At 36.2% G+C, this 72,089-nt stretch overlaps 1 protein-coding gene across 1 annotated transcript; it reads left to right on the top strand.

The window, feature by feature from the left end:
- Nucleotides 1-5,269: 5,269 nt before the first annotated feature.
- Nucleotides 5,270-22,837, top strand: LOC310867789 (alanine aminotransferase 2-like). The gene is made up of 12 exons (XM_083777923.1): nt 5,270-5,451; nt 5,539-5,744; nt 13,514-13,603; nt 13,739-13,847; nt 17,246-17,379; nt 18,217-18,460; nt 19,010-19,089; nt 19,871-20,007; nt 20,745-20,919; nt 21,105-21,260; nt 21,799-21,911; nt 22,476-22,837. The coding sequence occupies exons 2-12, from the start codon at nt 5,601-5,603 to the stop codon at nt 22,564-22,566; spliced, it is 1,473 nt and encodes a 490-aa protein (XP_083634049.1). The 5' UTR covers nt 5,270-5,451; nt 5,539-5,600; the 3' UTR covers nt 22,567-22,837.
- The last annotated feature ends 49,252 nt before the right edge of the window (nt 22,838-72,089 follow it).

The following is a 72,089-nucleotide window of genomic DNA, read 5'->3' on the forward strand; positions in this document are numbered from 1 at the left end:
AAAATGAACGAAATGTATTTTTAAATTAGTGTTAGAGCAGGGTCATGTGACAAAGTGCAAATTAGCCCCTGATTTGTATTTGGTTGTGCATTGTGCTTGCACTGAAAATAGATTTAGAAGCTCACAACGCATGTGTTATGAGACACTGGTGTGCAAGTAAGTATGAATCGGGCATTACTTGCTCCATATGGATTCCCAACTGACACACTGATGATGATGATGCACTCTTTTTCTTTCGCGGTCACATTACATGTTTTTGCCCGTTTGTGATTTGTACTGACTGTCTGTACTGTCTGTACAGTTTGTGTCTGACTCTGACTCTGACTCTGTACTGTCTGACTGTCTGTACAAAAGAAAAATGTCATGTTTTGTGTTCATGATTTTTGTATTGATTCTTTTTCTTTTGTAATGTAAAATTATGTTATATTACCTGGTCTTAAAGTGTGATATTATAACTTATTACTTGTATACTGGCTATTTTTGGAGCTAAGTAGTGAGCTTGTGACATGTCATGTCAAGCTGTCATTTTGAATCCCTGGACGAGGCGGTAAGCGGTGAGCAGGACACGTGAAGTGACACATGCTCCCTCAACAATATTTCTGTCAATGTGCCCTTGAGCAAGGCATGCAACTTCCACCTGTACCAGTTAAGGCCTTTTCGTGTGGGAAGCGACTGACACCTAGTAATTCATTTTCAATGGGAGGTGAGGGTTATTGTAGAGGGGTGTGGGCAGGCAATCTGACAGGCGTAGCCACAAGTGGGCGTGTTCCCGCGAAATTGTGGCGTAACACGTTCCTCCTCGTCTCACGCACAAAGCCCTCTATATGTGCTCATTATTAGCAAACAGTTGAACACTTAACCTAGCTACTAGGTATGAATGTGTGTAGGCTATGTAGCCTATATGTATGCAACAGTCCTCCATGTTGATGTGACATAAGAATAATAGGGTAAGGTTAACCACTTAAACCCTCTTAATGATGAAATGGACCTGAGTTACAACTGTACTCTGCTTTTCCATCTTCAACAAATCTCTTCACAAAAAATAGACTATCTACAATTAATCTCCAAAGGTCGTAGATCTGCAATTCTTTAGGTAATGTTCCCTCTGGAATAGGCATGCTGGGGTTCAAGTGGTTAATATGATTTCCTTTATTTTCTTTATTTTTTTACTTGAAACAGTGAGAAGCCTTGCATTGGAATAAACATAAGGATAAAAAAAAAGTTAATGTTACATGCTACGAATCAGGCCCTATAACCTCTTTTATGTGACTGACTGTACAGAATGATACGTTTCTAGCTTGACTTTCTTTCAACAGTTTTTCACCAGTTTCTGTTTTTCATTTTCTTTCATCTAGAGTGCACAGCTACCTGTGAAATACAGAGAATAAGTAAGTCAGGTAAGTCAATTCACTGGGGAACAATTGAAGTTTGGGCCACTCACAAAGCATGTATCATGTTCTGACCAGGCTTCTCAACTGTCTCAGGGGAGTAAAATGGCATCAGATACAGTTGTGAGGGGGGAAAAGAGAGGAAGGAAGAGAGAGAATGAAGGAGAGGGGGGAGAGGAAGTAACCGCATGTCTTGGAAAGAGTCTGGAGAAGACATTTGATCCCATCTCAAATGGGGTACAAACATGTGATGCCTCCTGTGATGTTACTACACAGTGCGTACCAGGGAGAAGGCCACCACACCACATGGTCATGGTTCTTATCTCCTTTTAAATCACACACTAATATCTCAAGTGGTGTATATGGTAACTGAGAATATTTTCTCACATAGCCTACTGCAGAGGTTCCCAACCACTAGTACTAGTACCACTAGTGGTACACAGAGGAATGCCCAAAAATGGAGAAAAAAGTGGAATGAAACATTACTACAGATAGTTCTTCTGACCATTGGTTGAAATGTGCTATCCAACCGTGCTGAAATGAGCATTACAGCACACCTTGCCGTTAATAGAAGATTTGAGAACAGATTAATCACATTATATCATCGGTTGTAACTAACAAAAAGGACAGGTATATGCTCCTGTATTTTAACAGTTATTATGGTGGTACTTGATTTTTGACATATTAAATCCATCAAAATAGACTCTTTGACATAACATGAACTAATGTTATGTCAAAGAGGAGTCTATTTTGATGGATTTGGGGAACAGAAATTGACTGCACATGAAAAGGGAAGCTGTTGGGAATGTCTACCCCTTGTGGGGAACACCTAACATTACACATTACACTTTCCAAGCATCTTGGCTGTCTATCCAGCAAATCAACTGTGCTTGTTTCTGTTTTGTGCACCTTTTATATGTGTAACCTATATGTGTAAAATCCTATGGTACAATCACTTCAAGTTTTCCTTCCTTATATAATTCAGGAAATATCTGTGAGTGAGTGAGGGAAGGAGTAAAAGTATATACACTGTTAGTAAAAGCATATATGAGCCTGATGATCATTTACAACCTGCTGTAATTGCTGAACTGTGTGGACACTGTACAATGTTTGTCTTGGTGTGTCAGTATTTCCACAGAATTGCTCACAGCAAACACCCCTGCACTGCCATCACACACAACCTCTCTCTTAAAGGCACTTTTTTTTTAACTATATCCATATCTGTGCTCACTGAAAGATTGTATCATTTCTGTCAACTCATTCTGTATGTCAGGGGTGGGCTGCGGTGCTAGCCCAGGATAGCTTGTAGATTCACCTGCCGATGGCGCTGTGGGTGCTGGGTGTTCCCTCCTCCTCATCAGTGCCCATACCCGAGGCGGGGTTGGTGAAAGGGCCTTCTGTGTGGAGTTTGCATGTTCTCCCCGTGTCCCCTAGGGTAGGTACCCTCACAAAAAACATGCAGTAATCCTGGTCTCTAAACTGCCTCCCCCTGGTCAGCCTGATGGAGGGGAAAGGAGCTGGTTGGAATAACGTGTTCCTTCCACGTGCTATGTCCAACCAGGGAAACTCCCCCCTGTCAGGTGAAAAGAAGCAGCTTGGACTCCTCGTGCATAGAAGGAAGCATGAGGTCAGTCCGCTGCCCCCCCAGGTTGGCGGAAGGTGTGTAGAGCCCAGGATAACAGTAGATAATTGACACAGGGGTGAAAAATGGGTTACAAAATCGAGTCAGTATGACGATATGTCAAAAATCAAGTACCACCATGATAATTGATGTTAAAATACATGAGCATATACCTGTCCTTTTTGTTAGTTACAACTGATGATATAATGTGATTAATCTGTTCTCAAATCTTCTATTAACGGCTAGGTGTGCTGTAATGCTCATTTCAGCACGGTTGGATAGCATATTTCAACCAATGGTCAGAAGAACTATCTGTAGTAATGTTTCATTCCACTTTTTTCTCCATTTTTGGGCATTCCTCTGTGTACCACTAGTGGTACTAGTACTAGTGGTTGGGAACCTCTGCAGTAGGCTAAGGCTACGTGAGAAAATATTCTCAGTTACCATATACACCACTTGAGATATTAGTGTGTGATTTAAAAGGAGATAACCATGACCATGTGGTGTGGTGGCCTTCTCCCTGGTATGCACTGTGTAGTAACATCACAGGAGGCATCACATGTTTGTACCCCATTTGAGATGGGATCAAATGTCTTCTCCAGACTCTTTCCAAGACATGCGGTTACTTCCTCTCCCCCCTCTCCTTCATTCTCTCTCTCTTCCTTCCTCTCTTTTTCCCCCTCACAAACATCACATTCCTTGATATCTTAGCAATATGTCAGCAGAATATGAATACAAATGCAAGTATATGTTATGGAGGCACATTGGAACAGATTTGTTTTGAAATACAACCCACTTGACGTCACTCACTCTCGGTCCATGATCAACTGCTCCCTCCCTCTGCACTGACAGGTGTTCCAAGGCCATGTCAAAAGAGATTCATTTCTCACTTCTCCATTTAACAACCAACCCTGTCTTCTTACATAGTCATATCTTGAGTCTAACTCTGAGAGTGCACTGTCTCACACGGACTTAAATGAACACTGAATATTTTACTTTATAGACAAGGCATCAGTGCATCACTGTGATGTTATATTCTTGAGTTGATGGTGGGTACATTGTAGCCTGGCTAATAAGCCAGACTAATATCACACAGTCTGGTTTATTAGCCAGGCTGGGTACATTGTACATGAGGGAGTGTGTTTTCAGTAGCCTGACCTTTTTGTTTTGTACTACATATATGAATGCAGTGAGTCTGTCTTTGACAGAGGCTAGATAGGTTGTGGTGGCGACGTGGCGTGGACTGGAGTGGCATCTTCTGGAAGTGGGATGTGACCCTTGCACTTAACTTTGGCTGGTATAGAGTTACAATACCGGGTAGAGGGGAGGGAAATAGTGTCTAGCCAGGCTGTACAGTCAGTACAGTGACTTTGACTTGGTGGAGAGTAGCAAATTCATAATTATTTTGTTCATTATTTTTAATAATTTGTTATTATATGGTCAGCATTTTACAGAACATTGTTGAGGCTTTGTAGTGTGATTCAAAAATAAATAGGCTAATATTATGTAATATTAATAATATGAATTCATAGCACAAAGCCACAAAATACAGTGATCATAATTGTAATAATAGTAAAAACACTAATTACAAATATTAAAATAATAAAAAGGTGGAACATAGGCCTACATAAACACCTGTTCCAATCAAAGTTCAAATCAAAACCTGAAAGAACTAATTCATGATTTGACTGTTCTGCAAAGGGAATGGATGGAAGTATAAAGTAATATAACCTGGTAGGCAGGTAGGCCTACTGCATGCAACATTTGGTTGAGGTTGCACTAGCCTAAAAATAAGCTACAGATTTCGGAAAATGGTGACTTGGTTAAGAGAAAAACATGTAGGCGACAGGCCTATTACTACAGTAGGTAGGCCTACTTACTGTAGTAATTATAGCCTTCTGACACCTACGGTGTTGGGTGAAATCAGTAAAATCACCCCTCAGCCAGCGATGCGAGTATAAAGCTGTTCTGTTCCCCGCAATGGCCGCAGCACTTTCTGGGGTCATATAATTCGATAGGTCACCGATGTGTGTGTGTATATGTATAACTGACACTGTAACCTCAGAGTATTTGCTCAGAATCGAATGCACGCATGCATGGTGGTGGTGCGTGTCCTTGGAAAGCAAGCTGACTGACGCTGGTCTACAGACAGTGAACATATGTCAGGAGAAATCGAACCAACCAAGCAAGTAGTAGTGTGACCAATAATCATTGAAGGCGTGGTAACATGTCAGTGTGTCGGCCCGTCGGGGGAGTTTCAAAGTTGGGTAATAATAACAAACACGTGCTGAGCAGTGAGGAGAAAGGGAGCGTGTGAACCATAGGGGGTGTGAAGTGTGAACGCACTGCGCGCTGGTGACAGTTGAGTTGAAGCAAACTTCTGGAGACACGCTGTACACAGACAGCACACTGGGAACTGGGAACTTTAGCAGCGTCTGAAGGGTAAGAAGTTAGAACCGATACGTTTTGTCGAGAGGAATATGCCTCACGCTGTTTCTGTTATTGTAATATATATCTCAAATATTTCAGATATTTAGTGTGTATATCGTGGAGCGGCTGCAGGCAACGCGGCGTACGTCTTGAAAAGAAGCATGTCCTCCGGAGAGAATGGAGTCTCGCACCGCGGTAGGGTTCTGACAGTTGACAACATGAACCCGAACGTCAAGCGGGTGGAGTATGCTGTCCGCGGTCCCATCGTGCAGCGCGCTCTACAACTGGAAAAGGAACTGAAAGAGGTCAGTCTGATCTGTGAATGCAACCTGCTCATCATCCATTGTCACCCATAACTGCACGTGCATTTTCCAGTGTAATTTATTATAATTTAGCCCTTCCTACATAGTGGTGCGAGGGCAACACAGCGCGCAGTGAAGTATGTCTTTATTTGATTTGCCATCCTCCAATCTGTGCGTGTGAGATGGACAATGCCGATTGTCTGACTAAAAAGTAGGTAGTCTACCTGCTGAGTTGTTTCAATCTGCTGTTGACAGTTCCATACTGTAACTGTATGCTTAAGGCTGGTTTGCTAATGCTACATGTATCTTGCATGCCACATGCTGGTAATGCAGTGACCAGCAGAGCATGGCATTACACAATGGGCAGTCTACACATTGGGTTCTCCCTTGAAATAAACAACCAGTTGCCTTGAAGATTATACAAAATAAAAGTGAAAATAATAGTTTTTTGTGTTTTTAAGTGGTTCATTTTCCACCATCCAATCTGCCAAATAAAGTAGCCTACAGGCTGAGCTACAATCTGCTGTTGACAGTAGGCATACTGTATGTATGCCAAGGCTGGTTCACTTGCTATCTTGCATGCCACATGCTGGACGAGTAATGCATGACACATAACACAAAATGATGACATCACATGGGGTTCTCCTTTGAAATAAACAACTCCCTGCCCCACTTGCCTTGAAGATTATGACAAAATAAAAGTAAATATAATTTGTGTTTTAAGTGGTTAATTTCCCATCCTCCAATAAACTGTGTGCTGCTGCTAAATAGTACCTGCTGATTTATTTTGATCAGCTGTTTACTCAGGTTGGTTCACTATCTTTTCATGTCACATGCCACATGTTGTTAAATGGTTAAATGCATGATGTAACACAAAAAATGGGCGTACACTTGGCGGCTCCCTTGAAAAACAAAAAACATCTCAACTTGCCTTGACAGTTACTTCAATAGAAAATGCATAAATGATTGATATGAGGCACAGACAATACATCATGTACTGTATGTTAAGTGACAAAGACTACCTGGGTGACAGCGATAGCTCAGCTGCCTCAGCAGTGTTGCACAGTCAGCTCCACTGATCAATTATATCCACCATGTTTTCCCCTAGAGAAGCCAAGCATGAGATGCACATGATGTCTCATTGATTGGAGAGCTGTGATGCAACCTTCGGATAACCCTCTTGGCCTCTTTTCAGAGGCAAAGTGTCCTGAAAGACAAATTAGATCAAGTAAGGGGACAAGCAGTCGTGTACCTAATACGATTGTAGCTGCTATACATGCAGGGTAATCAACTGGCAAGAATCTACAGTGCATAGCTGGTGTGCCTGTCACAGTCTCACACACTGCTGTAGCCTGAGGTCTCTGTAGAGACCATGACTGCGACTTCAACTCAAGTCTCAACAATGACTCTCTCTCGGTGTACGGCTCAAGTTCACATAGGCAGGAAGATCACCAGCTCTCACGGAAATGTCCTTGAGGCCAGTGCAATTTCAAGACCAAGTTTGGTACTAATTAGGCCACATACCCCCATAATATTTGGTACCATTTGTGCATCGCATTGGTTCTATTTGTACACTTACAAATACTTTGGTTCATAACAATGATCATTTAGCTGGGGAACCCCTGAACTCCCCCCCCGGCCCTGGGGGGGCCGGACCCCTCTTTGAGAACCAGTGCTTTAGGTAATTGTTTATTATTTTTATGCTACCTGTGTCTATCCAAAAAAAAAGTAAGTAAAGGACATTTCCGTGAGACAAGTGCTGGTGAATTTTCTACTTCGAAACAGTCCAGAGTGGATAGGCCTGACAGATTTTCTGCCCTGAGAAACCAGTCTACAGTAGATAGGCCTACATTGTTGAGAGGTTATTATGTAAGAGATGAAGTATTCCCCCGTGCATGTCTTTTGTGTGCTCTCTCCTCTCACCCTCCTCCCTCCGTCCCTCTGTAGAGAAGAGTCCATTGAAGTGAGCCAGAGTCCAGACTTTTTCTTTGTAAGAGGCGGTCATTACCAAGCAGCTCCTGTTCTGCAGAAATATCCTGAAAGTCTTGGTAGTCACACCTGTTTTTCACTCCTTTAACTGTGCCTCTCTCATTCAACGTTTAGATTTGAATGAGCTGACGTAAGCATTAATTTACTTTATGGGGGCATTGTGGTAAAAGTTTCATGAGGAAATGGTAAACAGAATTATGCCAGAAAGACAGAGCCACCGTAATAAATAATTAAATCCCTTTGAACACATCTCTATGTCCATGTTGGAACCATAGTACATAGTACAGTACGGTCAGTACGTCTTACTTAAAAATAATATACTACTGTGTGTACTCCCAAGAAGAGACATCATATGCATTCAATGACACGGGTCTCATTTGCAGCCAATTTGCAGTGCTATAGTATTTTATACCTAATCAGACCTGTCTATTGGCATCATGTAGAGCAGGGGTTTTCAACTGGTGGTCCGTGGACCACTGGTGGTCCGTGGAGGTATGGCATATGGCAGAGGGTTTCCTGGGTGCGGCCATTACCGAGGTGTACCATTAAGCGCAACAGCACTGATTACCTACACATGGCCTACAGAGCACCTGGTCCATGGATTACACCTCAGTAATGGCCGCGCCCAGGGCACCCCTCTGTGAATCGGTCTATAGGTATACCGGATTGCCTGGTTGAGTCAGCATTATAAAGAAATATGCCCATACTCAATGTAATGTCTGCTCACTGCTCGTCATGCATAAGGTTAATTTCCCCCCCACACCCCCACACCCATATCCCCCTTCTCCCAACACAACAGTGGTCCCCAGGTTGATTCTCAGTAAGGGTGGTGGTCCCTGGTTCATAATCAGTTGAAAACCCCTGATGTAGAGGTCAAATTGTTGGCAGTGAAAACAACCCATGCTAGCAAAAAGTGTTAATTTAACTGTGCGAAAGTGTGAAAATGGATCCTTACGGGTGACAATGTTACTGTGCAGAACGTGACGCGGTGGATCCCATAGTTCTCTTAATAGGGCTGTCCTGGAGGTGCTCCAGTTGCCTTGTCAGCTGAGAGGCTGCTTGCCTGCTTCCTGTCAGGTCTGTGACTGCAACACGTTTACTGAGGGATCAGCACGTTTCCCTGTATCTGTGTGTCCTTGTATTGCTATACTTGTGAGGGCCAAATATCCCCCACAAGAACTCTAGTAGAATTTGAGAAATGGGCACTATGTGAGGACCAATTTCCTGTTCCTCACAAGATGAATGGTTGTTTTATGGTTAAAACAATTTTTATTAGGTTACAATTGGGAAAAGAAAAGATGCAGGTTGGGATTAGGATTAAGTTTAGGTTTAGATGTTGAGTTGAAATTGTGCCTGGTTTATCCTTAGTTGCCTTGCCTTGTGTGACTGTCGGACCCCGAAAACTGCAATCTCACAATGCGGCAGATTGTGCACTTGGCAGAACTGCTATTTTTGCCTTTCGGGTTAGGATTAAAAAATGTAAACTAATTGTAAAGACTGCATTCTTTCCAGATGGCATAAAATGTTGATGTCTTCACAAGTATAGCAATATACTAACGCGTGTGTGTGTGTGTTTGGCTCTCTGAACAATATCTCATGTCATCAGGAATGACAGGGACTGCACTGCGGCTACAAGATAAATCAGCCTTGGACAGACCTGGACGGACCTGTGGCAACCTGATATAGTGGATTTTGCGATTGTTAGAAACAGACCATGGCAGACATAGCGGACAAATAAGAAAGCCTTATTGTGTGAAGTTTTTACATGTCCGTGAGTGCGTCTCCGTATTATCAGATGATGGAGCCACGTGTTGTTAGTCTAGAGAAGTCCCAATAAATGCAATCTCTTCTACAGGAGTTAGGTGTGTGCTGTGTGTATGTAGCTTCAGTCTCGGTGGTGCATACAGTAACAAACCAAGCATTATATTAGGTCCTATGTGGACTGGTGAACAGGATGTCCTGGACAGGTTGGTTAGTAATCGGTGCTTGCCGCCGCTGATTGAGTAGGACATCACAGGGCTAAACAGGGAAGGGGACAGGGCTGGCTGCTCTGTCACCCAGAAAACAGTCACCTCTTTGTTGGATCAGAACAAGGACGTGAATGAGGGGAGGGGATATGTGGTTGCATCGGTGACTTAGACCTTTTGTACAATTACAACTAACGCTAATGCAAAACAACAACCCTGCAGTTCTTGCACCGAGGTTGATGTAACGACAGGCATATACCCACAGAAATACAAATATTGACTCGGCCTGAACTCTAAAATGGTGTGTGCACACATTTAGAGTTGGCTGGCCTGACGTTTTGGCCTGCAAGAACAAGCTGACTCCACATGTAAACAACATACAGGTACAGTAAACTGACCCTGCAGCCTGCAGGACTGTTTGCATGGTGGAACGTACTATACGTACATTACAATACTGTAGGGACTAGGGAGCTCCTATAGTTCAGTGGTCATCAGACATCAGTACAGTATGCGTGTAGGCACAGTGCCGTGCTGTGCCCTAGAGCCTGTCACTGGCCTTAGACCTTGAGCTGGCTCATTGCCTGCCCCCTGCTCCTGATAGTTAAGATGGGTCAAATGCAGACTGCGATTTACCCAACGTGGACGTATAAAGTATAAGTAACTCATTTGTTGGAGTTGGGCAGATGAATACGGGATCACTTTAACAGAACTTGGTACAGCAACCAGCTGTACTCTGCACATTTTTTCATTTTTTATTTTCCCCCACTTTACCTTTTAAAGGACCTAAATACTCATACAGTTATTTTCAGCTACTTTGGCTATTTACACACTTCAGAGATTCACCCTCCTGTTTGCACCTCTAAGGACAGGCCAATTTACCTTGTTATCATTCTTTATGGCTGATGTTTGTGACACATAATGATCAGCATAGCTCCACCTAGCTTGAACCTGACTAGAGATATAATCAGCAAGAGTACGCGGAAACACCTTTTAGGAATGTTCTGGGCCTTTTAATTCCATATTTTCTATAGACAAGGAAGAGAAACAAGTAGAGCAAGGTCCCAGAGAGGTGAGTCCCGGATTCTGTGACCTTGCGGTCGATGTGGTCGTACTTGCAATAGGGTCAGCCACCAGCACACCCCAATTACCTTATATCTGATTGGCTATCATCTGTCTCCCGGCTTGACATGAACTGCTACCCAATAGTAAATGCTAGGCATGCAGTTGGGTTGTATCAATACAATATATAATCCAATCAAGCATATACTTTACGTACTGTAATATAATTCAAGTCAACGATTTCATGTAACTCCGCTGGCCAGGCCTATCTAAAACAAAATCATCTTGTTTTTCTTTGCACAGATCAGGATAGGGAAGTTAAAGGGTTAAACAATAATATAAGTCAAGCTTGTAATGAATGATATACTAATGTTTTCTTTACAGTATCTCTCCCAGACAGCTGCAGCACAAACATAAAAAATGACCTTTCAGAGGAACATTGTCCGATAAGGCTCATTTATTACAAATTCCATATTCCATATTTCTTTAAATGTTCCAAATATTGACTCTTTCGAAAGCTTCCCCAGAAAAGACTGACATATTTTGCAGCCTTCATCATCACAAAAGGCCTTTTCAGGCTTTTTTTTAAATTTATTTTAAATGTATTTCCCGTATCTTGAGTGTACAGGGTTTGATCAGGTCAGATCAAGATATGGAATGTCAGAACAGGTGAGCTCCATATATGGAGATCTAAGGGTGGCAGCTGGGCTGGGTATTGAATGTACAGGGTTGGATGAGGGCCCAGGTAGCCGGGCCTTCATTTTCGGGCTTGTTGAGAACTGTAGTTTTCGCCGGCTGCCAGGCGCGGCTACACAAATAACTTTGGGGCAGGCTCGTCTAGAGTTTAACTCTAGAGTGTATCTGCTGCCATCTGTACACCACAGACAATCTCGCAGACCAGACTCGAACAGCGCCAGATGACGTCTGAGATCCATCGGGAAGCCGTGCCCTTATTATACCCCGTCTTGTTTATCAGTTAAAATATTGTTGTTTTGAGACACAGTTATGACAGTCGATGAAGCCACTGGATGGAATCTATGCGAGCTACCAAATGTCACATTTGCGTTTTTAATCCAATATAAGGGGAATGGTCTATCAGCAAGCAGACCCAGAGGCTCCAAACCAAACGTTGTAGGAGCCAGTGAGATGAATCGTGAAGACAAAAAGAGGGTTGGGAATTGGGTTTTAATTTGGGGTAGAGGAAAAGCATCCATTTGCTTACTGTGGCGTTCAATTTATTAGTAATGGGGAGTTAGGAGTACTTGCTACACAGTAGTCTTTTGCTCTGATAAAAACAGAAGGGTCTGTGTCCCTCCCTGGAGTCGTCGTGGTACTTTAAAAGCACCCCCTCCCCCCTTTCATGTGCGGTCGCTGCCTGTTCCATATAGCGGTGCCAAGCTCACTCTATGCTTGTCTGTCTAAAACACAAGACTACTAATGAGAGCCGAGGGAGGCGTGTGTGTATGTGTGCATGCTTTGCATAGAACCAAGGGCAGCATCAGTGTGTGAGATGAATGTGTACACGTCTCCACAGTTGGATTCATATGCTAAGGCAGTGGATTTCAGTTGTTTTAATTTCAAGACCCCAGTTTGGCATGCATTTAGGCCACAGACTGAGAGGTCTCTGTAAAGGTCCATTTGGTTCCTAACTACAGTGTCAGTCATGTACTGTACTGGATGTTGTCAGGAATGTTTAAAGAGCCTCCTTATGTATGTTGCATATGGTAATTGCTCTGTCCTACAGTAGGACAGGCATATTTTCAAACATTTTATGTTTGTTCGCCACAGCTGCAGATTCCTGGACTGTGGTTGCATTTCCACTGATGGAAAACAATGTTTGTTGGCAAGCGTGGCCCAGTTCCCCCATGAAACTCCTAAAGCAAGAACACTTTTGAGCTGGAGGAATTTCTGTGGCCTTCACGACTGTTCAGCCATCAGTATAAGGGTTCTACAAGCCCCCAACACGTGTTGTGAGCTTGTAGATCGTCTATTTCCGCTACTTTTGTGTGACACACACGACGAAATGGGGCAATCATTTACGGGGGAATACAAAAGTTGAAATATGGAGGTACAAGGTTTCTGCAGTGACGATTCTGTATGTTACTTCAATAAGGAGTATGCAACGTTCAGCTCTGACAATGCAGGCCTACACTAACCCAAATTATGAAATAAGACATGCTGTAAAATAAACCACAACCACATCATAGTTGGCCAAGTCGTGCTTAGTGACTCACAGTTTAACCATGGACAAACTGTAAGGCCAGAGTGTACACCGATGGAAGTAGTATAACAGCTGTTGGAAACTATGTGATTTATTTCTTTCTTTATTAAATATGTTTTATTGAAAGAATAAATCAATTACATTTTACAGAAAGCAAGACAAAATATGCATAACAATAAAATCGGTAGACATAACGGACTGAGATTAGACATAAACAGGAAACCTGTGTGTGTGTGTGTGTGTGTGTGTGTGTGTGTGTGTGTGTGTGTGTGTGTGTGTGTGTGTGTGTGTCAAAAGTCAATGTCAGTGTTTTGCCTGAAGTCTGACGCTTTAAGCCCTTTCAAAGTGTCCTGTCTTGCCCGTTTGTCTCTCCTTTCTTGTATTGGCACAATTCCAATTCCTCACTGCATGCAATAAACACCCTCACAGCAATTTAATAAGGAGTTACAGGAACTACTCTTTATTTCTCTGTCTCTCTCTGTCTGGCTGTCTCTTTCACTCTGTCATTTTCACTCTATCTCTTCCCCCTCTTCCAGGGAGTCAAGAAGCCGTTCACGGAAGTCATCAAGGCAAACATTGGTGACGCTCATGCCATGGGCCAGAAGCCTATCACATTTCTCAGACAGGTTGGAACACGGCCTCCTTTTAAGTCACAGTGCAATAGAATCCATATTAGAGTTATGCTTAATAAGGATGCAATGTGGCATGTTATTACATGCATGAGCATTGTGTGTGTGTCATATTCTTGTTCTGGATCTCAGGTCTTAGCTATGTGTGCCTACCCTGATCTTCTCGAAGACAACAGGTTTCCAGAGGACGCTAAGCAAAGAGCACAGCGAATCCTTCAGGCATGCGGTGGAAACAGCTTAGGTCAGAGAACTCGTCTTCTGCACTTTTTCTATTCCAGGAATTCTAACAGGCTATCATCTGCTCACACTCACAGTATCACTCTGTCATTCACTACATCAGTGGATCCTAACTATGGTGCTGTACTGGTGGTTGCCTAATGCCTATCCTACTGCGGTTCATGTGGGTCGATGTCTAGTGCTCTTTACTTAGGGACTAGATGGTGGAAGGATACATAATCAGCCGCACTCTCTCCAACAATGTGGGTTTGGAGCCACTGTACTACATAACTACTAACTTAGTACCCTATTAACTCTCTCCGTTTAGTGTTCTATCTACTAGGCTGATCAGTGTCATATTTCTTGTTATTTACGCTGACAGGAGGCCATGGATGTGCTATCATATTGGTCAATTGGACAACTTTGCCTAAAAACTAAGTTTAAAGTCAATGCATGAGAAACTAATGTAGCCTAATTCAGTGTCCTCTTAATTCTTGAAATACTGGATTTGAAAATGTTTTGGGTGGTTTGACCGGGACACCCTTACTTCAATGAATTCAATGTTAAATCCATATTTCGGCTTGACATTGTGCATGTGTATGGATTGAGAGACTCATTTCTCTTACTGTATCTCTCCACACTCATTCCTGAGACTCTGCTGGCAAGATCTGTCACCTTTCAGATACAGCTGTGTACATCTCATCCTAAATGCCATTACTGTTCCATTTCATATACAATTGTGCAATTATGTGATTGACTGGTGACACGCTAGGAAAGGCTGAATGACATAAATATAAGAGAAACATGGAGAAAGTTAGTGTGAGAAATGAATATAGGAGGGAAGACGGTTGATCTACTGGTAATCACATTCTGTGCTATTCTTTTAGGTTGTAATTTCACTGCATACATCACTATAATTATAGGGCATACCTGGCTGGTGGAGATTTGTGTTCTACTTATGCAAGTTATTTTCATTTTCACTTTAGAACTTTGTCAACTTACTTGCTTACTTACTTCACTAGAGTTCATTTAACAGGGACTGTGTAATTTTCTGAGATAATATTTCTTTCCTACAATTTGCGCTCAACACCAGTCCATCCACTGGCGTAAAGGTTTATCACATTTTTACTGATGACGAGTATGAATCCCATACTTCCAAGTGAGGAAAAGGATGGACTCAAACTTGGGGGGCACTCAAATTCACCATGGAAAGCACCACGCCACACCACTGACGCACAAATAAACACAGGGAGCGAACTCATCTGAGCACTCTCGAGATATCCTATTCATTGTTACTTACAAGCCAAGTCCTGCATGTTCTGAAGAACACAAAAAAGAAAACCACTTGCCAGTGATGATACAATGTAGAGGCCTGCATCAGGAGCAGGGTCCCACGTTGCGCGTGCGGGCGGTATTTAAATACCTGCGGTTGGGAACAGGCGGTCAAGATAAAACCAGCGGGCCCTGCATCCTCCCACAAGTATCCAGATACAGAGCTTATACACTTTAGCAAGATATGAATAATGTCTGAGAAGAACGTAATTTCCCCTACCGTGCTGGTTATCGCTGCTATTTCATCATGTGGAGTCTCTCTCTCTCTCTCTCTCTCTCTCTCTCTCTATTTGGATCACAATGGAATTAAGTCCCCTGACTTTTTGTGCAATCCTGATAATTCTGTACTCCTCTTTTATGAATTGTATCATGAATATATCAAATCAAAAATATACCTCTCTCCTCACGGCTCATGCTGCATCCTGTACGCAGCTCGTCACAGTGTCCTTGACATGTCACAATATACTATAGCATAATAGGCCTAGGTTTATGTCCCGTCCGAATATAAACACTTCCCCTCTATCTGTGAGCAACTCCTCACAAATAAACAACCCCTCTATCGTGTGCGCCTGCTCAATCTCATTCTGTTTGGGTAAACTCCTAATGTTTTTCGATATCAATGGAAATATTGCTGGTTTAGCGGGACTAAACGATAAAATTGCGGGATGGTGCGGGACTAAATGTGACTTAATGTTTTGTTGCGGGCAGGAGCGGCGGACAGGCGGTCACTGCGGGCGGTCAAATCAATGAATGAAATCATTGCGGGAGCGGGCGGGAGTGGTCAGAAATCCAACGTGAGCGGACGGGAGTGGGATTAATAAAACACTCCCACGGCAGGGCTCTAATACAAAGGACAAAGGACAGCCACAATTGGTGAATGGTTCAGCACTACCACCAATGGACAGCGACAAATCAGAGCAGTGGTTCTCAAACATTTTTGTCTCCCATGTAAATAACTTTCATCCACGGCACCTCTGAATCACATTGTTAATTTATAGCACCTTTTGTCATATTAACGGTAGCAAATATGTCAATCTTTCCCCAACGATACAGTATGTCATGAGGAAAAGTGGAGAGAATATTAGTTTCCATTAGGACAGTCTGAAAATAACTTTTATAGTTGGCGATTAACCACTTAAACCACAGCATTGCTATTCTGAGGGAACAGTCACCAATGTTACAAGTGGTTAAACTGAATTGACATTAATGAATTATCAAAGTGTTCTGAGGCACCCTGGACTTATGTCAAGGCACCCTAGGGTGCCATGGTCATGGCACCCACTTTGAGAAGCCCTGGGCTAGAGGCTACACTGCTACAGTATGTTCGTAATTAAGCCAGCAATACTACGTGAGAATTAGAATGTATCCTGTGTTTTGGAAAGTCCACTGCAGTTTGGGGTCGTTGATGGAAAAGGACAACTTTAAATACTGCTGCTAGTGGTATCATCCTCTGTAACGGCTACGTCCTCTCTGATGCTATAGCTGCTTGTTCTGCTGTGCTTTTAGCATGAAATTGCTTCAGTTCACTGCGGCAGTTTTATCAGGTGGTGGTTTGAAAAATACCTGTACCTGTATGTGGTTCTGCAGTTGGCTAACTTTTAGTGGCAACAGAAGTACACAACACAAGTTTATATATATGTATAATTGAAATTTAGGATGAAATCTTGACCAAATGTAGAGTCATACATCATATATGACATACAGTAGATGACATCTACAGACTCGCCACATGAAGTCCCAGATCCACATCAGAGCCACACCATCCCCATGTGTGCTGGGTGTGCCGGAGGGCTGGGCTCAGGCATGTCCAAAGACAGCAGTCAAAGCATTCAAGTATTGAATCAAATACAAATTAAACTATTAATTAACATCTTATTGATTAATTTCATATGAATACAAATTGACACAAAATCTAAATATTTTCTGACCATTCTAAAAAGGAAATCTGATTTGAGGGTGGGGGCAAATGCCAACCCTGGGCTTGTGTTTGTGTCTGTTTCTGTGTTTGTTTGCATAGTGTTTTGTATATCAACAGTGCAGTCAGTCCTGTGTGAGTCAGAATCTGAGAGTGTGTTGTCATGTGCTTTTCAGGAGCTTATAGTGCTAGCCAGGGAATAGAGTGCATCCGCCAGGACGCTGCTCGTTACATCCAGAAGAGGGATGGTGGAATTCCCTCCAACCCAGACAACATCTACCTCTCCACAGGTGCCAGCGACGCTATAGTGGTATGACTATACACCTCCTCCTTTCCATGTTTAAACTGAAATCCTCCACTAATCGGCCCAGCTTTCTTTTTTCCCCAGTTAATTATTTACAACAGTGAGGGTACTCAAACTTTTTGATTTCAAGTAAACTCTGAGTTACAGACCCCTAAGGGTCCATCCGGACCCTGCTTTAAGAACCACTGATTTATAAATGTTCATGTATATTTTAACAAATTGCGATGGCTCAGGAGGTAGAGGTAGGAATACTTAGTTATGAAAAATATAGCATTAGCTTAGCATCCCGAACAGCCAAGCTAGTGACTAAGGTCAAAATACTACCGGATGTTATCGATCGTTGACCCGGAAGTGACTTTGGAAGATTCGTCTATTTTGGCCAAAATCAGCATAATGGTGCGTTCCCGACATCTGGTGGCAATTCGAGAGAATACACTAGCTATGAAAAAAAAAAAAAAAACAACTGTTCAAACCATCAGATCTTTCTATTAATGTTAAAATGATGAATTAAAAATATGCCAATTTGTTACCCAAACAAAAAAATTGGGATTGGTAGTCCAAGGGTTTTAAGATATTGTCTTCACCTTTCTGTATGCCAGATGTTCTTAACCCATTTAGGACTGAGAACTGATTCTACAAAATGTCTTCTAAATCATGACAGTTTTCTGAAAAGCGTTTCTATATCAGTGGTTTTCAAACTATTTCATGTCAAGGACCTCAGAAATTGTATGTAATTGGCCACCGACCCACATCTGAAAATATGTTGTTCTTACACTTGGCGGGTGTATTGCTGAGGCCCCGTCAGCGTGGAGTATACAACACGCTCTCTTCTCTTCCTCCCAGACCATGCTGAAGTTGTTGGTGGCTGGTGAGGGCCGCGAGCGCACGGGTGTGATGATCTCCGTTCCACAGTATCCGCTGTACTCCGCTGCCCTGGCCGACCTGGCCGCTGTGCAGATCAACTACTACCTGGACGAGGACAAGTGCTGGGGCCTGGACGTCACCGAACTCAGGAGATCCGTCACTGCCGCAAGGCAACACTGCAATCCCCGCGCCCTCTGCATCATCAATCCTGGAAACCCAACTGGTTTGCATTTTGATTGGCACGCACGCACGCACGCACGCACGCACGCACGCACGCACGCACGCACGCACGCACGCACGCACGCACGCACGCACGCACGCACACACACACACACACACACACACACACACACACACACACACACACACACACACACACACACACACACACACACACACACACACACACACACACACTGAAAATGTTGTATACAGAGAGCTTCTTCAACAGTGTGGATACAAATTAAATAAGGTAAAAATACAAAATGCACTCTATTGTATGTACAGTATGTGTACAGTCTAGTGGTAAAGTGAACAATGCAGCGTAACAGTACAGTATGGGTGTGTGAAAGTATTTGCAATTATAAGTGCAACAAAGCAACAAAATGTCAGTCCTAGGTAGCACCGATGTATTGTTTAATTTATTTAATTTTTTAGAAGATCAATTCAACAGTTGAAAACTACTCCTTAGTTTACGCTTCCAGTCAGATTTATTTTTCTTGTTTTATTTATTTAGTTCTAATCTTCAACCTGTGGTTGTCCTGTGTGATAGGTCAGGTCCAGAGCAGACAGTGCATTGAAGATGTGATCCGATTTGCTAAAGAGGAGCACCTTTTCCTCATGGCTGATGAAGTAACTTCATTCATTTCTTCACTTTAATGCGTAGTTGATGTATTAGAGGTTTTATGTGTCACTGAACATCATTGAAATATGCATGTTACTAGTTCTGAGAAAGTCAATGATGAATCATTTCTCTTAATATAAAAATAATAAAGATAATATAAAATGCATCCCACTCAGTCAGTGTAACCATAGTTGTTAATAATAATATTAATGAATTATATAATTTGGCTTTTTTCTTTTCTTTAGTTGTTAATAATAATAATAATAAGTTTAGTTATTTATTAACGCCTTTTGCTGTGCCTTTTTTGCCTCCATGATATGTCTGCTGCAATGTTTAAATATTATAATAGAAAGAGAATTATCCGCAGATATTTGAAAAAGGTGCTGAATAAATGTATTGCATAAGTTACACATCACAGTCAATGGTGAAAACTGCACAAGTGCTTCCCTTATGCAGAGAAATTAGAAACAATATACCACAGATCTGTTTGTGATGTGCAGTGAGTGTAGTGTGACATCTAGTGGCTGAATGTTGCCTTTTCATGCCAAAGACCACAAATTGATGTATGTACAGTACAGTACAGTACAGTACAGTACAGTACAGTACAGTACAGTACAGTACAGTACAGTACAGTACAGTACAGTAGTATTTGGCTGTGGACTTTTGTGCCAGCCTCCCAGGGATTCCCATAAGAGAAGCTTTGTCAAACCCTCAGAGGAGTCGCGGCCCCCAGGTTGAGGACCCCTACCTTACATGAATCCTCATGACTATATTACCTCTCCACGTCAGGTGTACCAGGATAACATCTATGCAGAGGGCTGTGCCTTCCACTCCTTTAAGAAGGTGCTCTTTGAGATGGGACCAGAGTATTCAGATGCTGTGGAACTGGCCTCCTTTCACTCCACCTCCAAATGTTACATGGGAGAGTGAGTCTTCGCAGCTAAACTTGAAAATGTGCGAGAACACCGTCAAATCTTCAGTGTTCATTCAACACGGAAGACTAACTCGATTTGCACGCTCTTTGGAGCCTAATTTTCACTGAAGATTTGACTGTGTAGATGCACACAGCAGAAATGGCATAATAATGGTATGCTTTTATAGAATCAAGTAACCTTTATTGGTATAGCACGCTTGAGACCCAAATTGCACCAATGATTAGCCATGCAACTACTTGCAACCAAACGGTTGTGAGTAGTTGCATGTAGTTGCATGAAACCATTATCCCCAATGGCAGGTGCAAGGAGTCACATTGGTGTGACATGCCTTAAAACTCTTTTGTTGCAAGGTGTTGCATTGTTGCGGTTTTGGGCCTAAAAACTTAACAGGAGTTAAAGCAAAATGCTTTCCTGAAAACATCAATGACACATTACAGAGTTCATAGAGAGCTAAATTAAAATAGGATAAATGTATTAAAATAAACAAACAAAATACTGGTATTACTGCATATTGCGCTGCCACCCTGAATGTCCGTGGCATCTGATCACGAAAACACAAACGATTTTATGTGATGCCATGACGACCGGGCGCTATTTGGTTTTTCCTCGCTCTTCTTCACCGTGACAGTCCTATCTCAGAGCTAAATGATCACTCAGGATTTTAATGTGTGCTCAACTGCTCATACAGTACAATAGCATTATGCCTGACTCTTTTGTGCGTGTGTTAGGTGTGGTTTCCGCGGGGGCTACATGGAGGTGATCAACCTGGATCCTGAGGTGAAGCTGCAGCTCACCAAGCTGGTTTCGGTGCGTCTGTGCCCGCCTGTCCCGGGACAGGCTCTGCTGGACCTGGTGGTGAATCCGCCCCAACCTGGAGAACCCTCCTATGAAACATTTATGAAGGTCTGAACATGCACAGTTGCACACTAGTGCTACTACTCTATGGTGTGTGTGTGTGTGTGTGTGTGTTGGGGGGGCGGGGGGGGGCGGGGGGGGGGGGGGTATTGTATTATTAATTTCTTTGATTTATTTTATTTATAAAATTATTTGGGAAAAAAAAAAACATTGATACGTTGTCTCTCCAACAGGAACGGAATGCTGTGTTGGCCGACTTGAAAGCAAAGGCCCAGCTGACTGAGCAGATCTTCAACGCGGTGCCTGGCATCACATGTAACCCTGTCCAGGGTGCAATGTACACCTTCCCTCGCGTCACTCTACCCCAGAAGGCCATTGAGCTGGCCAAGGTCTGTACTATGTGCACCCTGTTTCTTTTGGCTTCGTTTATTGACTCTGGGTGTTTTTAATTGTGTGTTTTTTACTTTGTCTTTTCTTTAAACCCAAACAACCAGTGGTGGACTTTTCTTTTTTTACTTGAGTAAAAGTATCAATACTGCAATGTAGAAATACTCTGTTGCAAGTATAGTCTGGATTTCGAAATTTACTTAATTACAGTGTCAGTAAAGTTATAGTGTCAATTCAATTTTATTATAGTGCCAGTCTGATCATTGTATCATGGTTCACATACTTGTACTACACAAGTGTCATGGCGTATCTTCACCCTGTACATATGACATCTGAACGTTTATGTACACGTTCACTTTGTGAATGTAGTCAGCGGCCGGCCTCTCAAAACAGGGTGAAGATGCGTCATGACATGTTTCAGGGCTACACAAGTCACCAGATACTTTACATAATAGAGCACAGAGCCAAGGCATGTCAACTGGTCTTCAACAGTGAGTTTGTTTTTTTATAAATCCACCCTCTGTGTGTGTGCGTTTACAGAAGGAAGGCCAGGCTCCAGATATGTTATATTGCATGAAGCTGTTGGAAGAGACTGGTATCTGCCTTGTTCCAGGGAGTGGCTTTGGACAGAGAGAGGGAACCTATCACTTCAGGTAAGCCCACTGCCATTAGAATTAAAAAATGACTTATTTTGTATCAATTACACACACCATGAAGCTTTGAATTCATGGAGATTTGTTTTTGTTTTTGTTCGCATTCCTAAGGCAAATAATTGGTCAGACTCAGTAGTACACTCAGTAGTAAGTTCTACCGGAGACTCCGCTGGTCATCAAATTATCCGCCTCGCTACACAGAATTATTTTTGTTCGCATTCGGCTCAAAAAGAAAAGCCTGGTTAAACCAATTAGAACATTTGGCAATACAATTCCTTGTATTTCGATATTATAACCAACTAGACCTGTACCTGGCTGTAGAGCACAGAGTTGGTAACAATGGATCCATGCCCCACCCGTCTATGCAACTTCCGTTGTATCCCCACTAGGATAGCTAGCAAGGGCCCAATTAATTTATTAAATTACCGGTATCTTGTTTTTTGGACTGTTTCATCCGACTATTTTATACATATTTTATATTGTTAGTTACTGAATTATCATTACTAGTCATTTCACACTTTTCTCTTATCTATGCACTTCTGTCCTTTATGTAATCTTGTCTAGAATGACCATCTTACCTCCAGCCGAGAAACTGAAAGTTGTATTGGAGAAAATCGGGAAGTTCCACCAGCAGTTCACACAGGAGTTTTCGTAACAACTTTTCTCAGTTTTTCAGCAGCCTCAGAATATCTATGGCAGAGACTGAAATGTCAACCTGCAGCCCCACACAGTATTTCAGGTGTCTTTCTTTCTGTGCCTGAAGCAGGCCAGTACAATACTACCATCTTCAATATGAGCATTCTCTCTCCAGTGCCCTTAGTTGCACGTTTGTGCAAGTCTTATTAAAACGTTATATATTTGTGTACACCTGTGATTTGTATGTGTTTGTAATTTGTTTGTAATCTAATAAAAGGAAAACAATGTCATTGTTAAGTCTTCTTTACTTGTATGATACACATGATATACAGCATTTTGTCATGAACTCATGTCACATTTGCCATTGACAATGAAAGGAGAATTTTATATGTGTCGGCTTTTTGTGGCAACACAAACATTAAATGCCATTGACAATGAATGGAGAATTTACGTCATATGTGGACGAGCAAATCGGCTTTCCTAAACAGTGCAACTGTTTTAATTCAGCTCGGGGCTTATAATATTATTATTACATGATCATGGTGAAAAGGTTTTTTTAAACATTGTATAGTGGTTAAATGATAACAAGTTGACAAATTAATTAATGAAGAAGTATATGGCTTGCTCCTTTGTAGTAGCCTAGTGTAGGCTATTCTCATAGTAATTATTGCTATAGATCGTTTTCCCTTCAGCTTCAGTTTTCTCTTCAGCTACAAAACAAACAAAACAAATTGGTTCTAACTTCTAATACCATATCGTTTGTTTGATGATGGAGGTCGGAACCTGTTGTCTGTTGTCTATAGCAGATCTTCGCTGCCATCTAGTGGTGATAAGGACTCATTGCTCACACATGTGTTCAGGCTTCATTGTGTGTATACCTGCATCGAGTGATCTTGAACATAGAAGTTGATCTATTGAAGAATCTGACAAAGTACATAATTTTTGTTTTTGTTTTGATTGTATTGCTGTATTGTTGTACTGTTCTTTCTGCTTTGGCAATGTAAACGTATGTTTTCTCATGCCAATAAAGCCCTTTGAATTGAATTGAATTGAATTGTGTGTAGCCCATAGACTGTAAGGTGTAGACGCGGACTGGAAACTAGCACACTGGCATTTTTGACACTTGAGTTTATATGTACTATGGGCGAGGTTACGAGGTAGGAGTAGCCAGGTTAGTTGGAGGTGGGTGAGTGGTTTGCATGGTTGGCAAGGGTGGAGTTTGGTTGGCAAGGGTGGAGATGGCAGGCAGGTGGGTTGTCTTCTGCTTGGCCAAACCTCCCGAACCTTAGTTGTTCCAACTCCATTTGGATCAAAGCTTATAATATACCGTCGGGACACAGCACACAAAGTGACTAAGTACTTTTACATAAGTACTGTTCTTTTGAGCAAGGCACTTCGAGTATCGATTTAACAGCTCAACTGGAGCATAAAACTGTGTGTGTGTGTGTGTGTGTGTGTGTGTGTGTGTGTGTGTGTGTGTGTGTGTGTGTGTGTGTGTGTGTGTGTGTGTGTGTGTGTGTGTGTGTGTGTGAGAGAGAGCTATCCTCACGTTTACATGCAACATGTTGCACATATTTTCCCATCAGGTTTAAGTAGGCTACTTATAATGCACTGTCCAAGTGATTCATGCTATGTGCCTATTCTTTTTTATTTCACTTTGATATTTTGAGCACACATATTTTTCAGCCAATGATTGTGCCTGTTATTGGACTTTATTGCCTTAATACAAGTCAAGTTGCCTCAAACATTTGTTCTTTAAGAAGGGAGATGTAACACACTGCATGTATCTAAACCACCACACGATGGCGCTGTAGCAACAACAGACCACCTGTTACACTCCACACTGTGCAGATCATATAGTCCCGCGAGACTTTGGGACGCGCGTGTCGCGTGAGATCCAAGATGGCGGAATAAACAAACCTATAAGGCTGATACAGACAGCCACAGACACACGTCCTTGTGTTTATTAATATAAGTGTTTATAACAAACCAAAGGGTGAAATAATGTGCGTGCGTGCCTGCGTGTGTGTGTGTGTGTGTGTGTGTGTGTGTGTGTGTGTGTGTGTGTGTGTGTGTGTGTGTGTGTGTGTGTGTGTGTGTGTGTGTGTGTGTGTGTGTGTGTGTGTGTGTGTGCGTGTGTGTGGCGCACACAGCTGTTACATCAACAGTGGATGATCCAATCACTTATCACTCTGACCAACGGACCAATGACGGACGGACTAGTTGAACAGGTGACCTGATCCAGTGGGCGGGGCTTTGGATTTAAATAGGAGCGGCCATGTTGTTTCCCAGCATGCTGTTTGGTTTGGGATCCATGCTGTTTCACTGCATGCTGTTTGTTCCAAGGTAAGAAGCGTTTGTTTGAGAAACACGGTTTTATCCTTGAGCACTGTTGTTGTTTAGACATTAGAGGATTCATAGGACTGTTTATTGTTTAAACATTGGAGTATTTATAGGACTGTTGTTTATTGTGACACTAAATGGACAACAATGTCAGCAATGTTTGTCCTTTTTAGGCCTCATTCACACAAAGAATTCATGTTCTGTTGCCCTGCCTGTGTTTGATGGCTGCCTCAATGCTTTTCCAATGGGAGGCACATGGTTTGACCAAACACTTGTGTTTGATTGCCCCCCTCCATCAAATACAAATGTTTGGTCAAACCATGTGACTTCCATTGGAAAGGTGTTGAGGCGGCCATCAAACACAGGCAGAGCACAGAACATATGTTTATGTGTGACTGAGGCCTTGGGCCTCGATCACACATGAAAAAACATTTGTCTTGTCTGTGTTTAATGGCCGCCCCAATGCATTTCCAATGGGAGGCACATGGTTTGACCAAACATTTGTGTTTGATGGAGGGGGGCAATCAAACAAGTGTTTGGTCAAACCATGTGACTCATTGGAAAAGCATTGAGCCATCAAACACAGAGAAGACGGGTGTTTTTTAGGTGTGATGGAGGCCTTAGAGAAGGAAGCTAACAAACAAACCATGGTTCCCAACAGTGGTGGAAAGTAAATCATTACCTTTACTGAAGTATAGTGTAGAAAATGTACTCCATTTGGAAACTTAACTAGTTTGTAGTTTTGTAATATTATTACTAAACATACTAGCCTACATTGTTCATTTACCACTACAGCCATATTTTGGCCATTTGAAAATGGCTGATCTACAAGCTCACAATGCATTGTGAATGTGATGTGACGCATTGTGAGATTTTAGATCTGCTATTTTCAAAAGGTTTTGCAGATTGTCCCATTTGAAATGTTTTTACTTTGACTCAAGTTATATAATGTAGATTTTGAAGTTTAGATTTCCCCCCCCCCCCCAATATCTTAAAGGGATAATTCACTTTAAAAAACAAACTTTGTCATTGTATTATCTACTCGGGCTTATGTGAACACTACAGACAGTTTTTAAGTTACTTTATTCAGCAATTGGATATTAAATATTTTACTGCCCTGACCCCTTCCTATGCAAACTTCAAAATCCATTTTAACCATGAGAGATTCATCAAACACTCAACTTATTTCCTGGTGACTGATGGTGTCCTTCAAATACGTGAGTGGGCTGTGCCTTTTCATTTAGCCTACCGTTCTTATTTATCTTTTAATAATTATTTTGGAAAATGCCCTCCAGAATGAGGCTGGAACAGACTAAAGCATTAAAAATAAATAAGAACTGTAGGCTAAATGTAAAGCCACGGCCCCCTCACATATTTGAAAGACCATCAGTCACCAGAAAAAAGGTTGGGTGTTTTCAATCTATCATGGTTAAAATGGAGTTTGAAGTTACAATGGTTTGTAAAGGAAAGGGGCGGGACAGCTAAAATGAATATCGAATATCTAAATACTGAATCAAGCAACTTAAAAGCTGTCTGCAGTGTTCACATAAGCCTGAGTAGAGGATAAAGTGAAATATCATTTTAATATTATATGAATTTTACAATGTATGAAATCTGGGGAAAGGGTGTAATGTTGTTTTTATTTATGTCTTACAGGTTAATCATGTGACCTTGGTGTCATGTGTGACCTTGGATGGGGTCATCAGGGGATGGCTGGTATTGGTAATGGAGTGTCTACTCGGCTGAGCTGAAACGTATAACGGTGTCAACGAACGCTCCCTGAGATTACGAGGTGTACGGTGCTCTGGACGTATTGTGCCATACAACCTACACGGCTCTATTAATACCGGCTATCTTCAACCGAGCGACGGAAGCCCCCCCACGGTACGTACCTGGATTACATGTGGCTGTAGTAGAAACTAGGGCTGTGTCACCATTACGTGTTAAGTTGACCATTCATTGTCATACATATGATTGTGATTAACGCATGAATACAAAGTTTAAGGCTTTTAGTCTTCATAAACTAGCTACACGAGGCAGATATGACTAATTATATGCCTTAATTACTTATACTTTGCCAAAAAATACACTTCACCCCTTTTGCAACCAAATCTTATTTTAATTATGTTTGGGAGAAACACTTACTGAGGTTTTCATGTGTTTTTAGTATTTCAAAGTGTCCATGATGTCATGGACACTTCCTACCCAGACTACAATTCCTATAATGCTTTGGTGCACTGCTCCTTGTGCATAGGGGGAGGGCTGTCTTACTGAGACAACATTTAGTCCAGGAAGGAAGTGAGCCCAGTGTCCATGACATCATGAAGCCCATGGATACTTTTGAAATACTACATATATAAAAACGACAATTACCCCCATAAAAACCCAGGAAAGCGCTTCTTGTCTCCCAAACATCATTAAAATAAGCTCTGGTTGCAAAAGGGGTGAAGTCGCCGTTTAATGGGTTGAATCATTAAAGCTGCTATAAGCAATAGTCAAATGTAATTATTTTTTGGTATTCAGACTGCCAGCAATGGGTAAAACAATATTTTGTCTCTGACACATCTTGGGGCCACAATCTGCATTCAAAGATGTAAAATAATGGTGACACAGCCCTGTCAGTGACTGTTGTTAATACAGTAAAATAATGGTGACACAGCTTTCAGTGACTGTTGTTAATACAGTACAATAATGGTGACACAGCTTTCAGTGACTGTTATGACTTCCAAAATGTCATCCTGTAGGCCGACAACTGAATGTTTTTTTTTTTTCCTTCCCCCCTGTCATTTCAGAACGTGAAGCTGACAAGACGACGTCGGTATTGGACCTGGGTGCTGTTAGCAGTGAAGGTTAGTAATGAACCTTTTGATTCCTGATGCTTGTGTAAGTGGGCTACATGCTACATGCTACCATACCGTAGGTTGTCTTTCGCACCGTGTATCGTTTCACGTCATTTGTGTATAATGCCACTCTACATCACATGCCACTATGGGCTATGTGATTTATGTATTGTTTAACATAATTTACGGGTAAAGCTTTCACGTCACATCACATCACAGTATGTATGTTCTGTTGTAGTGTTTCTGTACTGTTTTCTGTGTCGCGTTATTTGAGTTTCTATTTCCTTTCTCTTTTAATAAAGAAAAAGTATTTTATTTATTTCTCCTTGCCTATCTATTGCCCTAGTTCTTCACTAGTGGACTGTGTGTACAAATGTGATGTGGCGATATGTGACTTTTTTCCGGTATCATTATGGTAGCATGTAGCCTGCTTAACACCGTTTACAGCCTTCTATGCTGTAGATCTGTCCAAACTAACAGGAAGAAAATTATGGCAGATTTTCTTCCTTGATTGGTTTGTTTTGTTTAGTGCTGATATTGAAGGTAAGTGGCGTAGTTTATTATCTTTGGATGTCGGGCAGAAACCTTGTATCTCCATAGTTCAACCTTCTTTTGTAAATGTAATTTCCTTGGTCATGCTACAGTGTCACACACTAAAGTAGCAAATAGTTGATCTACAAGCTCAGGATTCAAAGATCATCCATTATTGAATATAACCTATTATATGTTAATGTATCGAACCGTTTAAGTATAAACAAGAGCTTGTGACTAAATAATAACATTGGAACACAGATTATTATCCGGTCCATAAAAGTAACCGTTTTGGACATGCACGGTTTCTACCCGACCTTTCATCTCCTCTTCTATTCTTTGCTTTAATAAAGTTATTGGTTTTTCTGGTCTCAGAGTTTTTAATCGCATTTTGCTTTATTTTTTAGTAGTTAAGTATTTTCTTTCTTGCCTATCTATCACTAGTTCTTCACTAGTGTATGTGGTGCGTGAGTCGGGTCGTGTCTCGCGTACAGTTTCTAATCATGTGATTGGGGCTGTATCGTTTTGCGTTGTGTTATTTGCCGGTAAAGCGCCATCACGTCAGTTCACATCAGATATGAACACAGGCCGGTATGTGATGTGCATTTATGTGATATTTTTATGTGATTTCACAAATTGCGGATAGCCCGTCGCACGCCGTACACTCTGTTCATTGCCCTTGTGTTCTAATGTCATCCTCAGTGTTTGTTGTGTTCATAGTGTTTCTGTATTGCTGACAAATACTGGGGTCCAAAGAATGCTTCTGCCATTGCATAATTTGTACCTCGTATAATTTATGTAAATCGTCCACAAATGGCATAAATTGTAATGTATATTTAAATGTGGGCAAATCTCTTAAACCCTTTACATGTCGCTTTTAAAATAAAAATGTGGGACAACTGGCTAGAAAAACTGGCCACAAACCGAAGGCCAACTGCTTGGGCGGAGACCAAGAATCTTTTTGTTTTGTTCATGTTCATAAAGCGCTCCAAGTGCTTAAAGTGAAAGTCCAGCAGCAAACCTCTAGGTCATAGACTATTGTTGGTGCTATATTATCAGATCTAATTTGTGAGTAAAGCTTCATCTAAGCCCACATCACATATGAACACAGGCCCGGTATGTGATGTGTGTTTATGTCGTATCATTTCACATTGGTTAGTAAGGCTTCATCACGTCATCCCCACATCACATGATGAACTTAGGGTTATGGCTAGGGTTAGGAATGTGATGTGGATTGATGTGATGCATGTCTTCTATAATGTGCGCGTGAAGCTTCATCGCGTCAGTTCACATCACATTATGTGGTGTGTATTGATGTGATTTATTTATGCTGCCATTTGCAGCTAAAATTTAATTAATGCCGGTCAGTAGGCGAGGCATTGACGAGGGGCCTATGACCCAAAGGTTTTCTACTGTACTTTTCACTTTTAGCACTTTGCAGCACTTTATGAGCACGGAAAAATAAAATTTTCTTAGTTTGTCTGAGGAGTTTTCCTTAAGGTATTTGGAGTGAGTCTTCTGGATTTCAATTGTATAAAGACATAATCATGGCTATCATTTATAGTCCGTTATGATTCAAATTGTTTTGAATGTGATTGCTTTTGGACCTGTAAATTACAACAAAACCAAGGCACTGGTGTGGTACTACTGGTTTACCAGAATGGGGTTCAACTCCCTGCGGTGCCCTCAATTTGTTGTATTTACATGGTTAATTTTCTGCTCATTGTGTTTCCTTTTCATAGATGATAACCCCCAGGTTCTTTACCGTATTTGTACTCTCTACAGTTGGGTTACAAGTCCATTTAGGGACCAAGCCCGAAGAGACTCTTGGTCCCTTATTTTTCTCTTCTCCTTCCACCAAAAATGGCAGTTCTGGCTGAACCGTTCTGTCGGTTTTCGCGAAACTATGTGACCAAATTTGACTGCCATTGGATTTATGGCTTATAGAGTAATGTCTTGTAGAAAACGGCGAGTTGAGAAAAGAGGCTTGAAAGGATCACTTCTGTGGTCTAGCATTACACCTAGCAACATGTTTAAGCATTTTCATATTTACATGTTGATTTCAGCTCTGACACTTATTTCAGACATACTCTAGTATGCATGTGCTATTGACTCATTTTGAAGAAAAACTGTTTTCCTCTTCTGGTGAAAAGCTGGAATTTGCATGATGGTCACATACTGTATGGTGGGTTTTTTTTTTTTGGCTCCCGATCATTTGAAAATGAGGAGACACGGGGAGACAAAAAGCACCATAGAGCCTGCACCTGATGTACACTCGCTCTATGCGCTCTCAGAGAGCCCACTCGGCTCCTCCACTCGACTCCTCGATGGAGCACATTAACAATTGGCACGTTTAATAATTTCCGGGTCATTTGCTGGAATGACCCTGAGTGGGAGTGAGCGAGTGGCCGAGATTTTGGGTATAGATAACCATGAGTCTCCTCTTGCCTCACTTTCGTGTTCTGACTTTTGACCATCTGAATTTAGATCACCTGCTATTTTTAATTTTATCATTCCTCCCACGACCTTTCATCAAAATGCCCAAACATTTCTATACATGAACTTCGGCCCTGCACCGCTACATCAGAAAAACATAAATCTAAGTCTGAAGTCACGAAAAAAAAGACTTGCTGTAATATTTGAGTTTACTATACAGGTCCATCCCATGTAATTAGAATATTTTGTAAAAGTTTTTCTTCCGTAATAAAACGTTTCATATATTCTCAATTCATTGTGCATAAAGTGAAGTATTAACCTTTTTTTTTTGTTTTATTCTTGATTATGGCATACAGCTCATGAAAACCAAAATCCTATCAATGAATTAGAATATTTTGCAAGACTACTAAAACATATATTTTTTTTTAAACGAGAACTGTCGACCATCTGAAAAGTGTATTGTACAATATACAGTATTGGCACAGACAGGAAATGCTTCTCCCAGTTAAAAGCATAGAAATAAATACAAGAAAGACAGGGAAGATACAGGGAAATACAACTAGTAGCAATAATGAATGTAATGGTGTAAGCTGTGCTATAGCAATGTTGTCAGATAATATATGAGAGTATTAGGATATGGTGTAGTAATCCATGGTCGTTCTCTGTGAGGAGGCCGGGTCCACGGTCACACTTATGATTGGCCCCCGTGAAGACGCGTGGTCCACAGTCACACTTTTGATTGGCCCCCGTGAAGAGGCCGGGTCTACTGTCTCACTCGGCAGTCGGTTGGGGGTTGGGGGTCCATATTAGAGGTCCATGGAACTGAAGAGTTCCACATCAGTCTGCCATCACACAAATTCCAGCTTTTCACCAGAGGAATGTTATTTTTTTATTTTTTCCAAAAATGAGTATAGTACAGGCAGACTCCACATACTGGAGCATGTCTGAAATAAGTGTCATCAATAAGTGTATTTGGAACCAGACCGTGGGTTTGGTGAACAGTCGCCCCAGGATTCGAACCCTAGTGCAGTGGTTTCCAAAGTGGGTTCTGGGGACCCACAGGGGTCCTTGAGGGAGTTCCAGGGGGTCCCCAGCTAAATGATCGTTTGGAACCAAATGTAACTCGGAGAGTGTACAGATGTGTACACTCTCGGAGTTACATTAACATTGATTTTACATTAACATTGATTATAAATATACATTTACATTGGAACCAGACCGTGGTTCGATCCAATAATGGTTCCATCAATGGATCGATGGAACCATCGTTCGATTGATGGAACGGTCGTTGGATCAATGGGGACAATTTGGGGGCACGAGACGATGGACTGTAGCCTGTCGCTTTTCTGATATTTTCACCTTTTTTTTTCAAATCCTCCGAAATCGTGAAAAATGGCACCCTAGCATGCGCTCCGAGACGATGGACTATAGCCTGTAACTTTTCTGATATTTTCACCTTTTTTCAAATCCTCCGAAATCGTGAAAAATGGCACCCTATAGCAGTGTTTCTCAACCTATGTACCGCGGCACTTTACTGTGCCATTTGATCTGTCCAGGTGTGCCACGAGATTTTGACCGAAAGTAACACTAGCCCTCCAGCGAAAGCAATAGCTAGGCGTCCTATTGTTGCGTCGTTGTTGTTGTCACACGTCTAATTAGACGTGCGATAACAACATGACGACGGAACAATAGACTCTAACGACCATCGGCCATAGAAATGTTAATCGCCTGGCAACTTTACTGTATAAATGGGGCACAGACATGGCATTCACATTGTACAGCTACTACAAGATGGAACCAGCAGCAAAAAAGAGATGCATCCAGAAGACGCTACATTTCGCTCCCTCCAGAAAGACACCACCAGAACCCGACAGCACAGACAGCGCCACCGTGTCACCTGCATCTGATGACTGCACAGCAAGCGCCCCCTCGCCGCCGGGGGGAACAACAACAACGGCGCTCAGAGACGATTATTTTTTTCATTTTTTTCAAATCCAAAAAAATGGCACCCTATATCATGCGCTCCGAGACGATGGACTATAGCCTGTCACTTTTCCGATATTAAAAAAAGAAATAAAATCCTCCAAAATCGTGAAAAATGGCAACCTATAGTATGCGCTCCGAAACGATAGCCTGTGGCTTTTCTGATATTTTCTTTTTCTTTTTCAAATCCAACAAAATCGTGAAAAATGGCACCCTATAGCATGCGCTCCGAGACGATGGACTGTAGCCTGTCGCTTTTCCTTGATTTTCACCTTTTTTCCCAAATCCTCCGAAATCGTGTAAATTGGCACCCTCTAGCATGCGCTCCGAGACGATGGACTATATATAAAGTGACAGGTTATAGTCCATCGTCTCGGAGCACCGAGACGATGGACTATAGTCTGTCGCTTTTCCGTGATTTTCAGCTTTTTTTTTCAAATACTCTGAAATCGTGAAAAATGGTAACCTACTTATTTTAATGATTTTGTCATGGGAGGTCGGCAAGAGTAATATTTAAAAATATTCAGCAAATTTAACAATGTTAGCTTTGTGATTTATTCTTTTATATACTGTTATTATTGCCTACATGAATGTGATTGCTGTTGAACCTGTAAATTACAACAAAACAAACTAAGGCACTGGTGTGGTACTTCCTGGTTTACCAGAACGGGGTTCAACTCCCTGCAGTGCCCTGCTCAATGTGTTGTATTTACATGATTTATCACCCTATAGCATGCGCTCCGAGACGATGGACTATAGCCCATCGTTTTTTTAATCCTCAAAAAGTATGAAAAATGGCGTGCAAGTATGTAGGACTAGTAGCATGCCAAAGTTTGTGCTGAAACTTTCCAGCATTTGTCTCCACAGTAAGCTGAATAGTAAAAAGTGTGAATGAGGTTTCTAGGTGAAAGAGATTTTTGACGTGCCAATGTCTGCCATTGAGCCCCATTGTAAATTTGAAAGCACTATATTTCTAAAACTATGAATCATTTCAAATATTCCTTTTCAGGCAAACATGTCCACCGTAAGATGAACCCAAGTAGGCTAGAATGGGGTTGCTAGGTGTAAGTATGTAGGCTTCTCTGTTAGCAAAACATTCTAATGTTTCATCCTCCGCAACACCCATTCTCATACGCCGCTATACTTTTAAGTATGTTGCGGTAGAGAACGTCATCATTTAGGACCATGGGCTATAGCCCATATCGTACGGCATACTATAGCATGCCGTTTTTCATCATTTTTGAGGATTTGAAACAAATGAAAAAATGAAAAAAACGATGGGTTATAGCCCATCGTTTTTTGAATTTTATTTATCCTCGTTTTTCATCATTTTGTATGTAATAATAATAATAATAAACTTTATTTGTATAGCACCTTTCATACATAAATGCAGCTCAAAGTGCTTCACAGGGCAGGACACAAAAATAAAATACAATAAAACACAAGTAGTTAAAATGATAGAACAAAATAGGCAGAGAACAAAATTGAATATAAGAACATAAAATAAATAAAAACAAATAAAAACACCACATGCAGCAAATCAGTCAGGGCAGGGTAGGAAGAACGTGCATAGTAAAACTCAACTAAAAGCAAGGGTGAAGAGGTGAGTCTTGAGTTGAGATTTAAAAATGTCTACAGAGGTATTCTGAGCTCGAATGGAAGTTTATTCCATGCTGTTGGGCCGTAGAAGCAAAAAGCTGCCTCACCATATTTTTTTGTGCACATTCTTTTAGGCACTTCAAGTAGGCCAGCATTGGAGGACCTGAGGGGGCGGTTAGGGACATATCTAGGTAGGCAGTCACGGAGGTACGGAGGTGCGAGACCATTGAGAGCTTTATAGACAAGTAACAGAATTTTAAAATCAATACTAATGTAGGCTTCTATGTTGTTAGCAAAACATCATCATGGGTGTTGCGGAGGATGAGAAAAGGTTTATCATCCTCCGCAACACCCATTCTCATACACTGCTATACTTTTAAGTATGTTGCGGTAGATAACGTCATCATTTTGGACCATGGGCTATAGCCCATACCGTACGGCATACTATAGCACGCCGTTTTTCATCATTTTTGAGGATTTTAGAAAAAAGAAAAAAAAACGATGGGTTATAGCCCATCGTTTTTAGATTTTTTGATTATTATTTTTTAATCCTCGTTTTACATCATTTTTGACCATCCCACTGAGCAATAGCCGGCTATTAGACGTGCGTCTAAAAATGGGATAAAAAACGTCTAAAAATAGACGTCTAAAAATAGACGTCTAAAACACGTCTATTTGTTTTAGACGTCTATTTTTAGACGTTTTTTATCCCATTTTTAGACGCTCGTCTAATAGCCCATATCGTACGGCATACTGTAGCATGCCGTTTTTCATCATTTTTGAGGATTTGAAAAGAAAGAAAAAAAAAACGATGGGTTATAGCCCAACATTTTTTGAATTTTTGAAAAAAAACATTATCCTCGTTTTTCAGCATTTTTGACCATGGGCTATAGCCCATACCGTACGGCATACTATAGCACGCCGTTTTTCATCATTTTTGAGGATTTGAAAAAAAAGAAAAAAAAACGATGGGTTATAGCCCATCGTTTTTAGATTTTTAGATTATTTTTTTGAATCCTCGTTTTTCATCATTTTTGACCATCCCCCTGAGCAATAGCCGGCTATTAGACGTGCGTCTAAAAATGGGATAAAAAACGTCTAAAAATAGACGTCTATTTTTAGACATTTTTTATCCCATTTTTAGACGCTCGTCTAATAGCCCATATCGTACGGCATACTGTAGCATGCAGTTTTTCTACATTTTTGAGGATTTGAAAAAAAAAAAAAAGACGATGGGTTATAGCCCATGGTTTTTTTAATTTTTGAAAAAAACCATTATCCTCGTTTTTCAGCATTTTTGACCATGGGCTATAGCCCATACCGTACGGCATACTATAGCACGCCGTTTTTCATCATTTTTGAGGATTTGAAAAAAGAAAAAAAAACGATGGGTTATAGCCCATCGTTTTTTGATTTTTTGATAATTTTTTTAAATCCTCGTTTTTCATCATTTTTGACCATCCCACTGAGCAATAGCCGGCTATTAGACGTGCGTCTAAAAATGGGATAAAAAACGTCTAAAAATAGACGTCTAAAAAGTTTCTAAAAATAGACGTCTAAAACACGTCTATTTTTGACGTGTTTTAGACGTCTATTTTTAGACGTTTTTTATCCCATTTTTAGACGCTCGTCTAATAGCCCATATCGTACGGCATACTGTAGCATGCCGTTTTTCATCATTTTTGAGGATTTGAAAAAAACTTCAAAATTTCAAAAAACATGGGTTATAGCCCATCGTTTTTTGAAAATTTGAAAAAAGAATTTAACCTTGTTTTTCATCATTTTTTAACATGGGCTATAGCCCCTACCGTACGGCATACTATAGCACGCCGTTTTTCATCATTTTTGAGGATTTGAAAACATTTCAAAATTTCAAAAACATGGGTTATAGCCCATCGTTTTTTGAAATTTTGAAAAAAAAAATTACCTCGTTTTTCATAATTTTTGAACATGGGCTATAGCCCCTACCGTACGGCATACTATAGCACGCCGTTTTTCATCATTTTTGAGGATTTGAAAAACATTCAAAATTTAAAAAACATGGGTTATAGCCCATCGTTTTTTGAAATTTTGAAAAAAAAAATTAACCTAGTTTTTCATCATTTTTGAACATGGGCTATAGCCCGTACCGTACGGCATACTATAGCACGCCGTTTTTCATCATTTTTGAGGATTTGAAAAAAAATCAAAATTTCAAAAAACATGGGTTATAGCCCATAGTTTTTTGAAATTTTGGAAAAAAAAAATTAACCTTGTTTTTCATCATTTTTGAACATGGGCTATAGCCCCTACCGTACGGCATACTATAGCACGCCGTTTTTCATCATTTTTGAGGATTTGAAAAAAAAAATCAAAATTTCAAAAACATGGGTTATAGCCCATCGTTTTTTGAAATTTTGAAAAAAAAAATTAACCTTGTTTTTCATCATTTTTGAACATGGGCTATAGCCCCTACCGTACGGCATACTATAGCACGCCGTTTTTCATCATTTTTGAGGATTTGAAAAAAAATCAAAATTTCAAAAAACATGGGTTATAGCCCATCGTTTTTTGAAATTTTGAAAAAAAAGATTAACCTCGTTTTTCATCATTTTTGAACATGGGCTATAGCCCCTACCGTACGGCATACTATAGCACGCCGTTTTTCATCATTTTTGAGGATTTGAAAAAAACTTCAAAATTTCAAAAAACATGGGTTATAGCCCATCGATTTTTGAAATTTTGAAAAAAAAATTAACCTTGTTTTTCATCATTTTTGAACATGGGCTATAGCCCCTACCGTACGGCATACTATAGCACGCCGTTTTTCATCATTTTTGAGGATTTGAAAAATAATTCAACATTTTAAAAACATGGGTTATAGCCCATCGTTTTTTGATATTTTGGAAAAAAAAATTAACCTTGTTTTTCATCATTTTTGAACATGGGCTATAGCCCCTACCGTACGGCATACTATAGCACGCCGTTTTTCATAATTTTTGAGGATTTGAAAAAAATTCAAAATTTCAAAAACATGGGTTATAGCCCATCGTTTCTTTTTAATTTTGAAAAAAAAAATTAACCTCGTTTTTCATCATTTTTAACATGGGCTATAGCCCCTATCGTACGGCATACTATAGCACTCCGTTTTTCATCATTTTTGAGGCTATAGCCCATGGTCAAAAATGATGAAAAACGAGGATAATTTCTTTTTTCAAAAATTCAAAAAACGATGGGCTATAACCCAACTTTTTGAAATTCAAAAACGATGAGAAACGGCGTGCTATAGTATGCCATACGATATGGGCTATAGCCCATGGTCAAAAATGATGAAAAACGAGGATATATTTTTTTTCTTCAAAAAACGATGGGCTATAACCCAACTTTTTTAAATTTTGAATTTTTTTCAAATCCTCAAAAATGATGAAAAACGGCGTGCTATAGTATGCCATACGATATGGGCTATAGCCCATGGTCAAAAATGATAAAAAACGAGGATAATTTTTTTTCTTCAAAAATTCAAAAAACGATGGGCTATAACCCAACTTTTTGAAATTTTGATTTTTTTTCAATTCCTCAAAAACGATGAAAACGGCGTGCTATAGTATGCCATACGATATGGGCTGTAGCCCATGGTCAAAAATGATGAAAAACGAGGATAAAAAAAAGATTCAAAAATTCAAAAAACGATGGGCTATAACCCAACTTTTTGAAATTTTGATTTTTTTTTCAATTCCTCAAAAACGATGAAAAACGGCGTGCTATAGTATGCCATACGATATGGGCTATAGCCCATGGTCAGAAATGATGAAAAACGAGGATAAAAAATAAATTCAAAAATTCAAAAAACGATGGGCTATAACCCAACTTTTTGAAATTTTGAATTTTTTTCAAATCCTCAAAAATGATGAAAAACGGCGTGCTATAGTATGCCATATGATATGGGCTATAGCCCATGGTCAAAAATGATGAAAAACGAGGATAATCTTTTTTTCAAAAATTCAAAAAACGATGGGCTATAACCCAACTTTTTGAAATTTTGAATTTTTTTCAATTCCTCAAAAACGATGAAAAACGGCGTGCTATAGTATGCCATACGATATGGGCTATAGCCCATGGTCAAAAATGATGAAAAACGAGGATAATTCTTTTTTTTCAAAAATTCAAAAAACGATGGGCTATAACCCAACTTTTTGAAATTTTTTATTTTTTTCAATTCCTCAAAAACAATGAAAAACGGCGTGCTATAGAATGCCATACGATATGGGCTATAGCCCATGGTCAAAAATGATGAAAAACGAGGATAAAAAATAAATTCAAAAATTCAAAAAACGATGGGCTATAACCCAACTTTTTGAAATTTTGAATTTTTTCCAATTCCTCAAAAACGATGAAAAACGGCGTGCTATAGTATGCCATACGATATGGGCTATAGCCCATGGTCAAAAATGATGAAAAACGAGGATAATTCTTTTTTTCAAAAATTCAAAAAACGATGGGTTATAACCCAACTTTTTGAAATTTTAATTTTTTTTCAATTCCTCAAAAACAATGAAAAACGGCGTGCTATAGTATGCCATACGATATGGGCTATAGCCCATGGTCAAAAATGATGAAAAACGAGGATAATGTTTTTTTTCAAAAATTCAAAAAACGATGGGCTATAACCCAACTTTTTGAAATTTTGATTTTTTTTCAAATCCTCAAAAATGATGAAAAACGGCGTGCTATAGTATGCCATATGATATGGGCTATAGCCCATGGTCAAAAATGATGAAAAACGAGGATAATGTTTTTTTTTCAAAAATTCAAAAAACGATGGGCTATAACCCAACTTTTTGAAATTTTGAATTTTTTTCAAATCCTCAAAAATGATGAAAAACGGCGTGCTATAGTATGCCATACGATGTGGGCTATAGCCCATGGTCAAAAATGATGAAAAACGAGGATAATGTTTTTTTTCAAAAATTCAAAAAACGATGGGCTATAACCCAACTTTTTGAAATTTTGAATTTTTTTCAAATCCTCAAAAATGATGAAAAACGGCGTGCTATAGTATGCCATACGATGTGGGCTATAGCCCATGGTCAAAAATGATGAAAAACGAGGATAATGTTTTTTTTTCAAAAATTCAAAAAACGATGGGCTATAACCCAACTTTTTGAAATTTTGAATTTTTTTCAAATCCTCAAAAATGATGAAAAACGGCGTGCTATAGTATGCCATACGATATGGGCTATAGCCCATGGTCAAAAATGATAAAAAACGAGGATAATTTTTTTTCTTCAAAAATTCAAAAAACGATGGGCTATAACCCAACTTTTTGAAATTTTGAATTTTTTTCAATTCCTCAAAAACGATGAAAACGGCGTGCTATAGTATGCCATACGATATGGGCTGTAGCCCATGGTCAAAAATGATGAAAAACGAGGATAAAAAAAAGATTCAAAAATTCAAAAAACGATGGGCTATAACCCAACTTTTTGAAATTTTGATTTTTTTTCAATTCCTCAAAAACGATGAAAAACGGCATGCTATAGTATGCCATACGATATGGGCTATAGCCCATGGTCAGAAATGATGAAAAACGAGGATAAAAAATAAATTCAAAAATTCAAAAAACGATGGGCTATAACCCAACTTTTTGAAATTTTGAATTTTTTTCAAATCCTCAAAAATGATGAAAAACGGCGTGCTATAGTATGCCATATGATATGGGCTATAGCCCATGGTCAAAAATGATGAAAAACGAGGATAATCTTTTTTTCAAAAATTCAAAAAACGATGGGCTATAACCCAACTTTTTGAAATTTTGAATTTTTTTCAATTCCTCAAAAACGATGAAAAACGGCGTGCTATAGTATGCCATACGATATGGGCTATAGCCCATGGTCAAAAATGATGAAAAACGAGGATAATTCTTTTTTTTCAAAAATTCAAAAAACGATGGGCTATAACCCAACTTTTTGAAATTTTTAATTTTTTTCAATTCCTCAAAAACAATGAAAAACGGCGTGCTATAGAATGCCATACGATATGGGCTATAGCCCATGGTCAAAAATGATGAAAAACGAGGATAAAAAATAAATTCAAAAATTCAAAAAACGATGGGCTATAACCCAACTTTTTGAAATTTTGATTTTTTTCCAATTCCTCAAAAACGATGAAAAACGGCGTGCTATAGTATGCCATACGATATGGGCTATAGCCCATGGTCAAAAATGATGAAAAACGAGGATAATTCTTTTTTTCAAAAATTCAAAAAACGATGGGTTATAACCCAACTTTTTGAAATTTTAATTTTTTTTCAATTCCTCAAAAACAATGAAAAACGGCGTGCTATAGTATGCCATACGATATGGGCTATAGCCCATGGTCAAAAATGATGAAAAACGAGGATAATGTTTTTTTTCAAAAATTCAAAAAACGATGGGCTATAACCCAACTTTTTGAAATTTTGATTTTTTTTCAAATCCTCAAAAATGATGAAAAACGGCGTGCTATAGTATGCCATATGATATGGGCTATAGCCCATGGTCAAAAATGATGAAAAACGAGGATAATGTTTTTTTTTCAAAAATTCAAAAAACGATGGGCTATAACCCAACTTTTTGAAATTTTGAATTTTTTTCAAATCCTCAAAAATGATGAAAAACGGCGTGCTATAGTATGCCATACGATGTGGGCTATAGCCCATGGTCAAAAATGATGAAAAACGAGGATAATGTTTTTTTTCAAAAATTCAAAAAACGATGGGCTATAACCCAACTTTTTGAAAATTTGAATTTTTTTCAAATCCTCAAAAATGATGAAAAACGGCGTGCTATAGTATGCCATATGATATGGGCTATAGCCCATGGTCAAAAATGATGGAAAACGAGGATAAAAAAAAAATCTAAAATTCAAAAAACGATGGGCTATAACCCAACTTTTTGAAATTTTGAATTTTTTTCAATTCCTCAAAAACGATGAAAAACGGCGTGCTATAGTATGCCATACGATATGGGCTATAGCCCATGGTCAAAAATGATGAAAAACGAGGATAATGTTTTTTTTCAAAAATTCAAAAAACGATGGGCTATAACCCAACTTTTTGAAATTTTGAATTTTTTTCAAATCCTCAAAAATGATGAAAAACGGCGTGCTATAGTATGCTATATGATATGGGCTATAGCCCATGGTCAAAAATGATGAAAAACGAGGATAATGTTTTTTTTCAAAAATTCAAAAAACGATGGGTTATAACCCAACTTTTTGAAAATTTGATTTTTTTTCAAATCCTCAAAAATGATGAAAAACGGCGTGCTATAGTATGCCATATGATATGGGCTATAGCCCATGGTCAAAAATGATGAAAAACGAGGATTAAAAAAAAAATCAAAAATTCAAAAAACGATGGGCTATAACCCAACTTTTTGAAAATTTGAAATTTTTTCAATTCCTCAAAAACGATGAAAAACTGCGTGCTATAGTATGCCATACGATATGGGCTATAGCCCATGGTCAAAAATGATGAAAAACGAGGATAATGTTTTTTTTTCAAAAATTCAAAAAACGATGGGCTATAACCCAACTTTTTGAAATTTTGAATTTTTTTCAAATCCTCAAAAATGATGAAAAACGGCGTGCTATAGTATGCCATATGATATGGGCTATAGCCCATGGTCAAAAATGATGAAAAACGAGGAATTTTTTTTTTTCAAAAATTCAAAAAACGATGGGCTATAACCCAACTTTTTGAAATTTTGATTTTTTTTCAATTCCTCAAAAACGATGAAAAACGGCGTGCTATAGTATGCCATATGATATGGGCTATAGCCCATGGTCAAAAATGATGAAAAACTAGGATAAAAAAAAAATCAAAAATTCAAAAAACGATGGGCTATAACCCAACTTTTTGAAATTTTGAATTTTTTTTAATTCCTCAAAAACGATGAAAAACGGCGTGCTATAGTATGCCATATGATATGGGCTATAGCCCATGGTCAAAAATGATGAAAAACGAGGATAATGTTTTTTTTCAAAAATTAAAAAAACGATGGGCTATAACCCAACTTTTTGAAATTTTGAATTTTTTTCAAATCCTCAAAAATGATGAAAAATGGCGTGCTATAGTATGCCATATGATATGGGCTATAGCCCATGGTCAAAAATGATGAAAAACGAGGATTAAAAAAAAATCAAAAATTCAAAAAACGATGGGCTATAACCCAACTTTTTGAAATTTTGAATTTTTTTCAAATCCTCAAAAATGATGAAAAACGGCGTGCTATAGTATGCCATATGATATGGGCTATAGCCCATGGTCAAAAATGATGAAAAACGAGGATAAAAAAAAATTCAAAAATTCAAAAAACGATGGGCTATAACCCAACTTTTTGAAATTTTGAATTTTTTTCAATTCCTCAGAAACGATGAAAAACGGCGTGCTATAGTATGCCATATGATATGGGCTATAGCCCATGGTCAAAAATGATGAAAAACGAGGATTAAAAAAAAAATCAAAAATTCAAAAAACGATGGGCTATAACCCAACTTTTAGAAATTTTGAATTTTTTTCAATTCCTCAAAAACGATGAAAAACGGCGTGCTATAGTATGCCATACGATATGGGCTATAGCCCATGGTCAAAAATGATGAAAAACGAGGATAATGTTTTTTTTTAAAAATTCAAAAAACGATGGGCTATAACCCAACTTTTTGAAATTTTGAATTTTTTTCAAATCCTCAAAAATGATGAAAAACGGCGTGCTATAGTATGCCATATGATATGGGCTATAGCCCATGGTCAAAAATGATGAAAAACGAGGATAATGTTTTTTTTCAAAAATTCAAAAAACGATGGGCTATAACCCAACTTTTTGAAATTTTGAATTTTTTTCGATTCCTCAAAAACGATGAAAAACGGCGTGCTATAGTATGCCATACGATATGGGCTATAGCCCATGGTCAAAAATGATGAAAAACGAGGATAAAAAAAAAATCAAAAATTCAAAAAACGATGGGCTATAACCCAACTTTTTGAAAATTTGAAATTTTTTCAATTCCTCAAAAACGATGAAAAACTGCGTGCTATAGTATGCCATACGATATGGGCTATAGCCCATGGTCAAAAATGATGAAAAACGAGGATAATGTTTTTTTTTCAAAAATTCAAAAAACGATGGGCTATAACCCAACTTTTTGAAATTTTGAATTTTTTTCAAATCCTCAAAAATGATGAAAAACGGCGTGCTATAGTATGCCATATGATATGGGCTATAGCCCATGGTCAAAAATGATGAAAAACGAGGAATTTTTTTTTTTCAAAAATTCAAAAAACGATGGGCTATAACCCAACTTTTTGAAATTTTGATTTTTTTTCAATTCCTCAAAAACGATGAAAAACGGCGTGCTATAGTATGCCATATGATATGGGCTATAGCCCATGGTCAAAAATGATGAAAAACTAGGATAAAAAAAAAATCAAAAATTCAAAAAACGATGGGCTATAACCCAACTTTTTGAAATTTTGAATTTTTTTTAATTCCTCAAAAACGATGAAAAACGGCGTGCTATAGTATGCCATATGATATGGGCTATAGCCCATGGTCAAAAATGATGAAAAACGAGGATAATGTTTTTTTTCAAAAATTAAAAAAACGATGGGCTATAACCCAACTTTTTGAAATTTTGAATTTTTTTCAAATCCTCAAAAATGATGAAAAATGGCGTGCTATAGTATGCCATATGATATGGGCTATAGCCCATGGTCAAAAATGATGAAAAACGAGGATTAAAAAAAAATCAAAAATTCAAAAAACGATGGGCTATAACCCAACTTTTTGAAATTTTGAATTTTTTTCAAATCCTCAAAAATGATGAAAAACGGCGTGCTATAGTATGCCATATGATATGGGCTATAGCCCATGGTCAAAAATGATGAAAAACGAGGATAAAAAAAAATTCAAAAATTCAAAAAACGATGGGCTATAACCCAACTTTTTGAAATTTTGAATTTTTTTCAATTCCTCAGAAACGATGAAAAACGGCGTGCTATAGTATGCCATATGATATGGGCTATAGCCCATGGTCAAAAATGATGAAAAACGAGGATAAAAAAAAAATCAAAAATTCAAAAAACGATGGGCTATAACCCAACTTTTTGAAATTTTGAAATTTTTTCAATTCCTCAAAAACGATGAAAAACTGCGTGCTATAGTATGCCATACGATATGGGCTATAGCCCATGGTCAAAAATGATGAAAAACGAGGATAATGTTTTTTTTCAAAAATTCAAAAAACGATGGGCTATAACCCAACTTTTTGAAATTTTGAATTTTTTTCAAATCCTCAAAAATGATGAAAAACGGCGTGCTATAGTATGCCATATGATATGGGCTATAGCCCATGGTCAAAAATGATGAAAAACGAGGATAAAAAAAAAATCAAAAATTCAAAAAACGATGGGCTATAACCCAACTTTTTGAAATTTTGAATTTTTTTCAAATCCTCAAAAATGATGAAAAACGGCGTGCTATAGTATGCCATATGATATGGGCTATAGCCCATGGTCAAAAATGATGAAAAACGAGGATAAAAAAAAAATCAAAAATTCAAAAAACGATGGGCTATAACCCAACTTTTTGAAATTTTGAATTTTTTTCAATTCCTCAAAAACGATGAAAAACGGCGTGCTATAGTATGCCATACGATATGGGCTATAGCCCATGGTCAAAAATGATGAAAAACGAGGATAATGTTTTTTTTCAAAAATTCAAAAAACGATGGGCTATAACCCAACTTTTTGAAATTTTGATTTTTTTTCAATTCCTCAAAAACGATGAAAAACTGCGTGCTATAGTATGCCATACGATATGGGCTATAGCCCATGTCAAAAATGATGAAAAACGAGGATAATGTTTTTTTTCAAAAATTCAAAAAACGATGGGCTATAACCCAACTTTTTGAAATTTTGAATTTTTTTCAAATCCTCAAAAATGATGAAAAACTGCGTGCTATAGTATGCCATATGATATGGGCTATAGCCCATGGTCAAAAATGATGAAAAACGAGGATAAAAAAAAAATCAAAAATTCAAAAAACGATGGGCTATAACCCAACTTTTTGAAATTTTGAATTTTTTTCAAATCCTCAAAAACGATGAAAAACGGCGTGCTATAGTATGCCATACGATATGGGCTATAGCCCATGGTCAAAAATGATGAAAAACGAGGATAATTCTTTTTTTTCAAAAATTCAAAAAACGATGGGCTATAACCCAACTTTTTGAAATTTTTAATTTTTTTCAATTCCTCAAAAACAATGAAAAACGGCGTGCTATAGAATGCCATACGATATGGGCTATAGCCCATGGTCAAAAATGATGAAAAACGAGGATAAAAAATAAATTCAAAAATTCAAAAAACGATGGGCTATAACCCAACTTTTTGAAATTTTGATTTTTTTCCAATTCCTCAAAAACGATGAAAAACGGCGTGCTATAGTATGCCATACGATATGGGCTATAGCCCATGGTCAAAAATGATGAAAAACGAGGATAATTCTTTTTTTCAAAAATTCAAAAAACGATGGGTTATAACCCAACTTTTTGAAATTTTAATTTTTTTTCAATTCCTCAAAAACAATGAAAAACGGCGTGCTATAGTATGCCATACGATATGGGCTATAGCCCATGGTCAAAAATGATGAAAAACGAGGATAATGTTTTTTTTCAAAAATTCAAAAAACGATGGGCTATAACCCAACTTTTTGAAATTTTGATTTTTTTTCAAATCCTCAAAAATGATGAAAAACGGCGTGCTATAGTATGCCATATGATATGGGCTATAGCCCATGGTCAAAAATGATGAAAAACGAGGATAATGTTTTTTTTTCAAAAATTCAAAAAACGATGGGCTATAACCCAACTTTTTGAAATTTTGAATTTTTTTCAAATCCTCAAAAATGATGAAAAACGGCGTGCTATAGTATGCCATACGATGTGGGCTATAGCCCATGGTCAAAAATGATGAAAAACGAGGATAATGTTTTTTTTCAAAAATTCAAAAAACGATGGGCTATAACCCAACTTTTTGAAAATTTGAATTTTTTTCAAATCCTCAAAAATGATGAAAAACGGCGTGCTATAGTATGCCATATGATATGGGCTATAGCCCATGGTCAAAAATGATGGAAAACGAGGATAAAAAAAAAATCTAAAATTCAAAAAACGATGGGCTATAACCCAACTTTTTGAAATTTTGAATTTTTTTCAATTCCTCAAAAACGATGAAAAACGGCGTGCTATAGTATGCCATACGATATGGGCTATAGCCCATGGTCAAAAATGATGAAAAACGAGGATAATGTTTTTTTTCAAAAATTCAAAAAACGATGGGCTATAACCCAACTTTTTGAAATTTTGAATTTTTTTCAAATCCTCAAAAATGATGAAAAACGGCGTGCTATAGTATGCTATATGATATGGGCTATAGCCCATGGTCAAAAATGATGAAAAACGAGGATAATGTTTTTTTTCAAAAATTCAAAAAACGATGGGCTATAACCCAACTTTTTGAAAATTTGATTTTTTTTCAAATCCTCAAAAATGATGAAAAACGGCGTGCTATAGTATGCCATATGATATGGGCTATAGCCCATGGTCAAAAATGATGAAAAACGAGGATTAAAAAAAAAATCAAAAATTCAAAAAACGATGGGCTATAACCCAACTTTTAGAAATTTTGAATTTTTTTCAATTCCTCAAAAACGATGAAAAACGGCGTGCTATAGTATGCCATACGATATGGGCTATAGCCCATGGTCAAAAATGATGAAAAACGAGGATAATGTTTTTTTTTAAAAATTCAAAAAACGATGGGCTATAACCCAACTTTTTGAAATTTTGAATTTTTTTCAAATCCTCAAAAATGATGAAAAACGGCGTGCTATAGTATGCCATATGATATGGGCTATAGCCCATGGTCAAAAATGATGAAAAACGAGGATAATGTTTTTTTTCAAAAATTCAAAAAACGATGGGCTATAACCCAACTTTTTGAAATTTTGAATTTTTTTCGATTCCTCAAAAACGATGAAAAACGGCGTGCTATAGTATGCCATACGATATGGGCTATAGCCCATGGTCAAAAATGATAAAAAACGAGGATAAAAAAAAAATCAAAAATTCAAAAAACGATGGGCTATAACCCAACTTTTTGAAAATTTGAAATTTTTTCAATTCCTCAAAAACGATGAAAAACTGCGTGCTATAGTATGCCATACGATATGGGCTATAGCCCATGGTCAAAAATGATGAAAAACGAGGATAATGTTTTTTTTTCAAAAATTCAAAAAACGATGGGCTATAACCCAACTTTTTGAAATTTTGAATTTTTTTCAAATCCTCAAAAATGATGAAAAACGGCGTGCTATAGTATGCCATATGATATGGGCTATAGCCCATGGTCAAAAATGATGAAAAACGAGGAATTTTTTTTTTTCAAAAATTCAAAAAACGATGGGCTATAACCCAACTTTTTGAAATTTTGATTTTTTTTCAATTCCTCAAAAACGATGAAAAACGGCGTGCTATAGTATGCCATATGATATGGGCTATAGCCCATGGTCAAAAATTATGAAAAACTAGGATAAAAAAAAAATCAAAAATTCAAAAAACGATGGGCTATAACCCAACTTTTTGAAATTTTGAATTTTTTTTAATTCCTCAAAAACGATGAAAAACGGCGTGCTATAGTATGCCATATGATATGGGCTATAGCCCATGGTCAAAAATGATGAAAAACGAGGATAATGTTTTTTTTCAAAAATTAAAAAAACGATGGGCTATAACCCAACTTTTTGAAATTTTGAATTTTTTTCAAATCCTCAAAAATGATGAAAAATGGCGTGCTATAGTATGCCATATGATATGGGCTATAGCCCATGGTCAAAAATGATGAAAAACGAGGATTAAAAAAAAATCAAAAATTCAAAAAACGATGGGCTATAACCCAACTTTTTGAAATTTTGAATTTTTTTCAAATCCTCAAAAATGATGAAAAACGGCGTGCTATAGTATGCCATATGATATGGGCTATAGCCCATGGTCAAAAATGATGAAAAACGAGGATAAAAAAAAATTCAAAAATTCAAAAAACGATGGGCTATAACCCAACTTTTTGAAATTTTGAATTTTTTTCAATTCCTCAGAAACGATGAAAAACGGCGTGCTATAGTATGCCATATGATATGGGCTATAGCCCATGGTCAAAAATGATGAAAAACGAGGATAAAAAAAAAATCAAAAATTCAAAAAACGATGGGCTATAACCCAACTTTTTGAAATTTTGAAATTTTTTCAATTCCTCAAAAACGATGAAAAACTGCGTGCTATAGTATGCCATACGATATGGGCTATAGCCCATGGTCAAAAATGATGAAAAACGAGGATAATGTTTTTTTTCAAAAATTCAAAAAACGATGGGCTATAACCCAACTTTTTGAAATTTTGAATTTTTTTCAAATCCTCAAAAATGATGAAAAACGGCGTGCTATAGTATGCCATATGATATGGGCTATAGCCCATGGTCAAAAATGATGAAAAACGAGGATAAAAAAAAAATCAAAAATTCAAAAAACGATGGGCTATAACCCAACTTTTTGAAATTTTGAATTTTTTTCAAATCCTCAAAAATGATGAAAAACGGCGTGCTATAGTATGCCATATGATATGGGCTATAGCCCATGGTCAAAAATGATGAAAAACGAGGATAAAAAAAAAATCAAAAATTCAAAAAACGATGGGCTATAACCCAACTTTTTGAAATTTTGAATTTTTTTCAAATCCTCAAAAATGATGAAAAACGGCGTGCTATAGTATGCCATATGATATGGGCTATAGCCCATGGTCAAAAATGATGAAAAACGAGGATAAAAAAAAAATCAAAAATTCAAAAAACGATGGGCTATAACCCAACTTTTTGAAATTTTGAATTTTTTTCAATTCCTCAAAAACGATGAAAAACGGCGTGCTATAGTATGCCATACGATATGGGCTATAGCCCATGGTCAAAAATGATGAAAAACGAGGATAATGTTTTTTTTCAAAAATTCAAAAAACGATGGGCTATAACCCAACTTTTTGAAATTTTGATTTTTTTTCAATTCCTCAAAAACGATGAAAAACTGCGTGCTATAGTATGCCATACGATATGGGCTATAGCCCATGTCAAAAATGATGAAAAACGAGGATAATGTTTTTTTTCAAAAATTCAAAAAACGATGGGCTATAACCCAACTTTTTGAAATTTTGAATTTTTTTCAAATCCTCAAAAATGATGAAAAACTGCGTGCTATAGTATGCCATATGATATGGGCTATAGCCCATGGTCAAAAATGATGAAAAACGAGGATAAAAAAAAAATCAAAAATTCAAAAAACGATGGGCTATAACCCAACTTTTTGAAATTTTGAATTTTTTTCAAATCCTCAAAAACGATGAAAAACGGCGTGCTATAGTATGCCATACGATATGGGCTATAGCCCATGGTCAAAAATGATGAAAAACGAGGATAATGTTTTTTTTCAAAAATTCAAAAAACGATGGGCTATAACCCAACTTTTTGAAATTTTGAATTTTTTTCAAATCCTCAAAAATGATGAAAAACGGCGTGCTATAGTATGCCATATGATATGGGCTATAGCCCATGGTCAAAAATGATGAAAAACGAGGATAATGTTTTTTTTCAAAAATTCAAAAAACGATGGGCTATAACCCAACTTTTTGAAATTTTGAATTTTTTTCGATTCCTCAAAAATGATGAAAAACGGCGTGCTATAGTATGCCATACGATATGGGCTATAGCCCATGGTCAAAAATGATGAAAAACGAGGATAATGTTTTTTTTCAAAAATTCAAAAAACGATGGGCTATAACCCAACTTTTTGAAATTTTGAATTTTTTTCAAATCCTCAAAAATGATGAAAAACGGCGTGCTATAGTATGCCATATGATATGGGCTATAGCCCATGGTCAAAAATGATGAAAAACGAGGATAATTTTTTTTTCAAAAATTCAAAAAACGATGGGCTATAACCCAACTTTTTGAAATTTTGAATTTTTTTTAATTCCTCAAAAACGATGAAAAACGGCGTGCTATAGTATGCCATATGATATGGGCTAAAGCCCATGGTCAACAATGATGAAAAACGAGGATAATGTTTTTTTTCAAAAATTAAAAAAACGATGGGCTATAACCCAACTTTTTGAAATTTTGAATTTTTTTCAAATCCTCAAAAATGATGAAAAATGGCGTGCTATAGTATGCCATATGATATGGGCTATAGCCCATGGTCAAAAATGATGAAAAACGAGGATAAAAAAAAAATCAAAAATTCAAAAAACGATGGGCTATAACCCAACTTTTTGAATTTTTGAATTTTTTTCAAATCCTCAAAAATGATGAAAAACGGCGTGCTATAGTATGCCATATGATATGGGCTATAGCCCATGGTCAAAAATGATGAAAAACGAGGATAAAAAAAAATTCAAAAATTCAAAAAACGATGGGCTATAACCCAACTTTTTGAAATTTTGAATTTTTTTCAATTCCTCAAAAACGATGAAAAACGGCGTGCTATAGTATGCCATATGATATGGGCTATAGCCCATGGTCAAAAATGATGAAAAACGAGGATAAAAAAAAAATCAAAAATTCAAAAAACGATGGGCTATAACCCAACTTTTTGAAATTTTGAATTTTTTTCAATTCCTCAAAAACGATGAAAAACTGCGTGCTATAGTATGCCATACGATATGGGCTATAGCCCATGGTCAAAAATGATGAAAAACGAGGATAATGTTTTTTTTCAAAAATTCAAAAAACGATGGGCTATAACCCAACTTTTTGAAATTTTGAATTTTTTTCAAATCCTCAAAAATGATGAAAAACGGCGTGCTATAGTATGCCATATGATATGGGCTATAGCCCATGGTCAAAAATGATGAAAAACGAGGATAAAAAAAAATTCAAAAATTCAAAAAACGATGGGCTATAACCCAACTTTTTGAAATTTTGAATTTTTTTAAAATCCTCAAAAATGATGAAAAACGGCGTGCTATAGTATGCCATATGATATGGGCTATAGCCCATGGTCAAAAATGATGAAAAACGAGGATTAAAAAAAAATCAAAAATTCAAAAAACGATGGGCTATAACCCAACTTTTTGAAATTTTGAATTTTTTTCAATTCCTCAAAAACGATGAAAAACGGCGTGCTATAGTATGCCATACGATATGGGCTATAGCCCATGTCAAAAATGATGAAAAACGAGGATAATGTTTTTTTTCAAAAATTCAAAAAACGATGGGCTATAACCCAACTTTTTGAAATTTTGAATTTTTTTCAAATCCTCAAAAATGATGAAAAACGGCGTGCTATAGTATGCCATATGATATGGGCTATAGCCCATTGTCAAAAATGATGAAAAACGAGGATAAAAAAAAAATCAAAAATTCAAAAAACGATGGGCTATAACCCAACTTTTTGAAATTTTGAATTTTTTTCAATTCCTCAAAAACGATGAAAAACGGCGTGCTATAGTATGCCATATGATATGGGCTATAGCCCATGGTCAAAAATGATGAAAAACGAGGATAAAAAAAAAATCAAAAATTCAAAAAACGATGGGCTATAACCCAACTTTTTGAAATTTTGAATTTTTTTCAATTCCTCAAAAACGATGAAAAACTGCGTGCTATAGTATGCCATACGATATGGGCTATAGCCCATGGTCAAAAATGATGAAAAACGAGGATGATGTTTTTTTTCAAAAATTCAAAAAACGATGGGCTATAACCCAACTTTTTGAAATTTTGAATTTTTTTCAAATCCTCAAAAATGATGAAAAACGGCGTGCTATAGTATGCCATATGATATGGGCTATAGCCCATGGTCAAAAATGATGAAAAACGAGGATAAAAAAAAAATCAAAAATTAAAAAAACGATGGGCTATAACCCAACTTTTTGAAATTTTGAATTTTTTTCAAATCCTCAAAAATTATGAAAAACGGCGTGCTATAGTATGCCATATGATATGGGCTATAGCCCATGGTCAAAAATGATGAAAAACGAGGATAATGTTTTTTTTCAAAAATAAAAAAAACGATGGGCTATAACCCAACTTTTTGAAATTTTGAATTTTTTTCAAATCCTCAAAAATGATGAAAAATGGCGTGCTATAGTATGCCATATGATATGGGCTATAGCCCATGGTCAAAAATGATGAAAAACGAGGATTAAAAAAAAATCAAAAATTCAAAAAACGATGGGCTATAACCCAACTTTTTGAAATTTTGAATTTTTTTCAAATCCTCAAAAATGATGAAAAACGGCGTGCTATGGTATGCCATATGATATGGGCTATAGCCCATGGTCAAAAATGATGAAAAACGAGGATAAAAAAAAATTCAAAAATTCAAAAAACGATGGGCTATAACCCAACTTTTTGAAATTTTGAATTTTTTTCAATTACTCAAAAACGATGAAAAACGGCGTGCTATAGTATGCCATATGATATGGGCTATAGCCCATGGTCAAAAATGATGAAAAACGAGGATAAAAAAAAAATCAAAAATTCAAAAAACGATGGGCTATAACCCAACTTTTTGAAATTTTGAATTTTTTTCAATTCCTCAAAAACGATGAAAAACTGCGTGCTATAGTATGCCATACGATATGGGCTATAGCCCATGGTCAAAAATGATGAAAAACGAGGATAATGTTTTTTTTCAAAAATTCAAAAAACGATGGGCTATAACCCAACTTTTTGAAATTTTTAATTTTTTTCAAATCCTCAAAAATTATGAAAAACGGCGTGCTATAGTATGCCATATGATATGGGCTATAGCCCATGGTCAAAAATGATGAAAAACGAGGATAAAAAAAAAATCAAAAATTCAAAAAACGATGGGCTATAACCCAACTTTTTGAAATTTTGAATTTTTTTCAAATCCTCAAAAATGATGAAAAACGGCGTGCTATAGTATGCCATATGATATGGGCTATAGCCCATGGTCAAAAATGATGAAAAACGAGGATAAAAAAAAAATCAAAAATTCAAAAAACGATGGGCTATAACCCAACTTTTTGAAATTTTGAATTTTTTTCAATTCCTCAAAAACGATGAAAAACGGCGTGCTATAGTATGCCATACGATATGGGCTATAGCCCATGGTCAAAAATGATGAAAAACGAGGATAATGTTTTTTTTCAAAAATTCAAAAAACGATGGGCTATAACCCAACTTTTTGAAATTTTGATTTTTTTTCAATTCCTCAAAAACGATGAAAAACTGCGTGCTATAGTATGCCATACGATATGGGCTATAGCCCATGTCAAAAATGATGAAAAACGAGGATAATGTTTTTTTTCAAAAATTCAAAAAACGATGGGCTATAACCCAACTTTTTGAAAATTTGAATTTTTTTCAAATCCTCAAAAACGATGAAAAACGGCGTGCTATAGTATGACATACGATATGGGCTATAGCCCATGGTCAAAAATGATGAAAAACGAGGATAATGTTTTTTTTCAAAAATTCAAAAAACGATGGGCTATAACCCAACTTTTTGAAATTTTGAATTTTTTTCAAATCCTCAAAAATGATGAAAAACGGCGTGCTATAGTATGCCATATGATATGGGCTATAGCCCATGGTCAAAAATGATGAAAAACGAGGATAATGTTTTTTTTCAAAAATTCAAAAAACGATGGGCTATAACCCAACTTTTTGAAATTTTGATTTTTTTTCGATTCCTCAAAAATGATGAAAAACGGCGTGCTATAGTATGCCATACGATATGGGCTATAGCCCATGGTCAAAAATGATGAAAAACGAGGATAATGTTTTTTTTCAAAAATTCAAAAAACGATGGGCTATAACCCAACTTTTTGAAATTTTGAATTTTTTTCAAATCCTCAAAAATGATGAAAAACGGCGTGCTATAGTATGCCATATGATATGGGCTATAGCCCATGGTCAAAAATGATGAAAAACGAGGATAAAAAAAAATTCAAAAATTCAAAAAACGATGGGCTATAACCCAACTTTTTGAAATTTTGAATTTTTTTTAATTCCTCAAAAACGATGAAAAACGGCGTGCTATAGTATGCCCTATGATATGGGCTAAAGCCCATGGTCAAAAATGATGAAAAACGAGGATAATGTTTTTTTTCAAAAATTCAAAAAACGATGGGCTACAACCCAACTTTTTGAAATTTTGAATTTTTTTCAAATCCTCAAAAATGATGAAAAACGGCGTGCTATAGTATGCCATATGATATGGGCTATAGCCCATGGTCAAAAATGATGAAAAACGAGGATAAAAAAAAAATCAAAAATTCAAAAAACGATGGGCTATAACCCAACTTTTTGAAATTTTGAATTTTTTTCAATTCCTCAAAAACGATGAAAAACTGTGTGCTATAGTATGCCATACGATATGGGCTATAGCCCATGGTCAAAAATGATGAAAAACGAGGATAATGTTTTTTTTCAAAAATTCAAAAAACGATGGGCTATAACCCAACTTTTTGAAATTTTGAATTTTTTTCAAATCCTCAAAAATGATGAAAAACGGCGTGCTATAGTATGCCATATGATATGGGCTATAGCCCATGGTCAAAAATGATGAAAAACGAGGATAAAAAAAAAATCTAAAATTCAAAAAACGATGGGCTATAACCCAACTTTTTGAAATTTTGAATTTTTTTCAAATCCTCAAAAATGATGAAAAACGGCGTGCTATAGTATGCCATATGATATGGGCTATAGCCCATGGTCAAAAATGATGAAAAACGAGGATAAAAAAAAAAATCAAAAATTCAAAAAACGATGGGCTATAACCCAACTTTTTGAAATTTTGAATTTTTTTCAATTCCTCAAAAACGATGAAAAACGGCGTGCTATAGTATGCCATACGATATGGGCTATAGCCCATGGTCAAAAATGATGAAAAACGAGGATAATGTTTTTTTTCAAAAATTCAAAAAACGATGGGCTATAACCCAACTTTTTGAAATTTTGATTTTTTTTCAATTCCTCAAAAACGATGAAAAACTGCGTGCTATAGTATGCCATACGATATGGGCTATAGCCCATGTCAAAAATGATGAAAAACGAGGATAATGTTTTTTTTCAAAAATTCAAAAAACGATGGGCTATAACCCAACTTTTTGAAATTTTGAATTTTTTTCAAATCCTCAAAAATGATGAAAAACGGCGTGCTATAGTATGCCATATGATATGGGCTATAGCCCATGGTCAAAAATGATGAAAAACGAGGATAAAAAAAAAATCAAAAATTGAAAAAAACGATGGGCTATAACCCAACTTTTTGAAATTTTGAATTTTTTTCAAATCCTCAAAAACGATGAAAAACGGCGTGCTATAGTATGCCATACGATATGGGCTATAGCCCATGGTCAAAAATGATGAAAAACGAGGATAATGTTTTTTTTCAAAAATTCTAAAAACGATGGGCTATAACCCAACTTTTTGAAATTTTGAATTTTTTTCAAATCCTCAAAAATGATGAAAAACGGCGTGCTATAGTATGCCATATGATATGGGCTATAGCCCATGGTCAAAAATGATGAAAAACGAGGATAATGTTTTTTTTCAAAAATTCAAAAAACGATGGGCTATAACCCAACTTTTTGAAATTTTGAATTTTTTTCGATTCCTCAAAAATGATGAAAAACGGCGTGCTATAGTATGCCATACGATATGGGCTATAGCCCATGGTCAAAAATGATGAAAAACGAGGATAATGTTTTTTTTTCAAAAATTCAAAAAACGATGGGCTATAACCCAACTTTTTGAATTTTTGAATTTTTTTCAAATCCTCAAAAATGATGAAAAACAGCGTGCTATAGTATGCCATATGATATGGGCTATAGCCCATGGTCAAAAATGATGAAAAACGAGGATAAAAAAAAATTCAAAAATTCAAAAAACGATGGGCTATAACCCAACTTTTTGAAATTTTGAATTTTTTTTAATTCCTCAAAAACGATGAAAAACGGCGTGCTATAGTATGCCATATGATATGGGCTAAAGCCCATGGTCAAAAATGATGAAAAACGAGGATAATGTTTTTTTTCAAAAATTAAAAAAACGATGGGCTATAACCCAACTTTTTGAAATTTTGAATTTTTTTCAAATCCTCAAAAATGATGAAAAATGGCGTGCTATAGTATGCCATATGATATGGGCTATAGCCCATGGTCAAAAATGATGAAAAACGAGGATAAAAAAAAAATCAAAAATTCAAAAAACGATGGGCTATAACCCAACTTTTTGAAATTTTGATTTTTTTTCAAATCCTCAAAAATGATGAAAAACGGCGTGCTATAGTATGCCATATGATATGGGCTATAGCCCATGGTCAAAAATGATGAAAAACGAGGATAAAAAAAAATTCAAAAATTCAAAAAACGATGGGCTATAACCCAACTTTTTGAAATTTTGATTTTTTTTCAAATCCTCAAAAATGATGAAAAACGGCGTGCTATAGTATGCCATATGATATGGGCTATAGCCCATGGTCAAAAATGATGAAAAACGAGGATAAAAAAAAATTCAAAAATTCAAAAAACGATGGGCTATAACCCAACTTTTTGAAATTTTGAAATTTTTTCAATTCCTCAAAAACGATGAAAAACGGCGTGCTATAGTATGCCATATGATATGGGCTATAGCCCATGGTCAAAAATGATGAAAAACGAGGATAAAAAGAAAATCAAAAATTCAAAAAACGATGGGCTATAACCCAACTTTTTGAAATTTTGAATTTTTTTCAATTCCTCAAAACGATGAAAAACTGCGTGCTATAGTATGCCATACGATATGGGCTATAGCCCATGGTCAAAAATGATGAAAAACGAGGATAATGTTTTTTTTCAAAAATTCAAAAAACGATGGGCTATAACCCAACTTTTTGAAATTTTGATTTTTTTTCAAATCCTCAAAAATGATGAAAAACGGCGTGCTATAGTATGCCATATGATATGGGCTATAGCCCATGGTCAAAAATGATGAAAAACGAGGATAAAAAAAAAATCAAAAATTCAAAAAACGATGGGCTATAACCCAACTTTTTGAAATTTTGAATTTTTTAAAAATCCTCAAAAATGATGAAAAACGGCGTGCTATAGTATGCCATATGATATGGGCTATAGCCCATGGTCAAAAATGATGAAAAACGAGGATAAAAAAAAAATCAAAAATTCAAAAAACGATGGGCTATAACCCAACTTTTTGAAATTTTGAATTTTTTTCAATTCCTCAAAAACGATGAAAAACGGCGTGCTATAGTATGCCATACGATATGGGCTATAGCCCATGGTCAAAAATGATGAAAAACGAGGATAATGTTTTTTTTCAAAAATTCAAAAAACGATGGGCTATAACCCAACTTTTTGAAATTTTGATTTTTTTTCAATTCCTCAAAAACGATGAAAAACTGCGTGCTATAGTATGCCATACGATATGGGCTATAGCCCATGTCAAAAATGATGAAAAACGAGGATAATGTTTTTTTTCAAAAATTCAAAAAACGATGGGCTATAACCCAACTTTTTGAAATTTTGAATTTTTTTCAAATCCTCAAAAATGATGAAAAACGGCGTGCTATAGTATGCCATATGATATGGGCTATAGCCCATGGTAAAAAATGATGAAAAACGAGGATAAAAAAAAATTCAAAAATTCAAAAAACGATGGGCTATAACCCAACTTTTTGAAATTTTGAATTTTTTTCAAATCCTCAAAAATGATGAAAAACGGCGTGCTATAGTATGCCATATGATATGGGCTATAGCCCATGGTAAAAAATGATGAAAAACGAGGATAAAAAAAAATTCAAAAATTCAAAAAACGATGGGCTATAACCCAACTTTTTGAAATTTTGAATTTTTTTCAATTCCTCAAAAACGATGAAAAACGGCGTGCTATAGTATGCCATATGATATGGGCTATAGCCCATGGTCAAAAATGATGAAAAACGAGGATAAAAAAAAAATCAAAAATTCAAAAAACGATGGGCTATAACCCAACTTTTTGAAATTTTGAATTTTTTTCAATTCCTCAAAAACGATGAAAAACTGCGTGCTATAGTATGCCATACGATATGGGCTATAGCCCATGGTCAAAAATGATGAAAAACGAGGATAAAAAAAAAATCAAAAATTCAAAAAACGATGGGCTATAACCCAACTTTTTGAAATTTTGAATTTTTTTCAAATCCTCAAAAATGATGAAAAACGGCGTGCTATAGTATGCCATATGATATGGGCTATAGCCCATGGTCAAAAATGATGAAAAACGAGGATAAAAAAAAAATCAAAAATTCAAAAAACGATGGGCTATAACCCAACTTTTTGAAATTTTGAATTTTTTTCAATTCCTCAAAAACGATGAAAAACGGCGTGCTATAGTATGCCATACGATATGGGCTATAGCCCATGGTCAAAAATGATGAAAAACGAGGATAATGTTTTTTTTCAAAAATTCAAAAAACGATGGGCTATAACCCAACTTTTTGAAATTTTGATTTTTTTTCAATTCCTCAAAAACGATGAAAAACTGCGTGCTATAGTATGCCATACGATATGGGCTATAGCCCATGTCAAAAATGATGAAAAACGAGGATAATGTTTTTTTTCAAAAATTCAAAAAACGATGGGCTATAACCCAACTTTTTGAAATTTAGAATTTTTTTCAAATCCTCAAAAATGATGAAAAACGGCGTGCTATAGTATGCCATATGATATGGGCTATAGCCCATGGTCAAAAATGATGAAAAACGAGGATAATGTTTTTTTTCAAAAATTCAAAAAACGATGGGCTATAACCCAACTTTTTGAAATTTTGATTTTTTTTCAATTCCTCAAAAACGATGAAAAACTGCGTGCTATAGTATGCCATACGATATGGGCTATAGCCCATGTCAAATATGATGAAAAACGAGGATAATGTTTTTTTTCAAAAATTCAAAAAACGATGGGCTATAACCCAACTTTTTGAAATTTAGAATTTTTTTCAAATCCTCAAAAATGATGAAAAACGGCGTGCTATAGTATGCCATATGATATGGGCTATAGCCCATGGTCAAAAATGATGAAAAACGAGGATAATGTTTTTTTTCAAAAATTCAAAAAACGATGGGCTATAACCCAACTTTTTGAAATTTTGAATTTTTTTCAAATCCTCAAAAATGATGAAAAACGGCGTGCTATAGTATGCCATATGATATGGGCTATAGCCCATGGTCAAAAATGATGAAAAACGAGGATAATGTTTTTTTTCAAAAATTCAAAAAACGATGGGCTATAACCCAACTTTTTGAAACTTTGAATTTTTTTCGATTCCTCAAAAACGATGAAAAACGGCGTGCTATAGTATGCCATACGATATGGGCTATAGCCCATGGTCAAAAATGATGAAAAACGAGGATAATGTTTTTTTTCAAAAATTCAAAAAACGATGGGCTATAACCCAACTTTTTGAAATTTTGAATTTTTTTCAAATCCTCAAAAATGATGAAAAACGGCGTGCTATAGTATGCCATATGATATGGGCTATAGCCCATGGTCAAAAATGATGAAAAACGAGGATAAAAAAAAATTCAAAAATTCAAAAAACGATGGGCTATAACCCAACTTTTTGAAATTTTGAATTTTTTTTAATTCCTCAAAAACGATGAAAAACGGCGTGCTATAGTATGCCATATGATATGGGCTATAGCCCATGGTCAAAAATGATGAAAAACGAGGATAAAAAAAAAATCAAAAATTCAAAAAACGATGGGCTATAACCCAACTTTTTGAAATTTTGAATTTTTTTCAAATCCTCAAAAATGATGAAAAACGGCGTGCTATAGTATGCCATATGATATGGGCTATAGCCCATGGTCAAAAATGATAAAAAACGAGGATAAAAAAAAATTCAAAAATTCAAAAAACGATGGGCTATAACCCAACTTTTTGAAATTTTGAATTTTTTTCAATTCCTCAAAAACGATGAAAAACGGCGTGCTATAGTATGCCATATGATATGGGCTATAGCCCATGGTCAAAAATGACAAAAAACGAGGATAAAAAAAAAATCAAAAATTCAAAAAACGATGGGCTATAACCCAACTTTTTGAAATTTTGAATTTTTTTCAATTCCTCAAAAACGATGAAAAACTGCGTGCTATAGTATGCCATACGATATGGGCTATAGCCCATGGTCAAAAATGATGAAAAACGAGGATAATGTTTTTTTTCAAAAATTCAAAAAACGATGGGCTATAACCCAACTTTTTGAAATTTTGAATTTTTTTCAAATCCTCAAAAATGATGAAAAACGGCGTGCTATAGTATGCCATATGATATGGGCTATAGCCCATGGTCAAAAATGATGAAAAACGAGGATAAAAAAAAAATCAAAAATTCAAAAAACGATGGGCTATAACCCAACTTTTTGAAATTTTGATTTTTTTTCAATTCCTCAAAAACGATGAAAAACGGCGTGCTATAGTATGCCATACGATATGGGCTATAGCCCATGGTCAAAAATGATGAAAAACGAGGATAATGTTTTTTTTCAAAAATTCAAAAAACGATGGGCTATAACCCAACTTTTAGAAATTTTGATTTTTTTTCAATTCCTCAAAAACGATGAAAAACTGCGTGCTATAGTATGCCATACGATATGGGCTATAGCCCATGTCAAAAATGATGAAAAACGAGGATAATGTTTTTTTTCAAAAATTCAAAAAACGATGGGCTATAACCCAACTTTTTGAAATTTTGAATTTTTTTCAATTCCTCAAAAACGATGAAAAACGGCGTGCTATAGTATGCCATATGATATGGGCTATAGCCCATGGTCAAAAATGATAAAAAACGAGGATAAAAAAAAAATCAAAAATTCAAAAAACGATGGGCTATAACCCAACTTTTTGAAATTTTGAATTTTTTTCAATTCCTCAAAAACGATGAAAAACTGCGTGCTATAGTATGCCATACGATATGGGCTATAGCCCATGGTCAAAAATGATGAAAAACGAGGATAATGTTTTTTTTCAAAAATTCAAAAAACGATGGGCTATAACCCAACTTTTTGAAATTTTGAATTTTTTTCAAATCCTCAAAAATGATGAAAAACGGCGTGCTATAGTATGCCATATGATATGGGCTATAGCCCATGGTCAAAAATGATGAAAAACGAGGATAAAAAAAAAATCAAAAATTCAAAAAACGATGGGCTATAACCCAACTTTTTGAAATTTTGAATTTTTTTCAAATCCTCAAAAATGATGAAAAACGGCGTGCTATAGTATGCCATATGATATGGGCTATAGCCCATGGTCAAAAATGATGAAAAACGAGGATAAAAAAAAAATCAAAAATTCAAAAAACGATGGGCTATAACCCAACTTTTTGAAATTTTGATTTTTTTTCAATTCCTCAAAAACGATGAAAAACGGCGTGCTATAGTATGCCATACGATATGGGCTATAGCCCATGGTCAAAAATGATGAAAAACGAGGATAATGTTTTTTTTCAAAAATTCAAAAAACGATGGGCTATAACCCAACTTTTAGAAATTTTGATTTTTTTTTAATTCCTCAAAAACGATGAAAAACTGCGTGCTATAGTATGCCATACGATATGGGCTATAGCCCATGTCAAAAATGATGAAAAACGAGGATAATGTTTTTTTTCAAAAATTCAAAAAACGATGGGCTATAACCCAACTTTTTGAAATTTTGAATTTTTTTCAAATCCTCAAAAATGATGAAAAACGGCGTGCTATAGTATGCCATATTATATGGGCTATAGCCCATGGTCAAAAATGATGAAAAACGAGGATAAAAAAAAAATCAAAAATTCAAAAAACGATGGGCTATAACCCAACTTTTTGAAATTTTTAATTTTTTTCAAATCCTCAAAAATGATGAAAAACGGCGTGCTATAGTATGCCATATGATATGGGCTATAGCCCATGGTCAAAAATGATGAAAAACGAGGATAAAAAAAAATTCAAAAATTCAAAAAACGATGGGCTATAACCCAACTTTTTGAAATTTTGAATTTTTTTCAATTCCTCAAAAACGATGAAAAACTGCGTGCTATAGTATGCCATACGATATGGGCTATAGCCCATGGTCAAAAATGATGAAAAACGAGGATAATGTTTTTTTTCAAAAATTCAAAAAACGATGGGCTATAACCCAACTTTTTGAAATTTTGAATTTTTTTCAAATCCTCAAAAATGATGAAAAACGGCGTGCTATAGTATGCCATATGATATGGGCTATAGCCCATGGTCAAAAATGATGAAAAACGAGGATAAAAAAAAAATCAAAAATTCAAAAAACGATGGGCTATAACCCAACTTTTTGAAATTTTGATTTTTTTTCAATTCCTCAAAAACGATGAAAAACGGCGTGCTATAGTATGCCATACGATATGGGCTATAGCCCATGGTCAAAAATGATGAAAAACGAGGATAATGTTTTTTTTCAAAAATTCAAAAAACGATGGGCTATAACCCAACTTTTAGAAATTTTGATTTTTTTTTAATTCCTCAAAAACGATGAAAAACTGCGTGCTATAGTATGCCATACGATATGGGCTATAGCCCATGTCAAAAATGATGAAAAACGAGGATAATGTTTTTTTTCAAAAATTCAAAAAACGATGGGCTATAACCCAACTTTTTGAAATTTTGAATTTTTTTCAAATCCTCAAAAATGATGAAAAACGGCGTGCTATAGTATGCCATATTATATGGGCTATAGCCCATGGTCAAAAATGATGAAAAACGAGGATAAAAAAAAAATCAAAAATTCAAAAAACGATGGGCTATAACCCAACTTTTTGAAATTTTTAATTTTTTTCAAATCCTCAAAAATGATGAAAAACGGCGTGCTATAGTATGCCATATGATATGGGCTATAGCCCATGGTCAAAAATGATGAAAAACGAGGATAAAAAAAAAATCAAAAATTCAAAAAACGATGGGCTATAACCCAACTTTTTGAAATTTTGAATTTTTTTCAATTCCTCAAAAACGATGAAAAACGGCGTGCTATAGTATGCCATACGATATGGGCTATAGCCCATGGTCAAAAATGATGAAAAACGAGGATAATGTTTTTTTTCAAAAATTCTAAAAACGATGGGCTATAACCCAACTTTTTGAAATTTTGATTTTTTTTCAAATCCTCAAAAATGATGAAAAACGGCGTGCTATAGTATGCCATATGATATGGGCTATAGCCCATGGTCAAAAATGATGAAAAACGAGGATAATGTTTTTTTTTCAAAAATTCAAAAAACGATGGGCTATAACCCAACTTTTTGAAATTTTGAATTTTTTTCAAATCCTCAAAAATTATGAAAAACGGCGTGCTATAGTATGCCATATGATATGGGCTATAGCCCATGGTCAAAAATGATGAAAAACGAGGATAAAAAAAGAAAAATCTAAAATTCAAAAAACGATGGGCTATAACCCAACTTTTTGAAATTTTGAATTTTTTTCAATTCCTCAAAAACGATGAAAAACGGCGTGCTATAGTATGCCATACGATGTGGGCTATAGCCCATGGTCAAAAATGATGAAAAACGAGGATAATGTTTTTTTTCAAAAATTCAAAAAACGATGGGCTATAACCCAACTTTTTGAAAATTTGAATTTTTTTCAAATCCTCAAAAATGATGAAAAACGGCGTGCTATAGTATGCCATATGATATGGGCTATAGCCCATGGTCAAAAATGATGAAAAACGAGGATAAAAAAAGAAAAATCTAAAATTCAAAAAACGATGGGCTATAACCCAACTTTTTGAAATTTTGAATTTTTTTCAATTCCTCAAAAACGATGAAAAACGGCGTGCTATAATATGCCATACGATGTGGGCTATAGCCCATGGTCAAAAATGATGAAAAACGAGGATAATGTTTTTTTTCAAAAATTCTAAAAACGATGGGCTATAACCCAACTTTTTGAAAATTTGAATTTTTTTCAAATACTCAAAAATGATGAAAAACGGCATGCTATAGTATGCCATATGATATGGGCTATAGCCCATGGTCAAAAATGATGAAAAACGAGGTAATTTTTTTTTCAAAAATTCAAAAAATGATGGGCTATAACCCAACTTTTTGAAATTTTGAATTTTTTTCAAATCCTCAAAAATGATGAAAAACGGCGTGCTATAGTATGCTATATGATATGGGCTATAGCACATGGTCAAAAATGATGAAAAACGAGGATATATGTTTTTTTTCAAAATTTCAAAAAACGATGGGCTATAACCCAACTTTTTGAAATTTTGAAATTTTTTCAAATCCTCAAAAATGATGAAAAACGGCGTGCTATAGTATGCCATATGATATGGGCTATAGCCCATGGTCAAAAATGATGAAAAACGAGGATAATGTTTTTTTTCAAAAATTCAAAAAACGATGGGCTATAACCCAACTTTTTGAAATTTTGAATTTTTTTCAAATCCTCAAAAATGATGAAAAACGGCGTGCTATAGTATGCCATATTATATGGGCTATAGCCCATGGTCAAAAATGATGAAAAACGAGGATAAAAAAAAAATCAAAAATTCAAAAAACGATGGGCTATAACCCAACTTTTTGAAATTTTTAATTTTTTTCAAATCCTCAAAAATGATGAAAAACGGCGTGCTATAGTATGCCATATGATATGGGCTATAGCCCATGGTCAAAAATGATGAAAAACGAGGATAAAAAAAAATTCAAAAATTCAAAAAACGATGGGCTATAACCCAACTTTTTGAAATTTTGAATTTTTTTCAATTCCTCAAAAACGATGAAAAACTGCGTGCTATAGTATGCCATACGATATGGGCTATAGCCCATGGTCAAAAATGATGAAAAACGAGGATAATGTTTTTTTTCAAAAATTCAAAAAACGATGGGCTATAACCCAACTTTTTGAAATTTTGAATTTTTTTCAAATCCTCAAAAATGATGAAAAACGGCGTGCTATAGTATGCCATATGATATGGGCTATAGCCCATGGTCAAAAATGATGAAAAACGAGGATAAAAAAAAAATCAAAAATTCAAAAAACGATGGGCTATAACCCAACTTTTTGAAATTTTGATTTTTTTTCAATTCCTCAAAAACGATGAAAAACGGCGTGCTATAGTATGCCATACGATATGGGCTATAGCCCATGGTCAAAAATGATGAAAAACGAGGATAATGTTTTTTTTCAAAAATTCAAAAAACGATGGGCTATAACCCAACTTTTAGAAATTTTGATTTTTTTTTAATTCCTCAAAAACGATGAAAAACTGCGTGCTATAGTATGCCATACGATATGGGCTATAGCCCATGTCAAAAATGATGAAAAACGAGGATAATGTTTTTTTTCAAAAATTCAAAAAACGATGGGCTATAACCCAACTTTTTGAAATTTTGAATTTTTTTCAAATCCTCAAAAATGATGAAAAACGGCGTGCTATAGTATGCCATATTATATGGGCTATAGCCCATGGTCAAAAATGATGAAAAACGAGGATAAAAAAAAAATCAAAAATTCAAAAAACGATGGGCTATAACCCAACTTTTTGAAATTTTTAATTTTTTTCAAATCCTCAAAAATGATGAAAAACGGCGTGCTATAGTATGCCATATGATATGGGCTATAGCCCATGGTCAAAAATGATGAAAAACGAGGATAAAAAAAAAATCAAAAATTCAAAAAACGATGGGCTATAACCCAACTTTTTGAAATTTTGAATTTTTTTCAATTCCTCAAAAACGATGAAAAACGGCGTGCTATAGTATGCCATACGATATGGGCTATAGCCCATGGTCAAAAATGATGAAAAACGAGGATAATGTTTTTTTTCAAAAATTCTAAAAACGATGGGCTATAACCCAACTTTTTGAAATTTTGATTTTTTTTCAAATCCTCAAAAATGATGAAAAACGGCGTGCTATAGTATGCCATATGATATGGGCTATAGCCCATGGTCAAAAATGATGAAAAACGAGGATAATGTTTTTTTTTCAAAAATTCAAAAAACGATGGGCTATAACCCAACTTTTTGAAATTTTGAATTTTTTTCAAATCCTCAAAAATTATGAAAAACGGCGTGCTATAGTATGCCATATGATATGGGCTATAGCCCATGGTCAAAAATGATGAAAAACGAGGATAAAAAAAGAAAAATCTAAAATTCAAAAAACGATGGGCTATAACCCAACTTTTTGAAATTTTGAATTTTTTTCAATTCCTCAAAAACGATGAAAAACGGCGTGCTATAGTATGCCATACGATGTGGGCTATAGCCCATGGTCAAAAATGATGAAAAACGAGGATAATGTTTTTTTTCAAAAATTCAAAAAACGATGGGCTATAACCCAACTTTTTGAAAATTTGAATTTTTTTCAAATCCTCAAAAATGATGAAAAACGGCGTGCTATAGTATGCCATATGATATGGGCTATAGCCCATGGTCAAAAATGATGAAAAACGAGGATAAAAAAAGAAAAATCTAAAATTCAAAAAACGATGGGCTATAACCCAACTTTTTGAAATTTTGAATTTTTTTCAATTCCTCAAAAACGATGAAAAACGGCGTGCTATAGTATGCCATACGATGTGGGCTATAGCCCATGGTCAAAAATGATGAAAAACGAGGATAATGTTTTTTTTCAAAAATTCTAAAAACGATGGGCTATAACCCAACTTTTTGAAAATTTGAATTTTTTTCAAATACTCAAAAATGATGAAAAACGGCATGCTATAGTATGCCATATGATATGGGCTATAGCCCATGGTCAAAAATGATGAAAAACGAGGTAATTTTTTTTTCAAAAATTCAAAAAATGATGGGCTATAACCCAACTTTTTGAAATTTTGAATTTTTTTCAAATCCTCAAAAATGATGAAAAACGGCGTGCTATAGTATGCTATATGATATGGGCTATAGCACATGGTCAAAAATGATGAAAAACGAGGATATATGTTTTTTTTCAAAATTTCAAAAAACGATGGGCTATAACCCAACTTTTTGAAATTTTGAAATTTTTTCAAATCCTCAAAAATGATGAAAAACGGCGTGCTATAGTATGCCATATGATATGGGCTATAGCCCATGGTCAAAAATGATGAAAAACGAGGATAATGTTTTTTTTCAAAAATTCAAAAAACGATGGGCTATAACCCAACTTTTTGAAATTTTGAATTTTTTTCAAATCCTCAAAAATGATGAAAAACGGCGTGCTATAGTATGCCATATGATATGGGCTATAGCCCATGGTCAAAAATGATGGAAAACGAGGATAAAAAAAAAATCAAAAATTCAAAAAACGATGGGCTATAACCCAACTTTTTGAAATTTTGATTTTTTTTCAATTCCTCAAAAACGATGAAAAACGGCGTGCTATAGTATGCCATACGATATGGGCTATAGCCCATGGTCAAAAATGATGAAAAACGAGGATAATGTTTTTTTTCAAAAATTCAAAAAACGATGGGCTATAACCCAACTTTTAGAAATTTTGATTTTTTTTTAATTCCTCAAAAACGATGAAAAACTGCGTGCTATAGTATGCCATACGATATGGGCTATAGCCCATGTCAAAAATGATGAAAAACGAGGATAATGTTTTTTTTCAAAAATTCAAAAAACGATGGGCTATAACCCAACTTTTTGAAATTTTGAATTTTTTTCAAATCCTCAAAAATGATGAAAAACGGCGTGCTATAGTATGCCATATTATATGGGCTATAGCCCATGGTCAAAAATGATGAAAAACGAGGATAAAAAAAAAATCAAAAATTCAAAAAACGATGGGCTATAACCCAACTTTTTGAAATTTTTAATTTTTTTCAAATCCTCAAAAATGATGAAAAACGGCGTGCTATAGTATGCCATATGATATGGGCTATAGCCCATGGTCAAAAATGATGAAAAACGAGGATAAAAAAAAAATCAAAAATTCAAAAAACGATGGGCTATAACCCAACTTTTTGAAATTTTGAATTTTTTTCAATTCCTCAAAAACGATGAAAAACGGCGTGCTATAGTATGCCATACGATATGGGCTATAGCCCATGGTCAAAAATGATGAAAAACGAGGATAATGTTTTTTTTCAAAAATTCTAAAAACGATGGGCTATAACCCAACTTTTTGAAATTTTGATTTTTTTTCAAATCCTCAAAAATGATGAAAAACGGCGTGCTATAGTATGCCATATGATATGGGCTATAGCCCATGGTCAAAAATGATGAAAAACGAGGATAATGTTTTTTTTTCAAAAATTCAAAAAACGATGGGCTATAACCCAACTTTTTGAAATTTTGAATTTTTTTCAAATCCTCAAAAATTATGAAAAACGGCGTGCTATAGTATGCCATATGATATGGGCTATAGCCCATGGTCAAAAATGATGAAAAACGAGGATAAAAAAAGAAAAATCTAAAATTCAAAAAACGATGGGCTATAACCCAACTTTTTGAAATTTTGAATTTTTTTCAATTCCTCAAAAACGATGAAAAACGGCGTGCTATAGTATGCCATACGATGTGGGCTATAGCCCATGGTCAAAAATGATGAAAAACGAGGATAATGTTTTTTTTCAAAAATTCAAAAAACGATGGGCTATAACCCAACTTTTTGAAAATTTGAATTTTTTTCAAATCCTCAAAAATGATGAAAAACGGCGTGCTATAGTATGCCATATGATATGGGCTATAGCCCATGGTCAAAAATGATGAAAAACGAGGATAAAAAAAGAAAAATCTAAAATTCAAAAAACGATGGGCTATAACCCAACTTTTTGAAATTTTGAATTTTTTTCAATTCCTCAAAAACGATGAAAAACGGCGTGCTATAGTATGCCATACGATGTGGGCTATAGCCCATGGTCAAAAATGATGAAAAACGAGGATAATGTTTTTTTTCAAAAATTCTAAAAACGATGGGCTATAACCCAACTTTTTGAAAATTTGAATTTTTTTCAAATACTCAAAAATGATGAAAAACGGCATGCTATAGTATGCCATATGATATGGGCTATAGCCCATGGTCAAAAATGATGAAAAACGAGGTAATTTTTTTTTCAAAAATTCAAAAAATGATGGGCTATAACCCAACTTTTTGAAATTTTGAATTTTTTTCAAATCCTCAAAAATGATGAAAAACGGCGTGCTATAGTATGCTATATGATATGGGCTATAGCACATGGTCAAAAATGATGAAAAACGAGGATATATGTTTTTTTTCAAAATTTCAAAAAACGATGGGCTATAACCCAACTTTTTGAAATTTTGAAATTTTTTCAAATCCTCAAAAATGATGAAAAACGGCGTGCTATAGTATGCCATATGATATGGGCTATAGCCCATGGTCAAAAATGATGAAAAACGAGGATAATGTTTTTTTTCAAAAATTCAAAAAACGATGGGCTATAACCCAACTTTTTGAAATTTTGAATTTTTTTCAAATCCTCAAAAATGATGAAAAACGGCGTGCTATAGTATGCCATATTATATGGGCTATAGCCCATGGTCAAAAATGATGAAAAACGAGGATAAAAAAAAAATCAAAAATTCAAAAAACGATGGGCTATAACCCAACTTTTTGAAATTTTTAATTTTTTTCAAATCCTCAAAAATGATGAAAAACGGCGTGCTATAGTATGCCATATGATATGGGCTATAGCCCATGGTCAAAAATGATGAAAAACGAGGATAAAAAAAAATTCAAAAATTCAAAAAACGATGGGCTATAACCCAACTTTTTGAAATTTTGAATTTTTTTCAATTCCTCAAAAACGATGAAAAACTGCGTGCTATAGTATGCCATACGATATGGGCTATAGCCCATGGTCAAAAATGATGAAAAACGAGGATAATGTTTTTTTTCAAAAATTCAAAAAACGATGGGCTATAACCCAACTTTTTGAAATTTTGAATTTTTTTCAAATCCTCAAAAATGATGAAAAACGGCGTGCTATAGTATGCCATATGATATGGGCTATAGCCCATGGTCAAAAATGATGAAAAACGAGGATAAAAAAAAAATCAAAAATTCAAAAAACGATGGGCTATAACCCAACTTTTTGAAATTTTGATTTTTTTTCAATTCCTCAAAAACGATGAAAAACGGCGTGCTATAGTATGCCATACGATATGGGCTATAGCCCATGGTCAAAAATGATGAAAAACGAGGATAATGTTTTTTTTCAAAAATTCAAAAAACGATGGGCTATAACCCAACTTTTAGAAATTTTGATTTTTTTTTAATTCCTCAAAAACGATGAAAAACTGCGTGCTATAGTATGCCATACGATATGGGCTATAGCCCATGTCAAAAATGATGAAAAACGAGGATAATGTTTTTTTTCAAAAATTCAAAAAACGATGGGCTATAACCCAACTTTTTGAAATTTTGAATTTTTTTCAAATCCTCAAAAATGATGAAAAACGGCGTGCTATAGTATGCCATATTATATGGGCTATAGCCCATGGTCAAAAATGATGAAAAACGAGGATAAAAAAAAAATCAAAAATTCAAAAAACGATGGGCTATAACCCAACTTTTTGAAATTTTTAATTTTTTTCAAATCCTCAAAAATGATGAAAAACGGCGTGCTATAGTATGCCATATGATATGGGCTATAGCCCATGGTCAAAAATGATGAAAAACGAGGATAAAAAAAAAATCAAAAATTCAAAAAACGATGGGCTATAACCCAACTTTTTGAAATTTTGAATTTTTTTCAATTCCTCAAAAACGATGAAAAACGGCGTGCTATAGTATGCCATACGATATGGGCTATAGCCCATGGTCAAAAATGATGAAAAACGAGGATAATGTTTTTTTTCAAAAATTCTAAAAACGATGGGCTATAACCCAACTTTTTGAAATTTTGATTTTTTTTCAAATCCTCAAAAATGATGAAAAACGGCGTGCTATAGTATGCCATATGATATGGGCTATAGCCCATGGTCAAAAATGATGAAAAACGAGGATAATGTTTTTTTTTCAAAAATTCAAAAAACGATGGGCTATAACCCAACTTTTTGAAATTTTGAATTTTTTTCAAATCCTCAAAAATTATGAAAAACGGCGTGCTATAGTATGCCATATGATATGGGCTATAGCCCATGGTCAAAAATGATGAAAAACGAGGATAAAAAAAGAAAAATCTAAAATTCAAAAAACGATGGGCTATAACCCAACTTTTTGAAATTTTGAATTTTTTTCAATTCCTCAAAAACGATGAAAAACGGCGTGCTATAGTATGCCATACGATGTGGGCTATAGCCCATGGTCAAAAATGATGAAAAACGAGGATAATGTTTTTTTTCAAAAATTCAAAAAACGATGGGCTATAACCCAACTTTTTGAAAATTTGAATTTTTTTCAAATCCTCAAAAATGATGAAAAACGGCGTGCTATAGTATGCCATATGATATGGGCTATAGCCCATGGTCAAAAATGATGAAAAACGAGGATAAAAAAAGAAAAATCTAAAATTCAAAAAACGATGGGCTATAACCCAACTTTTTGAAATTTTGAATTTTTTTCAATTCCTCAAAAACGATGAAAAACGGCGTGCTATAGTATGCCATACGATGTGGGCTATAGCCCATGGTCAAAAATGATGAAAAACGAGGATAATGTTTTTTTTCAAAAATTCTAAAAACGATGGGCTATAACCCAACTTTTTGAAAATTTGAATTTTTTTCAAATACTCAAAAATGATGAAAAACGGCATGCTATAGT

Source organism: Protomyctophum parallelum, assembly GCF_964188405.1.
Source record: "Protomyctophum parallelum genome assembly, chromosome: 12".
Taxonomy (NCBI): Eukaryota; Metazoa; Chordata; class Actinopteri; order Myctophiformes; family Myctophidae; genus Protomyctophum; species Protomyctophum parallelum.

What these genes read in the sequence shown, in the direction of transcription:
- LOC310867789 (XM_083777923.1), top strand. Translation starts at nt 5,601, where the DNA reads ATGTCCTCCGGAGAGAATGGAGTCTCGCACCGCGGTAGGGTTCTGACA. An exon ending in ATGCGGTGGAAACAGCTTAG is followed by an intron (nt 13,848 to 17,245) that starts GTCAGAGAACTC and finishes TGTGCTTTTCAG; the next exon opens with GAGCTTATAGTGCTAGCCAG. An exon ending in TTTTCCTCATGGCTGATGAA is followed by an intron (nt 19,090 to 19,870) that starts GTAACTTCATTC and finishes TCTCCACGTCAG; the next exon opens with GTGTACCAGGATAACATCTA.